General features: G+C 40.7%; 1 protein-coding gene across 2 annotated transcripts; it reads right to left on the reverse strand.

The window, feature by feature from the left end:
• Positions 1–15,066: 15,066 nt before the first annotated feature.
• RHOH (ras homolog family member H) lies at positions 15,067–54,510 on the reverse strand. 2 transcript variants are annotated; one of them, XM_059067105.2, is made up of 4 exons: positions 54,236–54,510; positions 50,102–50,187; positions 19,471–19,593; positions 15,067–19,182 (listed from the first exon to the last, which is right to left on the reverse strand). In XM_059067105.2, the coding sequence occupies exon 4, from the start codon at positions 18,971–18,973 to the stop codon at positions 18,398–18,400; it is 576 nt and encodes a 191-aa protein (XP_058923088.1). In that variant the 5' UTR covers positions 18,974–19,182; positions 19,471–19,593; positions 50,102–50,187; positions 54,236–54,510; the 3' UTR covers positions 15,067–18,397. The 2 variants fall into 2 exon arrangements, with proteins under 2 accessions (XP_058923088.1, XP_066893051.1); XM_067036950.1 differs by lacking the exons at positions 50,102–50,187; positions 54,236–54,510 and adding an exon at positions 42,598–42,735 and having other exon boundaries at positions 18,090–19,182.
• Positions 54,511–72,089: the final 17,579 nt, after the last annotated feature.

Genomic DNA, 72,089 nt, shown 5'->3' on the forward strand with positions numbered 1-72,089 from the left:
ACCCATGGAACTTGCAGTCATGTGATACCAGCTCAGAGCACCAGAAGGGACTTTCAAGGTTATAGAGACCAGTCACCTCCTTTCATAATTGAAGACACTGCAGCTGGCAGAGCCGAGGGTCATGGTCACACAGAGCTCCAGCCCAAGATTGATTTTGCCAGGCCTCGTTTAATTCCCTCCTGGCCCCTTCCTCAGAGCTTTAATCTCTGTTCAGATGATTCTTGGAAGCATTGAAAAATTCACTCGTCCTCTCCCCGTCTCTGTCTCCCTCCCTCCCCGCCCCAACCAACCACATCCTTGGGCCCTCAGTCATCACCAAGCTGTCTGTACTTGTTGGGTTGCCTGTTTTCATAGTGCTCCACACGCAGGTGCAGGAAGGGCTGCAGGTGTGAGCTTTGATTAGGTGGTGAGAAACTCCTCCAGACCTCAGCTATTCTCAGGTAACCACGTTCCAGGCAGTCTTATCACTCTGCTGCAGACAGTGGGTCCCCGACTCCACCACAAATTTGAAGGCAACTGCAGCCAAGACGTCTGCATAACTGCATCTCCAACCTTTGCACAGATTCATGCAGTAGCAAAGGAATGAAACATAACTCTACAAAATACAGAGATCTGTAGAAATACAGCTGACGAAGGCCCATTCTTTAATGTTTCAGTTAGACCTGATCGAAAAATTCTCTATAGAACATACACCAATCAATCTTTTGCCAACAACTTTTGGATGAAACTGCTCTTGACAAGGTCACTACTGTGTTAATGAATCCAATGGCCAATTCTCACTTCTCTTCCACTTGAACCTCAGTAGCATTTGACACAGTTGAAGACAGTTTAAGTGCCAAGATAATAATGTCACTTGGCTGAGAGGTTCATCAATGCCTCAGTGACAAAGTTTTGGTAGTTAACCCCAAAGTAGACCAGCATTCTTTGTAGTTGTTGAACATATGTTTGTGCTGAAGTGAACTGTGGACATGTCCCTCTATTTTATTGTCTTTAGGAAGTACCACATTTGTCAAGTCATATAAATCTCGTAATAGAAATCTGTTAAGCCTAAGAGGATGAAATATTACAACTACTACCCACACCCCTGCCACTTGGTGTCAGTCTGCTATGCATCAGGAATTGCATAGTCTAGTGGTTAAGGTCACAGACTTACTGGAACCTTCTGAAGCCTCACCACCTCGGTTCAAATTCTGGCTCTAAGGCCAACCAGCTTAGAGAACAAGAGAAAAGTAAAACACGTAAGGCTACCATGAGCAGTTGCCTAAGTTGTTCACTGCACAAAAGTACTCCGCCAACAAGTGAGTGGTGGCTACAGTTATACCCACAGTCCTCTCACCAAGCCCTGTGTCCAGTGCAAGGTTATGTCCGCCTGAAGGAGGGGGCACTGCTTGCAGAAGTGTGTGCCCATGAGACTTCAGATGAAGCGACTTATTCTAATTTACACAAAGGTACCAAATGGACTAGCAGCAACTCTTGAAACTGGGGCCTCTCTCATCAATATAATTCTGTTGTGGGATCAGTTACATTTAGAACTTCAATGCCCAGAACACCACCTGGCACACAGCACTCAACAATACTTGTTAAATGAATTAAACAATCTGAGAATTATCTTCATGAAAAAGTTGTAAAAATAATGAACAATAAATCACTGTAGGAACCTCAAAAAATAGTCAAAACTATGTTCATAATAATACTAAGGACTTACTTTTCTGTTTCGCTCATTCTCTACAAGTGTTCAGAGTTCATTGATATGGTTCCAGATTCCACATGGCAACTAAGTTTTAAGAAACTATAACATCAATTTTTGGAGTGCTTTCAAAGAAAGATATCCACAATGATCTGAAAAGTCTATGAAAATACTTCTTTTTGTTCATGTGAAGCTGAATTTTCTTCATATATTGCATCCAAAACCACACATTGCAAATTGCACCAGATTGAATGCAAAGACAGATATGCAATCCAACTATCATCTATTAAGTTAGACATTAAAGCAATTTGCAAAAATATAAAACAATGGTACTCGTCTCATTAAAATTGTTGTTTAGGAAAACATTTTTTATTTAAGAATGTGTCATTCACAGATGTAGAGAACAAACGTATGGACACCAAGGGGGGAAAGTGGTGGGGTGGTGGTGGTGGGTTGAATTGGGAGGTTGGGATTGACATGTATACACTAATATGTATAAAATAGATAACTAATAAGAACCTGCTGTATAAAAAATAAATAAAATAAAATTCAATAAACAAACAAAAAAGAATGTGTCATTTATGTTAACATTTAATGGATCTATTATTGTTACTTTAAATGAATTAATATATAAATATTTTGTCATTTATCCATTGTAATTTTAGTTTGGTTAATATTAATAACTACAACTCACATCAACAAAAACTCTTTAGATTTTTCAGTGATTTTTAAGAGTGTAATGTGGCCCCAAGACAAAAACATTTGAGAACTGCAGATATAAAGCAAACTAGGTTATCAGAAACATCTAGGGAACTTTGTAAAAATACATATTCTGGTGCCCATCCCTCTAGATTCTGATGCAGTAGAGCTGGAATAGAGCTCTGAGAATTTGTATTTTATAAAACTCTTCCAGTAATTCTGATTATCAGTCCCTGGTAGAAACAATAAATATAATAGAAGTTCAGGGAAATACAGGCCCAGAGGGGGCATGCACTATAATTGTCAGAGAAAACTTCAGTTAATCCAATAAATATTTAAGTATCCAAGCACGTACTAACTTCCAGGCAATATTGGGAACATTGGCCAGACACAACCCCTATCCGGAAGAAACTCACTGACCAATGGGAGAGATGAAGAGGGCAGGCAAGAGTTACTTCACACAGTCATGGGGTCTGTGCTGGGGAAAACGGGGTGCTGTGGGAACACAGAAGCAGGGCATACCACTTCAGAGAGCTGGCCTTAAATGATGGAAGGTTCTGGAAAACTGAGGGGAAAGGGGTGACAAAGACCTAGATTAAGGGTAATGACCTGGAGGTCGATGGTCACAATGTCCATGTCGTGAGAAGTACATTGACGAACGTGGGTGGCATGGAGGGCTGGCTAAAGAACAGAGCAAGATAAGGTCAGGGAGGTTGAGTGGGCCAGACGATGGAGGAGTTTAACACCAATGAGTTGCTTGGAGTTTGGTGACGATATGATGAAAGATACACTTTAGGATTATAACTCTGGTGACATGTGCAGCATGAGGGGCTGAAGAATGGGATGCCTGCTAGCCGGCAATTAGAATAATGTGATTCTGGGGGCCATCCAAGACAGACAGGAGGATAAGAAGCAGTGTTCATGCCTGTGGTCTGAAAGAAATGAGATAACTGCTGAAAATCAGACAGTGGGATAAAATAAATTTAATTAACCCTCCCTGAACTTTCTATGCCCCTTTTGTTTAGATTCTGTGAGTCATTTTATAGCAGCGGCTCTTGAAATTTTAGGCTCGTGGACTCCTTTGACAATCTGATGAAAGCTTTAAACATTCTCTCCACGGGGGAAGAAAATAAATTAAAGCAAAAAACTATGTGTGACTAGGCAGGATTTTCTCCACTCTCATGTTCCTTTACCCTCTTAGCTTTTTCTTCTCCTTCTTTCTAAGAGGTGTCATTTGATAAGAGGAAAAAAATTTTAAAATAAAAAAAGATTCAGCAAAGTAAGGCACCAGAGTATTCCTGTACGTGGTAGTGAGTATTAGTAGCAGAAATGGTGGGGGTAGAAATTTCACTCTGAGGTCCAGGAAGCCCCTTCCTAGGGAGCCCAAAAGAAGCAATACGGGGTGGGGGAAACAGGGACAGAGTCCAAGTTTGGTGGAAAAGGAGGGGGAGAACTAGATTACATAGGCTTTGACTGATGCTTCGTGGAGAAAGTAAAAAGCTGTACTCGATGAAGAGAGGGACATCCTAGTAGTAAGGCTTTCTTTCCGGAAATGGACTGTAGCTTTATACCCACCAGACATGATAGCCATAACCAAGAGCAGGTGTTACCTCTTCGCTTCTTATCTCAGTTTCTTGTGAGCCCGCATCTGCCACAGCATTTGGGAACTGTCTTCCCCGAGTCAGGGCTGCTGGTCACAGTTGTGCAGGCTGTTCACTGAACAAACCTCTAGGCAGAGGGGACAGTGGAGACTAAAAGCCAGCCTGTGCTGGGCTTGCCAATCTCTGCTGGCTGGTGCGGGGTCAGGTGCACCCAGAGCAGGCGGCATTTCTAATCCTCCCACAGGTGCCCTGCCAGCTGGCATCGTTGTACCACCCGCAAACACTCTTTCTCTTCTCCTGCGTCCTCCTCTTCCCTTTACCACTGGGGGCCGTGGCAGAGAATGGTCAGTTTGTAAGTCTCCACAATATAAAGTGGTCTGGGGACATTGGCCAGACTCTCATCTCCCTTCCTCTCCCTCCCTTGACTCCTCCTCCGTCTCACCCTCCTGCCTCTTCCAGAGCCTCTTACACAGACGTCATTCTCTCAGAAAAAGCAGATTGAGGTTGAAAGAGGAAAATTATTCACGACATGGCACGTGTGCTTCTTCTATCAAGAGAACAAACGAAACAGAACCAGCAGAATTCAGCTGGTTCAGCCAGCTCTTTCTCTTAGCTCAGCCCCAGCCTCAAGTTAAGAGAAAAGCTGTGCAAAAGGGCAGCCCATAAACGGTGCCTGAGTAACAGCCACAGGACTGAAACCACAGGAGACCACTGCCTTCTCCCACAGCTGTGGGGTGAGTCTGCTTGACTGGCTTCCAGATCACACACCCGCTGTTAAGTCTTTCAGCCAGAATTGGCCCCAAGGTGACTCGCGCTTAATGCCCTCCCCTCTACCTTAGAGGGAGATTTCAAAGTGTGGGAAATGCAAGTGTTACCCCATATGCAAGCCTGGCTGACTTACCCATTTCAGGCTGTCCCCTCCTCCCCCTGAGGAACTGGGCTTCTGCTCTAGAGAGTTCCTTTCCTGAGCCCCTGGTGAACACTTACAGTGCACTCATTACCTACCAAGCCCTTTCCATTCAATGCCTCACCTAATTCTCACAACCTGAGGTATTAGTCTCTCCATTTCATAGAAGAAAAAACTGAGACTCAGAAATATTATAAAGCTTGCTCAAGGTCATGGGTTCCTGCCAACTCCACCAATCCGTGAGAATTGTCATCTCCTTCCTTAGATACGATCATGTGTCAAACTATTGCAGGCTTTCTCCAAGGGAAGAGGCCTCTAGGAGTCCATTTCAAAGATTCACACTTGATAGGGATGGCCAGATAATCACACTAGAAAAGGAAAGAAAAGACTGTCTGGTTCAAGGTCAACTAGACTGTGTCTGATGGTCAGCTGGGGATGGGGGGAAGGAAGTGCAAGGGTGACTGGTTTCCTGGAACAAGTCTCAATCCCATTACAGTCTATCAGAAAATTGCATAGGTGTTTTATCAGGAGCACTCATTTTCTTCCCAGAAAGAGGTTTTGAATTATATCACACACAGAAAGGGGCTGTCCCAGACCAGGTCTGGGACAATTTTTCTTTCCAAAGCTATTACAGTGAACATCACATTCTACTGATATGTGATGGTGTCACTGTAATCCTGAGAAAGTCAGGATTAACCTATATGCCCCGCCTGTAACAGGTGCTTAACAAATGTTTTTTCAGAGAATTAATGAGGGAATGAATGAACTTTTCTGGCAAAGAAATGAGTGAACTAGATCATAGCTGCTCGCAGTGTGATCCAAACCCCGGGCAAACAGGTCTTCAAACTGTTACTGGACCACAGCAAGAGAAGCACAGAAATCAGGAGTTTAGATTAGAAACTTTTTTAGCAATTGGATAATGTCTATTAAATCTAATAATAAAAATGGGACTTGCATTTTAAGTCTTTTTAAAAAAAATTTATTTTTGGCAGTGTTGGGTCTTCATTGCTGTGTGGGCTTTCTCTAGTTGCGGCGAGCCGGGGCTACTCTTTGTTGTGGTGCACGGGCTTCTCATTGCGGTGGCTTCTCTTGTTGCAGAGCACGGGCTCTAGGCGCATGGACTTCAGTAGTTGCAGCACGTGGGCTCCGTAGTTGTGGCTCACGGGCTCTAGAACGCAGGCTAAGTAGTTGTGGCGCACAGGCTTTGTTGCTCCGTGGCATGTGGGATCTTCCTGGACCAGGGCTTGAACCTGTGTCCCCTGCGTTGGCAGGTGGATTCTTAACCACTGCGCCACCAGGGATGTCCCATATATCTTTTTTTTAACTTCATTTTTTTCCTATTAAATCTTTGTCTTTCCTTCCCTGTCCTCCTCCTCCTCCTCCTCCTTCTTCTTCTTCTTGGAATTTGTTGTACTTTTAAGCCGTATTTGTCTGCAATGATTGGAAATAAAGAAAAAGAAAAGGTCTTTTACCACAGTGGTTTAATCAGAAGATCACAGACCCACTGGAAAGGCCAGATGACTTTCTCACATGAAAAGTTCCATTCTGAAAACATCCTGGAAGAGAAGACACCCTGAATCCTTCTCTTCCTACACAAACCTCCAGCCATTCAACTCTAACAATAGACTTACCCAAGGTGACTGTCATTCTTTGGAGGGGAGGGAAATAGAGGCGTCCATTCAAGGGTCCTCATCAAACAGCTTCTTAGAGCCATGCCATTGCTTGGAGGCTCAGCAGCCCTCATGCCCTCCTCCCTACCCCACCCCCAAACTTCAGAACAAACCAGGGAGAATCAGAGACGTTAGCATCAAAGCAGAGCAAAATCCACTCTGTGTTGTGGCAGGATGGGGGTTTTCTTCCCCTCTCACCCCTCTTTCCTTCCTCCCCAAGGCCCCCTCCCAGCCCTTGCTGAGAGGATGTCTGGTAAAATGGAAGAAAGTGACTGTGAGAGCCTAACACCAAATAGTTCTGTTTGACAGGTGTCAATAGTAACCAAAGAAAGGTGTGTTTGTTTTATAGCTGTTTCACTCTGAAGGTCTTAAGCCTCCACTGGGACCTTCTACATGGAGCCCAAGGCTGAGGCAAGGGCTGAGAACGTATAAGAAGATGGGTTTGGGCAGGGCGGGGGCGACTGTCGGGGGAAGATGATCAGAGAAGACCAGAGAAAGAACAGCTGGATGGATGATCGTCAAACTCTGTGATGAACTTACAGGTGACTCGATAGGAAAGTCAAGAACTCTCTGGACTTCACACCTGTCATACTCAGACTTTTCTTTCTAGGACTGGATGTTCCTACAGGCCCTCCAGTTTTGTAACCGAGGAGCTGGAGTGTGGACCCAAATAGGTGGAACCATTCTTGGAGTGCTGGTGTCAGGAGCACAGACTTGGGCCAGATCGCCTGGATTGAATCTTGACTCTGACACATGCTAGGTGTCTGACCTTGGGTAAGTTTCCTTATCTGTAAAATGGGGATGATAATATTAACTTCATCTTGAGTGCTTACAAGAAAATAAATTAACATACATAAAGCACATAGTGCCAGATATATCTGTGGTTTTTACTACAGCTTTAAGCAAGGCCACACACACACACACACACACACACACACACACACACACACATTTCCCATACACAGTTCAATAGATGCCCATAGATGCAATTAACAAACATGTGGTTACAGGTTCCTTGGAAAAATCTGGAATAGTTACCATGCTGCCTTTACATACAACAGCATAAGAGTATGTATATTCATTAACATGCTAACATAGAAAGCTGTTCACAATATAGTAAATTTTAAAAAGCAGATTGGAAATCAGATTGTACTATATGATCCTATTTTTGCAAAAATACATGCATAAGTGTATAAGAAAAATTCTGTAGGGGTAAATACAAACAATGATGTAACAGTGATAATCAGTGATTTTAATGATTGTCTTTTGCTTTGCTGTTTTTTTCTAATTTTTTAAACAATAAGCATGCAATATTTGTATAATCTGGGGGGACAGATATAGAAATACATATCTATGTAAAGAATCTCTTTCCTTTATGACTCTTTTAACCTGTCACAACCAGGCTGGCTTGCAAATTTCCCTTCTGAGCATTGGGGTGGAAGAAGGGAGAGCCTCTCTCAGATTCACCCTGAGCCTGTGAAGACCCAGCTGTGAGTTGTTCAGAGCTCATAGCTCTGGCTGTTGAGCTTGGTAATAACACACAAGGCAGCACTGCTGGCTGGCTGCTGTGTCCTGTGTCTTCCTGCACTTCTACTGTTGCTGGTTTTATGTGTTGGCCTTTCCCTCTAACATTTTCTTTCTTTCTTTTTTTTTTTAATCACCTGCCAGTGCCCCTGACATTTTAAGCAAAGGGTAAACCTTTAAACTTCCATCTTGAAACATGAAACAAGGTAGAGGCTGGGAGGTCTGAGGCCTGAGGGAAGATAGAAGAGCTCCTGGGAGCTGAGACCTGGCCCTCAAGTCCCAGCTTTGCCTGCAGCCAGCTTTGTGTCCTTGGGCAACTTGGAGAGTCAGTTTCCTCATCTGCAAAGTGATGGCTTGTGTTAAATCCTCCCTGAGTTTTCTTCCAGCTCCAAAAATGTGAGTCTAATAATAGCACATAATAATATAATAGTAGTAATAATATATAATACAATATAATATATTATATAAACATTGATACTATATAGTATAATAATTATAATAATTTAACAAAAATAATAGAGAAACAGAAGAAAATGTTCCAGCCATGTTGATTTATATATTAGACACTCAATGGAAGTATACACACTAACAGAAGGAGAGAAAAAAGTTAGTGTGAGTTTGCAGGCAGTGTCCAGAGAATTAATGCAAATATGGTTTGGACCTAGATTAACAGATAATTTCCCTCGTTCAGACTTTTCCAATTGTTGATCAGAGACAATCACATAGCAATTTCCAATTTTTTAAAAACATGTTCTGATAATAAGAATGATAATATTGACGGCCAGGGCTTAGAAACAAAGACCTCTCTTCCGGTCAGTAACTGTGTGCATGGCCTGGACATGTCACATCACCTTCCTGGGCCTCATCTCTCTCATTTCTTCTTCACAGGGTCGTCCTGAGCCTCAGATGAAAGCTGAGTGGCATGGAAAAAGGGGAGTTTGGAGCCAAGAGATCTAAGCATGATCCTGAGTCTGCCAAGTGTCAGTTAAGTGCACATAGATGAGTCATTTAACCTTCCAGAGCCTTAGCTTCCTTGCCTGTAAAATGGGCCAAATAATAATAACCCACAGCATTGTTGTGAGGTCGTGGGAGACAACATACACAAAGTACTTGATTGTTTAGAGAGTGCTAAGCAAATACTGGCAATTAGTACCAGAAGACATGGAAAAGCACTCTGGACACTTTTAAAGTGCTATATGAATGGATGTGTGTGATGGTGATAATAGGATTGATTTACTCAAGAAATAGAGGTCAGCATCTACTACGGGCACGGCACCAAAGACAGGTGACAGGGGTACCTAGATGCAGAGAGAAATGATGAGAAGGAGGAGAAAAGGGGGAAAGAGAGATGTATTTGAGAAGTACATGCATGCAGTGATTTATTGTGGGTTTTCTGAAAACTTAAAAAAAAAACATTGTCAATTAAAATCCTCAATAAATCTTTAATTCCCTGAGATGACAGCTTTACCACCCAACAACTGCTCTTTGGTTAATTCCAGTAACTCACTCCTAAATTGCACACCTCCTGTTTCCAGCAGGGTGAAACTTCCACAGAGGAGAGAGAGATTGGGGCAATTTACTATGTTCTATTTAAACAACACAGCCTTAAAGGGCAAGCACTCCAACTGCATCAGTAGATGGGCTCTAGCATGCTGTAACCTTGCTGTTTCTCAAGCCTGTGCTACCACGTTCAAGCACATATTCTTGGAATTGTTCCACAACTCCCAGCAGGCAAGCTCTTAGCTCCACTTTGAGTCCTATCTAGACCCTGAGTTCTAGTCATTTCCTTCCTTGTTTTCAGAATCTGTTGGAAACCACTTGCCTGTGTAAACCCCAGCTTCTGTAAATCATGTCACTTTTCTGTTCCAGTCTCTTGCTAATCCATCCTTTGGAATAGCCCTAACCCAACAGTCAGGTGGGTTGGAATCCCCCAAGTCAATCACTTCTGGCGGGAAATGGGTATTGAACACTGATTGTTGTGAAAAGCTGTGTGTCCCTTTTTTGAGGCCAGCAGAGAAAAAGTTAAGCCTGCTTTCTTTTTCAGAGGGGTGGTTTATTTTTAAATGATGCAGTCTGTCTACATCAGCCAGGCTTCTCCTCAATTAGGAGGATAAACTACCAAGTGTCCTCTCTCCCTTTTCCTAATTTATTTCCTTATAGTACTGATCACCCATCCATATTTATCAGATTTGTTTATATAATTATTATCTGCCCCCACACAGCTATCCCTACCTAACTAGATCCTAAACTCCGCAAAAGCAGCAGCTTTGGCTATTTTCAGTCTTGCTGCTAAGAAGGTCACGGTCCAATGTGGGAATGGAAACATGAATACATAATTATGAAACAATATTTTAAATCCAGCGATGGAGAGATGCTCGGATCGATGTCTCTTTTAGTGACCTCCTCTACTTTCTTTGAATCACCCCCTGAGAGAACAAAAGGAGCCTAGTAAATGCTGAATGAATAAATAAGGTAACGGATTCTCTGTTGATCCCTTATGTAAGGCACTGAAAGTCACCTGCTTTGTGCTAAGAAAAAATACTGCAAATTATAGAGTACAGGGAACCTGGATTGAAAAGTGAGCTTATAAAAAGTGAACAAGTAAAACAAAACCTCTCTGCTCATGAAACTTAGAGAAAGAACACCCAAAGGGTGGCAGGGAGAGTGATGTGGGCTGAGTCTGTCACCAGCTCATAGAGCTTTGGGTCATTTAACCGTCTCCAGATCTTAATGTCGTTTTTTTTTTTTTTTTCCGTATGCGGGCCTCTCACTGCTGTGGCCTCTCCCGTTGCGGAGCACAGGCTCCGGACGCGCAGGCTCAGCGGCCATGGCTCACGGGCCCAGCCGCTCCGCGGCATGTGGGATCTTCCCGGACCGGGGCACGAACCCGTGTCTCCTGCATCGGCAGGCGGACTCTCAACCACTGCGCCACCAGGGAAGCCCCTTAATGTCTTCATCCACTAAAGATCAGGATCCTCCCAGCTCTGAGGGAGGATGACAATTGAATGATAGAGCTGCCATTTATTGAAAACTTGCTATGTGCCAGACATAGTGCAGACTTTACCTGTATTCATTCCTTTCTTTAATCCTCACCACCCTGTGATATTATTTTCTCCATTTTACAGATGAGGAAACTGATGTACAGAGAGGCTAGTTAACTTGAACAAGGTTGCAAAGCTAGTGAGGGGCAGAGCTGGAATTCTGGAAATTTGACTGTACAACCTGAACTTAAAAAAAAGTTTTTTTTGTTTTTTTTGGCCACACCGTGTAGCATGTGGGATCTTAACTCGCTGACCAGGGATTGAACCTGGGCCCTTGATAGTGAGAGCACGGAGTCCTAACCGTGGACCACTAGGGAAGTCCTAAAAAAACTTTTTAAATTATGAATTATATCAGGTACACAAAAGAGTGTATAAAGCACATAGGAATATTTTTGAAGAATAAATAACAGAAAAAATTAAATGATCATTCTTTTTTTTTTTTTTTTTTGCGGTATGCGGGCCTCTCACTGTTGTGGCCTCTCCCGTTGCGGAGCACAGGCTCTGGACGCGCAGGCCTAGCGGCCATGGCTCACGGGCTTAGTTGCTCCGCGGCATGTGGGATCTTCCTGGACCAGGGCACGAACCCGTGTTTCCTGCATCGGCAGGAGGATTCTCAACCACTGCGCCACCAGGGAAGCCCTAAATGATCATTCTTGTACCCACTTCCCAAGCTTAAGAAATAGAACATTACCAATACCCGTGACATCCCTGGGTGACCCTGCTCAGTTGTATTCCCTTATCTCCCTAGAAGAGGTAACCACTTAATTAAATGCTGTGTTAATCATTCCCATGCTTTAAAATGTTTTTGACCCTAAATATTGTATTGTTAAGCTTTGCTTGCATTTGAACTTCACTTAAATATGATCATAATACATATATTATTTGACTACTTGCTTTTTTCTCAATATTGTGTACATTAATTTATATTGATACATACAGCTACAGTTCATTCATTTTCATTGTTGCATAGTATTCTATGTGAGAATATACCAAAATTTATTTAGCCATTCTCTCTTGATTACATTGTTTTGTTTGTAGTTTTTGCTATTATCTCCAATGCTACTAAGAATGTTTACATACAGGTCTCCCAGGAAGTCTATGCAATTATATCTCTAGGGCATGAAATGTCTAGGTCAAGGGTGTAGGATATTCGATACTACTAAGTAATGCCAAAATGTTATATCAACTTATATCCCCACAAGATGCATATAAAGTTTCCTGTTGTTTCATACCCTTGCCAATACTTCATTGTCATACTTTTTAATTCTCTGCCAATATGGTAGTGTGAAAATGATATCTCATTGTGGATTTTTTTTTGCATTTCCCTGCTACTGGTGAGATTGAGCACCTTTTCTATTGTTTATTGGTCATGCATATTTCTTCTTCTGAGAAATATGCATTTTAAAAATTGGGCTGTTGTTCTTGATGATTCATAGCAGTTCTTTATATATTATGGATAAAAGCTTCTTAATATAAATATGTCATTAGGAACCCCGCAATTCTTGAACTTTGCTCTCCCAGAACTATTCTTTTGCATATTCAGATTAGAATTAATCAGCATACTCCTTTCTCTTCCAAGCAAACAGAAGTAGATAGTGATATTTCCTGGCTTTTGAGGCTCAGGACAGGGGAGTTAGCCAGGCTGCCAAACCCATATCCTTCAGAAGAGTTATGTGTACGCATTTATTGCCAGAACATATAGATGACTTTTAATATTTGGTGAGTATATCAGTCAAAATTCCATAGGAAACCAAATTTATTCCAGATGGTTCAGATGAAGAGATCTGAATGAAGGCACTACTTGTAGAGGTCTAGGTTAACACAGGAGGGATGTTGCTGCATCCCCAGACTAGCACCAGCAGGAAGCCATTACTTTCTACAGGACGGAGACGCAGAGAGAGGAAATACCGTCCTGGGGCCCCATGACAGCTGGTGATGTGGAGGAGAAGCTGCTCAGCAGGTGGGAGGGATTCACAGCTATGGACAGATAAGCATCACCCAAGCAGGAAAGAAGTAGGAAAAAACACCCAACTATTCTCTCCTCCTACCCTCTGACTTCCAGCCAGTCTCCCACCAGCTGCATCCAAGTAGAAGCCAGCCAGGAAGAAATCCTGGGTGATGCAGCCCACAGGGTTAGCCTCCCAGCCACAGGGGAGGGCAGCTAAGGGTGGAAATTGGAAACGGGGAGTGGGAACAGCCAGCAGAGACCACCATGGCAGTGGGATAGGAACCACCTGAGACTTTTTCATAGGAAAAGTGACAAAAGGAAGCGCATGAAGGAGGCTGCCAAGCCCTATCATTAGCGTGTAACAGGAATCATTCTCACCATCTTAGCTAAGTTAGCGAGTGTAATGAACATTAAATATAATTCACCATATAATTTTTAGTGGGTCAAGTTTAATTAAACCAAAATTACATAGTAAAATGGGGACGTTTTGAAAAGTAACTATACAAGGGAAATATCTCCATATATCAGTCTGAGCTTCAATTGCTTATCAACAGAAAGAGAATAATATCTACCTTACGAGCATGTTCTGAGGGTTCAATGACAGAGTGCCTAGCACAAAGCTGGAACCAGTAGGAATCAAATGTAATTTGTTTCCACTATCATTACGAGTCATTTTACTCATCTTGCTCTATCTAGCATTGCTACAAATGGCACCTGCTTCTGTGTAGTTTTCCCATCATGTGGCCCACTATCAACAAGTTCTAGAATATTCTGATCTGATCTAGAATGTTCAGCCTATGTATCTCCATAGAGGTCCACCAAAACCGTAATGACACATCAATTTGAACAATAGTTCACAGATATAAAGCTATTATTGTACGAATATTATTGCACGAATTCTTAGAGGAATCCAGGAATTACTGTTTTAAGTTAAGGAAATTGAGGCTGAAAGACACATGGCCCAGACTTTGTGACTCCAAAATATGTCTGCCTCTTACTCCCCCATTATTGCTGTCTATCTACCATTAAGGATTACGTCCCATGTCAGGATATATTTTAGAATTGACCAAAACATGAACTTTAGGTTGAATCAAGTACTCTTTAGGAACTTTACGTTACAAGTAATTTCTGTGGCTTGTTTTATCTTTTCTGGTGAAAAACTGCTCAGGATCTTGGCTAGTGATTACTGTTTCTTTGCTTTATCAGAAGAGATACAGCCTGAGGGAAAATAGGACCCTACCCTTGAGTTGTTCTGATGTGACTCAACCCATAGAGTAGTCTTCTCGGCACTGGGGATGAACACTTGCAGATGCCCTGTCCCCTCTATCGTATTGTAACCCTATAGATGTGCCACACTGGAACCCTGTCATCTCATCTCATGTTGGGTAAAGTGCCCTTCGTTGGTACCAAATCCTTAAAAGGAAAGAACCGGGCTTTCCTCTCCCCTGTCACTCCCTCATTCAAAGGAGATACGTGAAACCTGAGGGGTGGAAAAGTGAAAGAAGAAAAAGAGAATTTTTTCCAAGGTTTCTAAAGCATCAAATCATGATGTATTTCATTTCTGCCAATTCACATGCAGTCAACCTATAAAATTATACTTAAAAGCCAAGGTTTAAAGCAGACACCTTTGCAAATGATGGTGCTCTGTGACTTAGGTGGGTCCCTTTCTTATTGCCAGAAACAAAAATAAAAGGGGAAGATAAAGATCAGACTGGGGGGGCTTCCCTGGGGGGGCTTCCCTGGTGGCGCAGTGGTTGAGAGTCCGCCTGCCGATGCAGGGGACACGGGTTCGTGCCCCGGTCCGGGAAGATCCCACATGCTGCGGAGTGGCTGGGCCCGTAAGCCATGGCTGCTGAGCCTGCACGTCTGGAGCCTGTGCTCCGCAACGGGAGAGGCCACAACAGTGAGAGGCCCGCGTAACACACACACACACACACACACACACACACACACACACACACACACACACACATACACACACACACAGATCAGACTGGGAATATTTTATTAAAAATAAGTTTTAAAATACAGGGACTAGTAGGGTTGAGGCCTGCGGTCTTGAGCACAGCCTTGGAGTCTGACAGACCCACTCGAGACTTCTGGCGCTGCCACTCACCTGCTGTGCCAGGCCTCAGTTTCCCCGTGTAAGGTGGTGCTCACCCCACGTGGTGAGACAACACACGCTCAAGTGCTTAGCACAGGGGTCAGCACATCTGGAGCCCTCCGCAAACTGTAACCATTGGGACACCTTCTACTTTCTTGTCGCTCAGCCTCATTTCATCACAACTAGCTTCGGCCACCCCATTAGTCAGTACAAAGTAAAGCAGAATAGGATGAGCTACCCACTCAAACCAACTCTTTCACGTAAACAAGAGCATATTTAATGTTGCTATTTGGCATGGTTAGAAATCAGCGCACAATAGTCTACAAAAAGACACTGAAAGTTTTGAAGGAGAAGAAACATAGCGTGAGTTGAGGCAGGAAAACTAGACATACAGCCATGTAGAACATACACTGCATGGATTCTAACAAAATGACCCATTTTTGCTTCTTCCCCACCCCCCAGGGCTGGTGGAGGTCTGCTTCATTCCCATAAGCACTTCTCAGCACATCAGGCCAATTCTTGTCCTTCTCTCCAATTCAGTTCAACACAACTTTGTTTCGCTATGCTTCTTTCCCTGAGCTGGGCCCTGGGAACACCAAGATGAACAGGAGGTGGCCCAGCCTTCAAGAATGATCGTCTAGTAGGGGAGACGGACGCCAGCGGGCCTCGGTTTCTGCCAGGTCCCATTTCTAGGGAGGGTTTACACATGGATTCCTGTTCTCAGATGTGAGGGTTCCCAGAGACAGACTTTAAGCTTGGCTCCAGCCAGCAAGCAGAGGGCTCATCTGTGGCCCAGAGGAAGGCAAAGTCATTTGACCATGCCCTCTATGACCTTCCTTTCCTCCACCGCTTCCACTGTGGAATCACCACCTCTTCCCTCACTTAGAATCAGTTACCTGGGCCCTTCCCATTTTCAGATCCCAGAGTCCCCACCAATCTCCCTTCAACAAGAAAGAAGGAAAAGCTTTGGGACAACCACTTATATTCATTAGAAATTTATTCCTGCTATCATGTTAAATACCGCCTACCTTAAAGACTGGCCCTGAAGGAAAATCTGCAGAAGTTATTTAAGACCATTTGCGATTGTTGGAGAAGAGGAGGAGGGTCAACAGGGATATCACAAGGAGATGCGCTCCCATCGCCTCCCCTGCCTGGCCAGCTTTGAAGCCCTCCAACCCTCTGGATGCCCAACATAGACAGCTGGATATAGTAGCTCTCAAGTCAAGGGACACAGGTGACACAGAGCCGAGGATGTGCTGTGGGACTGGAGAGCTGGAGCTGTCCGGGTGAAAGGCAGATATGTCAGCCCCAGAGGATTTAGGGAACCTTGGACGCAGAGACTCAGACCCTGGTCCCAGCCCTTTTCCTAAATGTGGATGGGAGAAGAGGAAAAAGAGAAGGCAGTGTGGAGATGAGCACAGATTTGATTTTGACATCGATTATAGCTATAGAGAATTTACCACATAAGGAAACTGAAAAATTAGTTTGGTTATGTCATCGTAGGTCTCATCATAGTCATTTATGCCAACTGCGTTACCATTGGTGTGTAATGGCATGTTACACCAAACCAGTGAAGTACTTTCATAAACGTGGTTCAGAGTAGTTATAGGTTTTGATTAGGTGAGCAAATGAAACACTTGGGTTCTAGCCTTCATGATTTCTTAAGTTACATAGTCTTCTGTTCTCAGCTTTTACAGATGGTCAATCCCACTGCTTTTAAGCTATTAGACAGAATGGTGGTTGGGGCTGGAGGGATGTCCCTATTGATTCAGTATTTCCCTTGAGAAATTTTTATTATCTAAGCAATTGCTGTATAAACAGTTTTCCTGTTCCCTGTGCTGGGAATCTGTGATTTGTTTTTCCACTCAGGTGTTTCATATTCATGAAACAGTAAAAGCTATAAATTCCCCTTTTCCCCTTAAATACGTACATATACATGTAGACACCATCCCAATTATTCTGATTAGGTCCTAAAATTAATGAATTATGTTGCCATGCCAGCTCAGTTTAGAGCTCAAATAACAAATCTGCTAAATCACAATTATATAGACTTTGCTCTTTCACAAGACCTACAACCAGCTAGGAACCCCGGTGTCAGAAGAAGCAGGCAAAGTGCAGCGGTCTCTGAAATGAAAGTAAGACTTCCTCACGTCTGTTCCAAGTTCTGCTGCTATCCCTGTGAGCAGTCTGATTCTCTACCTGAAAGGTTTTCCTTCAATCTGTTTTGGTGAATGACAGAAGAACTGGAGTTCTTTGGGTGAAAGGCAAAACCATAAGAAATGCGCTTTAAAAAAAATAATTACAGAGACATATAATGATAGCTGTTTAAAATCATTAGGCAGTATTAAAGTATATTATGTCATTGAACTGTATTTTATATACAACTCTGAAAAACAAGTGGGTGGAAAATTAATTGCAAGGATCAGTTTACAGTAATTTAAAAATCTGATTACCTAAAAAATCTAGCCGGCAAGTGGTTCCAACAAAATTACTACTTCAGACGAAAATACCAACACTACAGGGGCTTCCCTGGTGGCTCAGTGGTTGAGAGTCCGCCTGCCGATGCAGGGGACACGGGTTCGTGCCCCGGTCCGGGAAGATCCCACGTGCCGCGGAGCGGCTGGGCCCGTGAGCCATGGCCGCTGAGCCTGCGCGTCCGGAGCCTGTGCTCCGCAATGGGAGAGGCCACAACAGTGAGAGGCCCGCGTACCGCGAAAAAAGAAAACACCAACACTACAAACATATGGCAGGGCCCTATAAGGTCGTTCCACTCATACATCAATTTGTGTTTGTCAGTAGGTAGGAAAAGACTTTCCAAGTGTGAAAACTAATGATATACCAGAGCTATTTATTTTGTTATTATTAAATACAATGTGTCTTTAAATATGGAATTCTTCGGAAAACTCACTTCATTATCCAAAATTATGGAGACCACTTTGGTTTTGTAATCGAAGATGGAATATTCATTACAGTTTCCCAAGGGATCTTCTAACTAAACCGGGCAAAGAGTTCTTCAGTAGAGTGTATTTCGTAAAAACATCCAGTAGCCAAGTCTCATCCACAACTGTATCCAGAAGGTTTCCTGATGCTGCCCATATGCTGTTTCAGGCTGCTCAGGACGTGTCCAGAAGGAGCATCGACCCTTGCTGGCTTGCCTGCTCTCCCTGTCCCAGTTAGTCTTTGTGGTAAGTGACTGCTGGGTGGAGTCTTTGGGGTTTAGAGGATCTTGCACTCGTTAACGGAGAAGAACCTCCTTCTGTTGTGTCTCCTGGCCTGGTTGATGGCAGTCCGGACGGCACACTCAAATACCTGCTGTACCCCCCGGTTGCTGAGGGCTGAGCACTCCAGGTAGCCCTTGGCTCTCACCTCCTGAGCCAGTTTCTTTCCTTCTATGGCGTTGACGCAGGAAGCCCTGTGGGACCCCATCTCCCTCTGGTCAGTCTGGGTGGCCACCACCAGCACGGGGGTGCAGGGCAGGTTGCTCCTGACTTCACCAATCCACTTGTTCTTCAGGTTCAGGAAGGAGTTATGGTTGGCCACGGAGTAGCACATCAGCACCACGTCTGCCTGCTGGTAGGACAGAGGGCGGATACTCCTGAAGGCATCATTGCCAGCTGTGTCCCAGAGGCCCAGGCTGATCTGGATGCCATCCATGAAGACATCTACCCCTGTATTTTCATACACTGTGGGCTTGTAGGCCTCTGGGAAGGTCTCTGAAGTGAAGCGCACTAACAGAGAGGTTTTCCCCACGGCAGAGTCTCCCACCAACACACACTTGATGGAACTCAGCATCTTCCCAGCTCGGATTCCTAGTTACAAGTTCAGAATCCCTAGGAAAAGATCCCTCAGTGGGCTGCTGAAGCAAACACCATTCAACAACGAGGAATGGAAACCAGATGTTTCTAGGACCTCTGACAGCAATTTGCAGAATGTTACTTCATGCGGTCCATCCAAGGGAGACACACCATCTACTTTGAAAACCTCCAAAGGCTGGTCTTCAACTGGAAAAAGAAAAAGAAGGGGAGAAATTGAGTCTTTTTTCCCTCTTTTGCTGATGGGGGAGCTTCCTCATTGGCAAACTGACTAATCAGGGGGTCCACCTCAGTGGAGCTCCCCGCTTGTCTAAGCCATTCTTATCCTTGGAGGGGGAAGCTTGGATCTATTATACTGCGTACCCACGACCCCACCCAGTCAAGAAGCAGAAGCTGATCTGATCTCTAAAATCAGCCCACGGATAAAAACACAAGCAGTTGCTCTGGTGCCAACATGAAAAAGACCACAATAGCAACCTGATGTGTGAAAGAGACGTCTTCAGACTGCTGTCTCTTGGCTTCTGCTCCAAGGAGTGGAGACCACAGCCGACAGTGGTCTCTGTCACTTCAGTCTCTAATGGATCCCAGCCACTTTGGGAACTGCAAGAAAGAGCAATGTGATGAGCCGCACGTAACAGAAGCACTTCCTTTCATTTATTGATTCATCAGCCAGTCCTTGGTTTACGTGGGAATTTGTGCTGAGGTCAGAGAGAAGAAATCACCAGAACTCTAAAAATTTGCTGTGGTTTTTCCCTTGAGGTTTTTCCAAAAACTGGCTCTAGCTGTAATGGAAAGGGCACTGTCCTTAGCATTTTCTGCATCTGAAATCAGACTCCCTTACCTATACAACCACATGGCTTTGAGCACTTTGCTTAATCTCCAAGCCTCGCTTTACTCATCTGCAAGATTGTGATAGATTTAGGAACCACTTGTCAGAGATGTTGTAAGGATAAAATTGTTTCTTTCTTTCCTGAACAGCTACCTATGTAATCAGGAACTCTGCTAGGCCCCTGGTTAAACAAAATAACTTGCTTAAAGCAAACGTATTTGGTGCCTGTCACTTAAACCGGGCCACATAAATATGACGGAATCTGAATTTCTTGAAAGGGTCAAATAAATTCTCATTCACCACAGGTGAAAGAGCTCCAGACGATGAGATCAGCCTTGGAGACGGTGTCCTGTCTGCCAAGGGACGTCATCACAGGGCCATCCCAGCTTCAGATGAAGGAAAGGTCTTTTGGACCAAATTTCAAAGTAAAGGTTATTAATACAGTCTGGGCTTATAACCTCCTCCATTGGCAATCTTCCTGACAGATCACATGTAACGTAATGTAAAACAGACCCATAGGACAGGTCTCCTTCAAAAGGTAATTTTTAAAATCACTCCTCTAAATGCAGACATTCCCCTCCAAGACATTATTATCTTTGTCCACCTACAGTCTCTGTTTAATTAGACATAATAGCCTTTACAAATGAGTTAATCAAATAAATAATTCACATGATTTTCACAAATTCATTTTTACCACACATGAGCTGGGTGACCTTGGCCAAGTTACTTAACCTCTCTGAGACTTGGTTTCTTCATAAAAATGAAAATAAGAAAAGCACATTCTTGATGGAATTATTATAACAATTCAGTATGTGGAGAGTCTGGCTTAGCACAGAACCTGGCACATGGGATCTGTGGGCAGGCACCAGACTTTTCAACTTCTACTACTATTTATTTAAAATGCCAAATATTGAATGTCCAAGCATGGGGGCTGGGACGTCAAATATTCGCCCAGACTCTATCTGAAGGCTCACATCTTCATGCTGGGATGTCAAATATTCGCCCAGACTCTATCTGAAGACTCACATCTTCATATGGAAATGATAACACAGCAATAATTTATGCTTGTACTTTTACAAGAGGTTGTACATTTGAGAATACTTCCTTGACTGTCTTGTGAGAAAGCCCCTTCAGAATGATAGAGCACAAAATGATAATAATAATAATAATTTATAAAATAAAAAAACAGAGAATTCCCTGGTGGTCCAGAGGTTAGGGCTTGGCTCTTTCACTGCCAGGGCCCAGGTTCAATCCCTATTCAGGGAACTAAGATCCCATAATCTGTGTGGCACGGCCAAAAATAAAAAATAATAAAAATAATAAAATATAAATTAAAAATGAAAGCAATGATAGAGCATAATATAAAACTAAGATGAAATTATGACTTTCATTGACTGATTATTATTATTGCAGATTTTAGGTTATCTGGGCTTCGACTGAATCTGTGGCTTACTTCAAAATGCTGATAAAACCCTGATATTTTTTAAAAGAGATGAACCCATGGCAGCCATATGCCAGGGATAGCCTGTCAATGATAAAGAATACATCTAAATGTCATCCTTCTTGTAAGAATTTTGGGCAAAGGACTTATGCTGGCAGCAGCCAATTCATTCATTAAGGAAATTGCTTCTGCCGTGAAGCTAACACACTTAGATGATCAGGAAATAGTTGTGCGCTCAGCAACTCCCTCCAGCGCCTTCTCTCAACGACACTTTCGCAGTCTGACAGGGACACCACAAGCAAGAGCAGGCCCTGCTGGGGATGCAGGGCTCCACGTACCGGGGGGGCTGGGGTGGTAGTAGGGGAGTGGGTGCTTCACTTCGTTTTGTTTTCTTCTGGGGAAAGAGAATCAATTCAAAAAATCTTAAGCAACTTAATAGAGGAAAAGCATAGCCACTTCTAAGCTTGGTCAGTCCAAATTGTCATTCAGTTTTCTTTCTGTAATAGATACACACTTGTATATATCTTCTAAACATTTTTTCCAAATTAAAAAACTTTCTATTTCAACATAACCAACATACTTGCCAGGTTTTAGCTAAATAGCTTTCAATGTTTCAACAATTCATAATTGCACAGCTGTTCCCCACTGCTAGCAGTCTTTGAGTTAGTTTCAATATTTCACAATAATTAACACGTGTTATTTTAAATATAAAATATATATTCATTTATAGAAGTTACTTTTACGTGGAAAAATTTTCTTGGGGAATACTTTTACGAATATGGCATTACTGGATCAATGGGTCATTTTGTGACTTTTATTTACATTACTGAGCATCTTCTAAGGGCTGTATCCATTATTCATGAGTTGTTTTTTTCGTTTTTAAAAAACGGTTGTTTGGGGCTTCCTGTGTGGCAGGCACCATATCAGGTCCTGAGAGTGTAACAGTGAGCAAGCTGGCTTCTGTCCGGATGGAGATCAACATTTCACAACTGCAGAGACTTCAGGGGGTGGGGAGTCCCGTCACAGTCACACTGTGAGGCAATGGCAGAGGCAAAGGTAGACCTAAACAGAGGGTGACCCCAGAGCTGCAGCAGCTCCACGTGTCACCCACACCCCATAATTCCCATTGCCTTACCCAAGGCACCTCAAGTAAAACCATGCTTCCTAAGCAAACCCAGTTTCGAGACACTTTTTCCGGCCATCCCTTCCAAACAGGTCCCTACTCCGCTTCTCCTACAAATAAGGAGTTCTTGATATTTACAAGAAGTGGGTTGTGTCTTGATTCGGAAACTGGTTCCACAAGTGTGTTCACTTTGTGAAAATTCTTCAAGCTACAGACCTATGATGTGTTCACTTTTCTGTATGAAGATTAAACATCAGGAATAAGTATTTTTTAAAATAAGGTTACTGCCTTTGCAGGGAACATCTTCTCAAGGAATATTTTATTGTAAGTTTTTCATCTTGCAAGAGTTCATTTCACTAATTCTCAACGCTACTTCAGTAATTCCCCTTAGCTCATTTCTAATTGCTACAAATAATGATTAAATTTCTCCTCTGAATCACAAAAAGAAAATCACTTTTAAATCAGTTTATTTTTACACACAGATCATCTGTATTCCAAGTGGATTTAATTCTGAAAGTTTGCTTGCAAGACGCTGGTTTACAGCTTTTATTACTGTTCTCCAGAGTCAACGTTCTAAGCAGTATTTACATTCTTAAACCTAAAGCTTATTTAATCCCATTATATTTGAATTTAAATGGAATATCACTAAGTCCCATGCCTCTTTGAGCCAGAAGCGCTGCCTCCCTGACCCCAGGCCAAGCAGGGACCCTGGCACCCTTCCCCTCCTCTGTCCCACCCACCCTGCTCTGAATGGTCCCTTCCTCTCCCAAGAGCACAGTAACTGGATTGTCTCCACAAGGTCTAGAGTTCTCAATTTGGTCCAAGTTCAGAGTCAAAAACAAGGCTAGTCAGCCAGGCAACGGCCCACAGCACCATTAAAGACTCTAGAACCTCATGTCAAAACTAATAAAGTGATGGGAAAATGTACCTGTCTCAAAGTAGTTGGAATTTTCTGAAAAACTGCTTGGAGTTGAGGGTGGAACCCCATGAGGCATACTCAAGGGAAGGTCACTTCGTCTCTGAACTGCTTTCTAAGGGAATTTCTTTTACTGAAGGACTCATATTTTCTCAGTTGGGTATGCACATTTGGGGCCCAAGCTGAACTGTTCAAGGAGAGAAAGCAAAGAGGCAAATACATGCATATCTAACCATTCTAGAATGTAATGACACTGTAAAGCAAAGTTGTCAACTATGGGTCACCTGTGGGCCAAACCCACCATCTGTTTCTGTATGGCCCATGAATTAAGAATGGTTTTTACAATTTTAATGGTTAAAAAAAAAAGAACAGTATTTCATGACATGGGCATATCATGTGAAATTCAAATTTGTGTCCATAAATAACATTTTTTTGGAACATAGTCATGATCTTTCATTTACAAATTTTCTATGGCTTCTTTCTTGCTACAACTCAAAGTTGCAACAGAGACTTTATGGCCCACAAAGCCTAAAATATTTACTATCTGGCCTTTTACAGAAAAAGTTTGACAACCCCTGCTAAATAAAAAGAGGCAATTCAGAGTAAGAAGGAGAGCACAGACCCTGGGATCAGGCAAGCTTGGGTTTGGCCCCAACATTTGCTGCTTACTGCGAGATCTTGAGTGAATTACTTAACGTCTCTGAGTTTTGCACCTTTGTCAATAGAGGCAGTATAGCTCAGTGATTAAGAGTCTGGACTCTGAAACCATGCTGCCTCCAAAGTCACTAAGCCTTAGCTTCTTCAACTGTAAATAGGCAATACTGATAGTATCATACAAGGTTGCCGTATGGGAATAAATGGGTAAGTGAATGTAAAGCACGTAGAATGGTACCTGGCACAGAGTAAGTACTATAGAAGTATCTGTTATTTATCTATTTACCTTGAAGGGTTGTTGTAAGATTATTAGAGCTAGAGCTGACATGCAGGCCCAAAGTGAGATGATTGTGAGGCCTGGGGACCTCGGAGGGAGCCACTGGCAAACAGGAAACAAACACTGGAGGAGAGACAGGTCTGTGAGACAAGGGGACAGTGTGGTATTTCAGATCGGGGTGCCAGAGAGATTCCAGGAGAACCAAGGGGAATCTGGCTACATTATATGGGATGAGAATGAGTGAGAAGGGAAAACGGATGGCAGTGAGGAGAATTCTTATTCTTCCACAAACTTTGACATGAAATATTTAGTTACACACATATTCTTGTCTATGTTGTTTATATTGGGAAAAAATTATTCAAGAACAGGTGATTCTTGGATAAACTAATTAATTTATTCCTGTAATCAATACGATTTAAAATAGCAGAGTACAAGTATGTTAACTAACACAGGAAAAGGGTCCCTTTGCTGAATGGGATAAAAGCAGTTTTCAAAATATGTACAGTATGATTCCACAGTTATGAAAATGTCTAGAGCAGTATATATACCAACATGTTAAGATGAATTGTCTATGGTCCTGAGATTGTAGCTGATTCTCATTTTCTTCTCCTTGCTTCTGTGCATTTTAAAATAAAATGAAAAAACACATTTTAAAAGCATGAGTTCTGTGTACAATTTTGAAGCGCTTTGTGTGTGTTCCTTTGTTTTTTAAGTTTGGCTTGCAAAGGCAGAAAAGGCTGATCTGAGGGCCCTTTAGGCTGGAGAATATCTATGAACCCCCATCATGTCCAAGACAAGAATTTTCTATATCTGAACAGCTGAATTTGTTTAAAATTCCTAGAAGCACTACCTCTGGCTTCTGGTTCTTTTTTAAGGGACAAGCTAAGCTGAGTAATTATGCCTCCTCTCAGAAATGTCCTAAGCCCATCTCTCTTTTTCCTCCTCATGAGAGAGTTTTTGAAGTCTTTTCTATATTTTTTTAGATACTCAAAGAAGTTTGAATACGGCCTGGGTGTTTGATGACATTAAAGAACTATTGCTAATTTTCTTAGGTGATAATCACATTGTAGTCATATACTTTTAAAAAATATATTTATTTTTTTAAATTTATTTTTGGCTGCGTTGGGTGTTTGTTATTGCACGTGGGCTTTCTCTAGTTGCGGCAAACAGAGGCTGCTCTTCATTGAGGTACGCAGGCTTCTCATTGTGGTGGCTTGTCTTGTTTCAGAGCATGGGCTCTAGGCACGCCGGCTTCAGTAGTTGTGGCACGTGGGCTACTAGTTGTGGCTCGCAGGCCCTAGAGTGCAGACTCAGTAGTTGTGGCACACGGGCTTAGATGCTTCGCAGCATGTGGGATCTTCCCAGACAAGGGTTTGAACCCATGTCCCCTGCATAAGCAGGTGGATTCTTAACCACTGTGCCACCAGGGAAGCCCAGTGATATACATTTTTAAAGTCCTTATCAGACAGCTGAAATGAATATGATGTCTGTGATTTATTTTAGATTATTCCAGAAAAGAAAAAAAAAACTAAGGATGATGGATGAAATAAGACTGGGAAAATATTGAGAACTGTTGATGTTGAATGATGGTACATGGGGGTATGTTAGTCTATTCTCACTATTTTTATATATATTCAAATTTTTTCATGATAAAAGTTTTAAAGGGTGGGAACTTTTGCTTTCTATAGCATTTCGTCCAAGCTGTGGTTTCATTCTCATCTTTAGTTTTAGAGAAAATGCAGAAAAGTATCACTAAAAAATAAAAAGTATACTTTGCGCCTCAGTGACTTGTTCAAGTATTTGAAGGAATGTTGATGCATCAAATAAGTGACATAAAGGTAGACAGTGCAAAGGCTTAGAGCCTGCCTCCTGGTGGAAGAGAGATAGAGGAGAAAAAGGTGAGGATTCCCAGCCAAGTCATAAAGAGAAAGCCTTGAGTTTCAAGTACAAGCTCTACCTGCATCTCAGTAAGACATCACCATCTGCCCCTGGGAAGTAAGGGCCATGGCTAGAAAGTATTCTAGTCAAAGGATACTCTTGAAGTTACTTTGAGATTATGTGAACTTCCTAACTGGTATAACTACGTTCACTAACTTCCCTTGGCCCTCCTTACCCCAATTCTGCAGAATTAGCTCTTTGCAAAACAGCAAAAAGCTATAATGAAAATAACTTAAAAAAAAAAAAAAAAGAAAAGAAAGTCAAGAGTGAAAATGGACTACCCACATAAAACCAGATCACAAATCAAAGCAACTCTGAGAATGAGGAAGACCCTTGGCTCTGGGGGTCTTTCTTTTTGTCTGAAAAGGTGAAGGGGTAGAGAAGAGCTTCTACTTTCAGATTTTGTTTTCCCCCTAGACTTAAAGTAGCTCCGTCTGATCTTTACTTACTGTGAAAACATGAAATCTACCTGATACCTGGGTAGACCTCCACCAAGCCCATGGTACCTGCCAGCTCCAAAGCACCATCAGTAACGAAGAAAACCCAGGGTTCCCTCATTCCCCCCACCACCAGAACCACCACCACCACCACCACACCATCATTCAACACACATACTCAAACCATTAGTGGTGAGCAACATTTCCTCCCTTATTTGCTGATCCAATCAGACTGAAGATGGCCTCCTCACTTTGGCTAACTCTTCCCCTCATTTTGTCTAAATCACCTCTACATACCTTTTTTGCCTGATTATAAAAGTAGTTAATACATGTTATGGAACATTTAAAAAATACTGAACTATCTAAACGACCTAAAGGAGAAATGCAACTACCACCTAAAACCAAAAGCTGCGAGATATTAGTGTACATTTTCCTGTTTCGTTTTTTCAGTGTGTCATTTTTTTTTCAAAACTAATATCGTATATATATAGTTTGGCATCTTGCTTTTTAAATTTAACATTTATATCATAAATGTTTCTTATATCATTGACATTCTTTGAACATAATTTTAATGACTATCATATTTCATTATATGAACATAGCATTATTTATTGAACCAACTATTATTTAAATTGTTTCTAATTTTTACTATAATAACACTGAGTGAACATTTAAAAAATAAATTTGTACAAATATACAATTATTTCTTTAGTATAAATAGGTATGAGCACAATTACTGGAACAAGAAAGATGAAAAACTTGGACAAATTGGTACTCCATATGTAGTATATGAGAGTTTTCATTTTTTCACACTGCCATCATTGGGTATAATATTTGCCAGTTTGATCTGTTTTCATTTGCATTTCATTTTTGACTAGTGAAAATTAAAATTCATCTCTTTGTTGACTACTTACATTTTTTCTTTCATAAGTCACCTACTTTGCCTACTTTTCTAGTAAGGTGGTCATCATTTCTTAAATATTTTAAAAAATCTTTTTAGAGATTAAGGATATTAATCCTCTCTTGGTTAAATAAACATGTAGCTTTTTCTCTTCATATGTTTTGTGTCCATGAATTCTGGTAATTCCCCCAAATCCTGGTACTCCCCCATCATTGAGCAACCACTAAATAGAATGTGAAATAGCATGTCCCCTGATTGTGGAAAGAAACTTGGCATGATTAGATACCTGAAAGGTCATCTAGTTCAACCTACTCATTTTCCCATGAGGAAACCGAGGCCCAGAGAGAAGTGGTTTAGGTAGTGGGGGCTGACTTGAAGCCCAGAAACTGGATCACTGAGTCAGCACTTTTTCCATCTACACGGTATTTTTTCACATATATGTTGTCTACATCTTATATCCCATACTTAATTTCCTTAATTTTAAAATGTAAACCCTTATACATAGCTTAGATATAGGTTCCAAATTGGTGGCTTTTTACTCAAAAGATAAATCCCAGTATTAATATATAACTCTTTTTCAAACAGATGTTCTCTTTCTAATTAACTTCCTTTGAGAGAGAGATCATCTCTCTTTAGAGGCAATCATTAAGGCTTCCAACATTCTCTAGAATTAGTGTAAACCCTTAATTTACAGATTGCTCAAACTGTAAAAGAAGTCAAGGTATTTTGTTCAGGATATTTAGCCCAGAGCACTGCATGGAGTGAGGTGATTTGGTTTCAGCTTCAAAGTATAAAATTGCTGATATTCCATCATTTGCAGAGCCCAGGTTGTGGAGTTGAGGTCTTGGTTAGATCCTCTATCGCTGACTAGCAGTATAACCTTCGGCAACTCACATAACAAGAACTGTAAAATGTGGATAATAGTGAATAGTTTGAAGGATTTTTAAGGCAATTAAAAAGATTCTATCTCTCATGCCTAGCGGCATGCCTGACCCTTAGTAGATAAGGATAATAATAAAAAACACATTGGTCAGATACTGTTTAAAGTGCTTTATGAAAATTAGCTCATTAATCATTACAACAATACTATGTGCTCGGGACTTCCCTGGTGGCGCAGTGGTTAAGGCAATATGACAGAATTCAGTGGCACACTTTGTGTTTTTGACACCTGGAGCTGATCATTTTTTAACCTCCCTTTTTTTTTTTTTTTTTTGCTGTACTTGGGCCTCTCACTGTTGTGTCCTCTCTTGTTGCGGAGCACAGGCTCCGGACGCGCAGGCTCAGAGGCCATGGCCCACGGGCCCAGCTGCTCCGCAGCATGTGGGATCTTCCCGGACCGGGGCACGAACCCGTGTCCCCTGCATCGGCAGACGGACTCTCAACCACTGCGCCACCAGGGAAGCCCTTCCTCATTTTTATGGCAAAATTAGCTTCAGTAATAATGTGCAAGAGTCAGGAACAATCATTATTTCTTTGACTCATTCTGTAGCTTTAAAATAAACAAGTAACAATTCACAAGAAAGATAAATTTCAATTTTTAAAGTACTATTCAAGCGCAATAAAATATTTCCTGTACAAACTAAAACTTGCAATTACCAACCAGAAATATCACACTTTGCAATTTGCACTCTGCTTCACTGTTTTAAATTTAAACACAAAACTCCAAAAAGTCACATAGAATAACAGAATTGAAGTAAGTCAAGTTCTGTTTCATACGCTCTAAAATCATTGAGCTATCATTCTTTAATTCTAATGTACTGTTTAGGAATCAGTAAACAGGAATCAGGAATACGTAGTGCCATAAGTTTGGGGAATCACAATATTCTCCCGAAGTCAGCTCTAATGGAATCCATACACACCCCTAAGCATTACTCTAACTTTATCACTGCCAGCACATGGTGATAATAAAAAGCAAACACCCATTGATTTTATTATTGTCTTTAAATTCTCAGCAGATGATGTACTCCCTCACTGCCTATACCTGGGGTGGACCCCTTCTACCCCCATGTCCTTGGTATATCCTTGCTAGTAGCTATCAAAATTTTAAATGCATATACCTTTTAACCCAGCAATTCTAATTCTTTAAACCCATTGTCATGTTGTACCTATACAAGTAGTCAAGAAATATGTGCAATAATTTCATTGAAGGACTTCCCTGGTGGCACAGTGGTTAAGAATCCACCTGCCAATGCAGGCGACATGGGTTCAAACCCTGGTCTGGGAAGATCCCACATGCCACGGAGCAACTAAGCCCATTTGCTGCAACTGCTAAGTCTGCAGTCTGGAGCCTGCGAGCCACAACTACTGAGCCCCCGTGCCACAACTATTGAAGCCCACGTGCCTAGAGTCCGTGCTCCACAACAAGAGAAGCCACCACAACGAGACACCCCCACACCATGATGAAGAATAGCCCCCGCTCACCACAACTAGAGAAAGCCCACGAGCAGCAACAAAGACCCAACACAGCCAAAGATAAGTAAATAAAAATAAATAAATCTATTTTTTAAATATTTTGAAAAAAAGAATTTCATTGCGGCATTATTCACAACAGCAAAAAAAAAAAACAAAACTGAGGATAACTAAAAAGTATCAAAAGGCAGTGGTTAAATTAATTCTGTTGTATCCATACAGTGGAATCCGATACATCATTAAAAAGAATTAGGATACGAGTGGGAGGGGGGAATAGGTGAAGGGGATTAAGAGGTACAAACCTCTAGTTATAAAATAAATGTCACAGGAATGTAATACAACAGCATAAGGACTATGGTCAATAATAACTTTGTACGGGAACAGACGGTTACCAGACTTATTGTGGTGATCATTTCACAGTGCATGCAAATGTCAAATCACTATGTAGTACACCTGAAATTAATGTAATATGGTACATCAACTATATTTTGAATAAAAAAATAGAATTAGGTTAACCTTGTACATATCGTGAGGAAAGGTACCCATGATATATTAGTAACTGAAAAAGGAAGCAGTTGAATGATTCATTAAAGAATCTCATTTATGTAGAAAAATAAATGTACAAGTCTGGTCTGATGGCCTTGAATGCCCAGAATGGCCAGAATGGCATGGGTCCAGGCAGAGGAAAGTTATCTGTGCAATGGTGGAGAAAACCAGACTTGCTGTGAATTCTAGCTTGTCCAATATGTGTTGCTCTACAGATAAAACCGTACTAAGGACACAGCAGTTACTCCCTAAGTTGTCTAAGGGAGAAGAGGAGCAAAGAGGAATAACCTAAGAACACAAGTCTGTACAGCCTTTCTTAGGTTTTTAAAATCCCCTTTTGGGATATCAATGTATATATTTTCTATATTAATTATATTGCAGATATAATACACAGCAGTGGGATTAACTATCTCCCTAGATGCATCAACTGTCTCCCTAGATGCTCAACTTCTCCCAGGAAACTGGGAGAAACAAGCTCATAATGACCCTGAAACTATCAAGAGCAAAATTCTTTTTTTTTGCTGTTTAATTCATTGCTTATGCATACATAATGTTCCATGAACATTAAGTTCCAAATCCATAGAAGTCTAAAAAAATGACAGGATGTCTGCCTTTAAACTAGGAATACTTTTATAGAGCCTAATGGGGACAAAAGATAACAAAGAAAATGTTAATATGGTTTAGACTAGGCTTAGAGGTTTTTAAAAATTTTTTTTTTCCTACTTTGCTAATAATGTCTCTAACCCTCACTTTTTTGTTGTGGTTGCTCTCTATAGAAGAAATGACTTCTTGGGGAGAGGTAATGCGATGGCCATGCAAAGGCAGCTGGTATGGCTGTACTTCATCAGACTAAGGCCCCATATAGCTGGGACCTTAGAGAATAAAATCCTAAACTAGAGAGAAAAGAAGCAACCTTCCGCCTACAAATGACCTTACGCTAAGCTTCATCCGAGAAAAAAATTAAAATTTAAATGGACAAGTGCCATGATAAAGGTAAGTGCAGAATGCCAAGAGAATGTTGAGGACAGAGTGCTTAAATCTTCAAGGGCAGTGGGAGTGGGAGAGGCAGAAAGGAGAGACATCTGGTATCGGTCTCAGAGGGGAGAGAAAATGTGATTGGTGGACTGCATCCAGACCAAGGAAGCGGCCGGTGCCCAGGTGTGCAGGGGAGAAAGGTCTGTGTATTTGGAGGGTAGAGAGTTGGCTTTTGCCAACTGGAAAGGAACACTGGGGCCAGTTTGTGAATGGTAAGTATAAAATAACCTCCTTCCCACCAGCTGTCTCATTACTTTCTCCTCTTCCCCATCCCCACTCCACCTAAGCCATTGCTGCCCTGGGACTATGAAACATCCCCCAAACTCTCCCTGCCTTTCCTCACTCAGTAATCTTTTTTTTTTTTTTTTTCGAATTTTCGAATTTTATTTTATTTTTTATACAGCAGATTCTTATTAGTTATCTATTTTATACATATTAGTGTAAACATGTCAATCCCAATCTCCTAATTCATCACACCCCCACCCCCACCCCCACCCCCACCACTTTCCCCCCTTGATGTCCATACCTTTGTTCTCTACATCTGTCTCTATTTCTGCCCTGCAAACTGGTTCATCTGTACCATTTTTCTAGATTCCACATATATGCATTAATATACAATATTTGTTTTTCTCTTTCTGACTTACTTCACTCTGTATGACAGTCTCTAGATCCATCCACATCTCTACAAATGACCCAATTTCGTTCCTTTTTATGGCTGAGTAATATTCCATTATATATATATGTACCACATCTTCTTTATCCATTCATCTGTATATGGGCATTTAGGTTGCTTCCATGTCCTGGCTATTGTAAATAGAGCTGCAATGAACATTGGGGTACATGTCTCTTTTTGAATTATGGTTTTCTCAGGGTATATGCCCAGGAGTGGGATTGCTGGGTTGTATGGTAGTTCTATTTTTAGTTTTTTAAGGAACCTCCATACTGTTCTGCATAGTGGCTGTATCAGTTTACATGCCCACCAACAGTGCAAGAGGGTTCCCTTTTCTTCACACCCTCTCCAGCATTTATTGTTTGTAGATTTTCTGATGATGGCCATTCTGACCGGTGTGAGGTGATCCCTCATTGTAATTTTGATTTGCATTTCTCTAATGATTAGTGACGTTGAGCATCCTTTCATGTGCTTCTTGGCCATCTGTATGTCTTCTTTGGAGAAATGTCTATTTAGGTCTTCTGCCCATTTTTGGATTGGGTTGTTTGTTTCTTTTTTTTTTTTTTTTTTTTTTTTGTGATACTCGGGCCTCTCACTGTTGGGGTCTCTCGCGTTGCGGAGCACAGGCTCCGGACACGCAGGCGCAGCGGCCATGGCTCACGGGCCCAGCCGCTCCGCAGCACGTGGGATCCTCCCGGACCGGGGCACGAACCCGTGTCTCCTGCATCGGCATGCGGACTCGCAACCACTGCGCCACCAGGGAAGCCCGGGTTGTTTGTTTCTTAATGTTGCCTTAGTTAGTAATCTTAAGTGTGTCGCTCTCATCTCCTAAAGTACAATCTTCTCTGCTCTGACTCTTCCTGGTAAAGTTCTACCTGTCCCAGAGCCCAGCTCAGACACCACCTCCTCTAGAAGGCCTTCCAGAAACTCATCGTCAGCATTATTTTTCTCTATTATTTGAGCTCACATGTAATCTTTAAATGTTTTTATGTTTACCTTTTTGAATAGTTAAGATAATACATGCCTATGGTAAAATTCAAAGAGTACAAAAGTGAAAATCATGTCTTCCTCCTCTGCCTGCCCTCCAGGGCCCCAGGCCATTTTCCCAGAGGCAACCATTGTATTAAGTTTTTCATTCATTTTCCCAAAGCTATTACATTTTGGCACGTATTCACAAACATATATACGAATGCATATGTGTAATTATCCTAATACACACACTTGCTCTTCTTTTTAGTATACAAACTGCAGCATACTGTTCTATACTCCTTGATGCTTTTCTCACTTAATTTTTTCTTTATCACCAGATTTTCAGGCATACCTCAAAGGTACGGCAGGTTCTGGTTCCAGACCACCACAATAAAGCAATATCTCAATAAAGTGAGTCACATGAATTTTCTGGTTTCCCAGTGTGTGTTAAAGTTATGTTTACACTAGACTGTAGTCTATTAAGTGTGCAATAGCATTTTGTCTTAAAAATAATGTACATGACTTAATTTAAAAATGCTTTATTGCTAAAAAATGCTAACCATCATCTGAGCCTTCATCAAGTCATAAACATTTTGCTGATGGAGGGTCTTGCCTCCATGTTGATGCCGGCTGACTGATCAGGGTGATAGTTGCTGAAAGCTGGGAGGCTGTGGTAGTTTCTTAAAATAAGACAACAATGAAGTTTGCTACATCGATGGGCTCTGCCTTTCATGAACGATTTCTCTGTAGCATGCAATGCTGTTCGGTAACATAATACCCACAGTGGAACTTATTTTAAAATTGTATTCAGTGCTCTCAAACCCTGCTACTGCTTTGAGAACAGATATTAACAGAAAAGAGCATGAAGGGGCAGACAGCTTAACCTTCCTGCCGCAGATGCCCTTTCCCTACTCCCGTGCTTTTCTTCTCGCCTTCCCTAGCTTGTCCTTCCTTCTCCACCCCCCAACTTGACCCAGAGGCATGGGTGCTAAAAAGCCCTCAGCCTGGGTGCATAAGCCAAACAAGCACAAGGGGCCCCAGCTGGTGTCGGACTTCAAGACAGTATTCAGTTGCAACCGTCTTAGCTGTACACATAGAAACAGAATTTGTACCTTTTTTCCCCGGGAACACGTCCCAGTCCAATTTAGAGTCCACTGGCCTAATTTGTGATAGAAAGAACTTGCGAACACTTTGCACTTCAGAGAGTTTTCAGAGGCTGATTGGAGAAAACACCCAGCCCCTTTACAGACCTCAGCAGGAGAACAACTAGGCAGCCAAGGTGACAGAGGGGCCCAAAGGGGAATGTCACTGTAGACCGCACAAAATCCCTCAGAGCTCTAAGGTGTGCTCCTGGCTTGCCTCGAGACAGAAAGCAGCCATTGGCCACATCACTCATTTATTTGCCTCCCAAATGTCCACACTGAGAAGTTCTCAGGCCTTGTAAAGCATTCCCCATAACATTAAAATGGCCAGGTCCTAGCAGGAAGAGGGACTGGATAACTATTGAATATCTGCTCTCGGCAGGGTAACTTGCAACTCTCTGTAGATTATCCAGAGCTCCTACCTGGAGTTTGATGTTCACCGTTTATGCCAACTCTCACACCTCCACACAGCTATTATCAACATGTATGAAACCAGGAGGCCTAATTATGAATGTGTTTCTAGCAGCAGGGACTTCCAGAAAACACACTCCCTGTGGAATGGACTTGACACTTCTGTTCATTTTTGCCCTCATTTGTCTTAACTTTTTAAACACAAGACAACTTGCCAGAAAGGATAACTTTTCAAAGGAGTAAAACATACACACACATCTCTTTTATCATTAAACTCCTTATTATTTTAGAAAAATATTTAATAATGTAGAAAAAAAGTATATGACAACATTGTTACATGAAAAAAGGCAAGTTCAAAACAGTACGTGAAACATGATCCTGAGTTTTTCAATAAAAATATAGAGAGGAGTAAGAAGCTAAACCCAGATGCTAGCAATGCTCTGATTGGTGCAATTATAGATTTTTTGTGTGCTTATGTATGGTTTACACATTTCCTTCAAAAACATATACTGCTTCGGTAACAAAAGAGAGTTGTAAAAGTAACTCACGACTCTTTATAAAAGAAAATATAAATGCATCCTGCAGTTTCTTCCTGGATAGAAATAGAATTTGCTAGTATCACCAGATACCGTAGTCACTTTCAAGAAAGTATGACACAGGAGACCTGGATCCTGGGTCAGGATTAGCCCCTGACTAATGAAATGTCCCTGAACCAGTCCAGGACACCCCCCCCACCACCACCACAGGCACCTCATCTGTCAGAAGAGCAGGTCTCACTGGGTCTGTAAGTCCCTTTCTTAGTCTGGAACTCCTCATAGCTCTTTCAGATACCACTCATGTAAAAACAAAACAAACAAGAAACACCTTGGAATATTCCAGTGATTTGGATCGTGCCTATACCACCTTGCTCAACATGCTAGAAAAATGCCTGGGGAAACTCAGATCCTAGGAAAAGAGGTTCCTTGCATAACAGAGATAGTTGCCACAGTTAGGATTTATGGCAATGCCTTTCCTTTTGTCATTGAGTACCAGAAAGTTCAAGGGCATGCTTTAGCCTAAGGCTCAATTCCTCTCTATGGCCTTGTGAATGGGATCAAAATACAGGAAATTTATTAGCCAAGATTCTTTGGCCACTGACAATGCATGGATGGGCACTGCCAGAGTACGATTCTCAGACTTGCTTGTTTTCTATGTCTCCATGGATCACCAACCCTCTTTTTTCTGATCAATATCTCTTCATATAAATCCAACTTCTCAGGAGATGACGCTCAGTCATCTTCATGTACTAGGCCACTCAAGTCTTGCCTTAGTGGTACGAGCCCACCTGAAATTACTTTCAAGAGACAATAGTAAGGTTCCAAAAGAAACCCCAGGACATCAGCATTAGCCAACTTCTCATGTCCATAATTCCAAAGTGAACTGAAATGCATCAGAAGATAATCCCCTAAATTCATTCCACCCTCCTGTAACCACCTCTTCACTTGTACATTTTGCTTGTGTCTCGTAACACTCACATATCTCATGCAGACATCCATCAGAACACTTCCTTTGGGTTTATCAACCCCAAAGTGCTTACCTTGTAAGATTAAATTTGAAAACCTCCCAGTGAACTCTTCAGTGTTCCATTTCCCATGAAGCTTTACTAGCCTGGCCCATGAGTACGTGTGTATGTGCACGGGTGGGCGTAATCAGGAAGTAGAAGAGTGCGACCCACACTTGCTTTTTTTTTTTTTTTTTTGGCTGCACCATGCATCATGTGGGATTTTAGTTCCCCAACTAGGGATTGAACCCGGGCCGTTGGCAGTGAGAGCGTGGAGTCCTAGCCACTGGACCACCAGGGAATTCCCCACACTGGCTATTTTTCTAAAATAAGATCCCAGGAAACTTTACGGTCACAGAGTCAACTATCAGTAGTCAAACTATGTCCCCTCCTTTTTGCATCATGGGGCACAGAAAGAGATAGAGGACTTCTTTTCTCTATCACATGCAAAATCTGTTATCCCATCTCCTCATTTTAACGATATTCTCCTGGCTGAATTCCAGTGTCTTTTCGACTATGAGTCATCACTCTTACTTGTGCATAGAATTGAATGTTCAGGGTTCCTCATTTTGAAGCAGGACAGCAGTTCAGAAGCATCTGATAAGATCCCCACAGAACAGTTCTTGATCTGGGATCATCCAGAGGCCCAGCTCAGGGGAGCCCTCCCCACAGGGAGATGGCAAAGGAAGTAGCTTGCCCATCAATCAGCAGCAGCTGCCATCCCTGCCAATAAGCATCCCCTGCAAGAAAGTCTGACACGTGGGCTTTCCAACCAGCTGGCACAGCAGGCACAGCATGTCTCCTTCAGGGGTCAGCCTTACCAGAAGGTACCCACCTCCACAGGGGACATCAGGGTAATGGGAAGTCCCGTCCCGACTGGGTATCCTTCCTACTACTGAAACAGCCCTTTCTCCAGAGGCTCAGTACTTTGTTGAAACGTGAATATCCTTGGAAGATAAAGCTCTTTTTACCCTTTCCACATTTATACGAATGTGCTTCAAGTCTCTCTCTATCCTCAAAGCCAGTTTTGATTGGAGAAGAAGAAAGTTTCACCAAAAAACAAAAACTGTATACAAAGAGAGGTAAGGCACTGGGCATTAATCCCATCTAAATCCAGGCCCCTCCTAAACTGGAATAGCACTAGTGGCCTATCAGTTTCCTATATTATCTGTGGATTGATAATCTGAAGGGTCATTGATCTGAATTGTCAATAATACCATTCATGTGCTCATTCCTCCAATATGTACTACACTCTGACTACATGCTAGGCACTATACTAAATGTTGCAGGGGGAATAGAGAAAGCTGAAGAATTCTAATCCATCTCAAAGTCAAGTGTCCAACGTGTGGATGAGGATCACCTGGGTTCATAACACTGATCATGACTAAGCTATTAAGGAAGTACTTGGTGTTTATTCACTGCATTTGCTACTCACCCCACAGTGCTGTGATATACCATTAGCCCTGGGAAGTATCATTATTTTCAATTTACAGATTTTTTTTTTTTTGGCTGTGCCACGCGGCTTCCGGGATTTTAGTTCCCCAACCAGGGATGGAACCTGGAGCTATGGCAGTGAAGCGCCAAGTCCTAACCACTGGAACACCAGGGAATTCCCTCAGTTTACAGATGAATTAATCAATGTCCACGGGGTAAAGTCCGTGATCTCCAAATTTGAGCATCATCAAAATTAGAGGTTGTTTAAAATGTTTTCCTGGGCCCCTCATGGGGACATTCACATTAAGTAGGTCTTAGAAGAACCAGAGAAGCTATTTTTAAAGTACTAGGATGACTCAGAAGCACAGTCAAATTGGAGAAACAATGTTACACATCTAAGCACAGCTTTCTCAGACAGCTTTTCATCTGACCTTCACAATCTGGGTAGTAAGAATTAATATATTATTATCCCCAATTTACATGTGAAGCAGCTTCAGCACAAACACACAAGAAGACAATCGCCCCCCCACCCCCCAAAAAACAAAACAAAACAAGTTCTCTCTTTCTCCATTTTCTTTCCTTCTCTTTCATCTGTTGCAAACAAAGCAATGGAACTACCATAATGGATCATCTCATAAACAATCATTTATGACATCGCTCTTTGCAAAGTCTCTTCCGGTCTTTGTACAGTACTATCTACAGAAGAGTAATCAAACAACTTGTATGAATCTAAATAAAACTACCCCCAGACATCAACCAGTGTCTTTCCTCATACTTCATTTTGCCATTAAAAACAATCAACATTAAAGATACTTAAGAGACATAACAACTGTATAATGGATGGACTTTGTTTAGATATTGAATTAAATAAGTCAATTATGAAAAGGTATGTTTGAGACAATCAGGTAGATATGATTATAGATTGGGTATTAGAAGTTTCCAAGGCGTTACTGTTAATTTTGTTAGGTGGGCTAATGGCCACATGTTAGTGTAAGAAAATATTCTCGATTTCAGAGATGCATACACATAGCATATGTGGGTAAAGTGACATGATGTCTAGAATTTACTTTAAAGTACTTCAGCAAAGGGGGAAAAAGATTAAACAAATATGGCAGTATCTTGACAGTTGCTGGATTTGGGTGATGAGCTTATGGGAACTTTTAGATGTGTTTGAAATTTTTATAATAATACAATTTTTTTAAAAAATCAACACCTTCACTTCTCCAAAGTGCCATTTTCCCCTTGTAAAGGCAAGTTGTCAACTCTTATTAAAATAGCTTGCCAATAAGCTATTCCCTTCACATCTATTTTTTCTTATTTGTTCTTTAAAAAGGGTTTTTATTTTTTAAACTAATAGCTATGGAACATACTTATACTAAATATTTCTTTGTTTATCTGAAATTCAATATCTAACTAGTATCCTAGTTTTTTACTTGCTAGATCTGGCAACCCTAGACAAGGGGGAAAAGCCCTAATCAGGAGTCAGGATATTTGAGTTCAATTTCATCTCTGTCATTGGCCTCATAACCAGGAGTAACTACTCACCTCTAGGTGCTTCTCTCATCATGCATAAGACAGGAGGGTTTCATTCTGGCTCAAAATATTATGAAATGTAGATGCTACTCTTATTCCAACTCCTTGGGTAGAAAATACCTTTTAAATAAGTACTCCTAAGTGACTTCTTCTCTTCAGAGGAATGTTGAGAGGGAAATTCAATAAAGCAAAGACATATTGCCCCCAAAACATCAGGCTGATAAACCAAGCCATCGACAGCACCACATATTGAGTGCCTACACGGTGCCAGATCCTGAAGCAAGCACTTTTATATATGACCTAATTTTATCCTCACAACTATCCCACAAGGTAAATAATACTATCCCCTTTTTTGCAGATGTGATGACTGAGATCCAGAGAAATTAATAACTTGACCCTGGTTAACTCCAAAGCCCTGAGCTTTACACCACACCTCCATGCTTCCAATTCTCTCACGCAGAGAGGATCAGGAAATGGAAGGCAGAACTGAGCTAGTGGATGGTTTCTAGCTCCTAAATCAGGCCTTCAGGTTACTCTCTTGTGAGTGAATCCCCGTGGTGCTGTGCTGGGTTATTAATGTTAAACCACAAATAGTATACAGTGGGTTTTAGAACGGCAAAGAAAGCAAAATGTCCAACTACTTACTGGCTCTCATTTTATCTATTGATATTTATCAATTTTGTCTATTATTTAACCAGCTTTTATTAATTGCTTCCTAGATGCACAGCACTACACTGGTCCTTGTGAGAGATTCCCTGCTCTCCTGGAATTTAGCCTATTGTGGAGACAAGATATAAATGCTTGAGTCAGGCAACTAACAACTAAAGACATTAGCTACACTTAATTACTTAATTAGGTACAGCAAAGAGTGAAACAGATCAGAAACACAACAGGATTTTTAAAGGATGGGAATCATTAAAAACAAACAAAAACCGAAAAAACAAAAAAGGAAGAAAAAAAAAGAAAAAAGGATGGACGTACACATGGGCTGAGGGCACTGAAAAGAACTTACGAAGAAGTAGGACTTAAACTAGGCTGTGAGGGGAAGGATTTGAAAAGGTTGGAGACAAAGGAAAAGGTCTTCCAGGCAAGTGGAACCACCTAAGGACTCCCAGAGAAAGTGACCTAGAATAGAGTCTCGAGGCAAAAGGAGTTGGAAAGGTAACAAGAGAGGGATTGGCATGTGCAAAAGCACAGAGGACTGTGACCAAATATGTGTTTAGGGACCAAGTAGATCAGTGTGCCTGGACCCCAGACCAGAGTTGAGGATGTGGTAGGAAATGTGAATGAGAAGGTAGACCTTGTACCTGTAGGGAATTGGAAGCTACTGATGCCCTTTGGGTGGGGAAATATGTTCAAATTAATGTCTGGGGGTAATTGGTCTAGCTGTAAAACAATGTTAGGTAAAACACTGTTTCATTCAATACACAAAATATATATACTGAGGGCCCAGTGTACTAATATACAAAAATGAATAGAACACAGTTCCTACTCTTAAGAAATTCACAATCCGATGAGAGACCACCAATTACAAGATAATGTAAGTTGTTCCTTAATTTAATTTATGACATGATCTGTGGCAGGCATTGTTAGTTTTCTACTCAATATCCAAGCCTCTCTTTGTCATTAATAATATAATCCAATTTTGTTTGTAGGACTTTGTGCAAAGCCTTAGGCAATGGATCATTCTTGGCCTACGCCACTATTTCTCAATGTTCTTTTCATTATCAGCCACCTCAGAGCATTTTTAGACACTTTTTCCCTAATCACCCCACTCATGAAATTTTAATACCATAAATATACTCTACGTCTGTTTATGTATTGTATGTATACCTGTGCTATATACATAAAAAGAATAATATCTTTTTTTCTGCCTCTCTTCCCCACCAATAAACAATTCTCCCCCTTAGGGATTATCATCACCACCCCACATTCCTCCCTTTGCTTCCCTGTCGGGAATGCATGGTCTAAGGCCATTATATAACAATTCTACTTCCTGTTTCCTCACCCTCCTCACAGCTGGCCTGGCCATGTAACCCAGTCCTAGCAATGACATGAAAGTTGATATCTGTTTAGGAGATCTCTGGGAAAATTCTGGTTTTCCTAGAAAACGCAACAGCCATTGCCAGATCAGCTTCCTTTCCACCTCCACCCAATTCTACACCTCTCGATGGAGGCACAAGGCTCAAAAGCTGCAGCAGCCATCTTGCAACTATGATGAAAGACGCGAGAACTGCAAAGGCAGTATCACTGAGCCACTGAACCAGTGGCAGAATGCAGATCTCCAGACTTCTTATGTGGGAATCCAGATTTTTTGTAAGTTACCATTAGGTATTGTATAAGCTGCAGCTGAAACACTGCTAACTGATATGTTGTCTGTCTCATGAACCATAGCTTGTCTGACATGACCATGAATTATTGTTAAACCAAAGCCAGAGAGAAACACAAACAAAAGTAAAAAAATGTGATCAGGAATATTACACAAGCAAACAGGGGATTTCACTCATGTTTAAAAGGAAAATGCTTTCCTTCACTAAACTAATCAACTTCTCAAATAATCTTAAAGTATTCCAACTAATATTTAGCATTTGAAACTAACAAACTTTAAGATACTGGATATTACTGTGTAGAAAAACGGTCATGAAAGGCTATGAGATAATTTTCCTACTTTATACCAAATGAATGATTTGCCTAGTAGGTATGTGTTTCAAAATATTTGAAAGTCAGTTATTTCTAAATTAAATATTTAAGATGCATAAGGAATATGTGCTTCTTAACGGATCCCTTTGGGAATCTTTTCACATGTTAAAATTTTTTAGATAATCCTCTATATTCATCATTCGAATATTTTATATTTTACTTAAATTCTGATACTAGCTAAAGCTAATTCTCTCTTATTTTAAAAATATAAACCAAACCTACTTAATAACTCCAACATCTCTCATTAAAAGTGATTTTCAAGGTTCAAGATAAAAGAAACTCAAAATCCCTTTAAATCTAAAGATCCGCTAAATCTTAAGAGATAAAATTTAATTATAAGCTTAGGGCTTTCAAGCATTAGGTTTTCTTCAAAATATCAAAATAATTCTCACATCAAAATCATTTTACTAGTTTCACTATTAACCTCACACCATAAATTGACTTTCTTTTAATAAGGACTTTTTACCTTTTTTATTATAAAAGTAATATACACAAATCACAGAAAATACATGAAAAATAAAAATCATTTAAAAATCATATGTAATCTTATCATACACTAGATGATAACTTTTAACATATTGGTTTATCTACCTTCATATTCTGAACTCATGTATAAAAATATATAGGCTTTTTTAAACAAAAATATGTAATTTTGTACTCAAATTTTTTCTCACGTATTAAACATTCTTCAAAAAATACCTTAATGGGGCTTCCCTGGTGGCGCAGTGGTTGAGAATCCGCCTGCCGATGCAGGAGACACGGGTTCCTGTCCCGGTCCGGGAGGATCCCACATGCCGCGGAGCGGCTGGGCCCGTGAGCCATAGCCACTGAGCCTGCGCGTCCGGAGCCTCTGCTCCGCAACGGGAGAGGCCACAACAGTGAGAGGCCTACGTACCACACACACACACACACACACACACACACACACACACACACATACATACATAAATAAAACAAAACCTTAATGAATATTTAATAGGCTGAAATATAATTTATTTAATCATGCCTTTCATTTTAAATGATTTTTAGGTTTTTCTATTATAAAAAAAATCATTGTGTTGAAAAGCTTTGCTTTTATAATAAAACACTTATTGTTTTCTTAGGACTAATTCTTAGAAGCAGTCACAGTATATGAACATTTTAAGGCTATTCCTTCATACTGGCAGTTACTTGCAACTTTTCTGAAAAGAAGCCTTTCTATAGCCATCTAAAGTAATTTAAAATAATAATTTAGAACAAAGCTTATTATGTGGTGACCTGACTGGTGATACTATTTATAAATTGTACTTCAGCCAATATTTTATAGGAAAAGGAGAAACTTGATAATAATTTAAAAGTTCTTGATCAAACTCTAAAAGACTACGAAGGCAAGTGAATTTGTTATGTTATTTATTCTGCATTTTAGTAATTAATTTGTTAAAGATCTAGCATTTAAGAATCGTTAAGCACTCTCAAAATTGGCAAAAGAAACAGGAAGTAATTATAATTGGTAGATAAAATAATGAGCTACATACCTGTTGAGAAATAAAACCAGCCATGACCAAATACATGAAGGAAGGAGCACTAACATTTAAACTCCAAATAGCGTGAATGAATGTAGGAAAGAATTTTAAAGCTGATCACTTCAGCCCTCTAAAGAAAGGAATGGTAAATCAGAGGGAGCTTTAAGATAATATAACTTCTTAAGGTTGGCTGGTCACCGGTCAGAAAAAAAAAATTGAATGTGAGCTTAAGCTAAAAATGCTGGTGACTTTTTTTCATGAGTACAATTGCACAATCTAGTTTCTAAACTGAAAACCACAAGAGTCTAGCCCCTGTTGTAAGAGAAACTTGTTTTTCCTTCCATATCTATGTGTGTTGGGTCTTTCCTGGATGACATGTTAAATGGGTAGCCTTTGGGGAAATCCAAAACTATTGGTTTGGGTTTTGAACTTTTGGTCCAAGTTTTACACAGAACTCCCCTGCCACCATGCCAAAACTGTCCATGTATTTTCATGGCTCTAGAATTTAATAGAAACTTCGTCACAATCTACATCTTGAAATCACTTTTCCTGAAATGTAGAGGATGAAAAGGAAAAAAAGATAGCTATGGGACTCAGAAAAGATACCATAGTTACTTGCCCTTCATTAATTCAAGTGATCCATTTAAGCATCAGCTGTATTTCTCTTATATTAAGAAGCAATGTTTACTTTAAGCTCCTTTCTATAGATTCTGCACATTTTGAAGGGAAAGCACTAGCATGATGGTGTTTTTAATAAAAACTTAAATACTCATAAATAAAATGTATACACGTATATTTAGGTTAAAAGGCATATGCCACGTTTTGTTACAATGAACATGCATTACTATTATATTTTTTAAGTCAACATTATTACAGATATTTCTCTGATATTACCAGATATTCTGTGTATAGGAAGAGTGACAGTATCATTTTAGTGAACATAGGAAGTTGTGGTGCTGTCAACATGTAAAGTTTTTCTGCCTTTTCCCCTCCTATTTCCTGTATATATGTCCAACACCCTCTTCTACTCCCTTATCACAGCCAGAGAAAGAGAGAGCGAGAAAGACTGTCATGGTAAATTACAGCAAGTTACTGTCCAAAGTTATTGGAGCTTGAGGAAAATCAGGTTTAATCCCAAAAAAGTATACCAAAGGGGATCTCTAGACCCTTTAAGGGTTTCTGCAGCTGATGACAGTGGTTTGACATCATTTAAATTTGAATCCAAATATATGGCTCTCCTTTTCCTTGTTAGGACTAATCCCAGGCATTCTTACCCTTCTCAGTCATGGCTGAAATCATTTTCAGCTCAAGATTAGAACAAAGGCAGGCAGGATTTTTTTGTTACAACTGAGAAAAAGATTTATGATAAGATATGTGTATTTAGAAGTGCTCAAGAAAGCGGAAGTTAGAATAGCACTGGTGAAAGCAAAGGAAAAGCAGGGATCCTGCCCAAAAGAAAGGAGCCTCTGAAAGAAAGGAAAAGCCTCAAGGAAGAGATACAAGATACATGCCAGTCAGTTCCCCTCAACAGCAACTAGGTTGCTAGACATAATGCCGAGGCAGGGGAAGCAAAATCTCCAGGAGACAAGGGGGTGGAGAGTTTGCCACTGATCTTTGGTGTACATGGCATATTTCTGTTTTGTGGGCTGTAACTGAGGATTCTATGATGCAGTGTTATTATTTAAATGCATTAAATGTATTAAAATACATTGAAAAATACATTGAATACATTGAACTGAAATTGGCAGGAGACCTAGTCATGGGTGTACAATAATTTAAATGGTTGTAGAAGGTGAGGCGCACTAATTACTTGAATATATTTGTTACAGATTTTCCTTTTCTACCACAAAGAAAGACGTATAATTCTTACACTATGCCAGACCAAGAGAAGCCTGACTCATATTTCACAATTTTTTTATCCAGTTGCACATACTTTTTCTCTGGAAGGTTGAAGACTGGGTGCATTTCCCCTCCCCATCCTGTATCTCCCCCACTCCATTAACATGACGGATTTGGGACAAATCTTCACACCCTGCCTAAGCCCCTATCCCCATCTAAGTGGACAGGAGATTAACAAAGGCATGAGCTTTCAGCTGAAAAAACCCAGTTCCCCAAACTGCAAGTCAGGTACCCACTAACAGAAGATGGCCAACTGGGCTTCTGTGGTCTAAAGGCTACACAGGAAAAGTAGTATCTCCAAAGTCATCAGGTCCCAAACAGATGTTCAGCTTCAGATAGGAAAACCAGCATTTTACACTCAGAAGCGATTACATTATACACAGGCTAATGCCTTTCCCCTCTAAAAGCAGCCTGGCTGGGTATCCAATACTGAATACCATTCACTACACTCTAGGGTTAGCCAGACTGGTATTTACAAACTGCCTGCATTTCTTGTGCCAACTAGGTACCACATGACAGTAAATAAGACATTAAAATAGAATCTTAGAGATGTTTTCCCAAATGGATACTGATCCTGGCTTCACATAAGAGAATTCAGAATTAAGGACGTAGAACATTAGTCATATATACTCTGAAGAGAACAAGCTCTAGCTCCGCATGTTTACTGAATTTGAGGATCCAGTGCTGTAAAATTACACACGTACCTGCCATGTTGTCCTCATTTTAGCCATCAACTGGAGAGTCAACTTTTCTCTTTAGCAGCTAAAGCCAACATCAACAATAACCAGCACTTTCTCAATTTCTGCAATGCCCTCTCTGCTATACTGACAGCCTCTCAGGCAGGATTTCTTAATATGAGACCTCTGGACGACTGATTGTCCATGGAGACACTCTAGAGGATACCTGAATCTCCTAAAAGTGTATGACAAATGTGCATGTTCTTGTATGTGTGCTTTTTCTTGGGGATATGGTCTTTGATTCTCATCAGATTCTCGAAGGAATTTATGACCAAAAAAGTGATTAGGAAATACTGCTCTAAAGTGTAAGCCAATTAGTCCATGAAACACCCTGTAAAGTAGGGAAAAGTACAGTCAGCAGGCGCTTGCAGAAGGAGGTCTGACTTCAGGTGCCAGACCCTTGCATATCCAACAGACCCTGAGCTGTGCCTCCAAGGCTAAGAAGTGTTGTTGATTTGTCCTTGTTTTATCATGTCATGTCCCAAGAGACTACTGCCCCTGACAATAGGGAATGTGAAATCTTTTTTAAAGTTAAACAATTTTCAGTGTAAAGATGAAAGAACCCAAGATATTAAAGGCGATTTGAGAGCTTATTACTGTCACTAAAGTTCTAAAGCCAGGTGAAGTCGATATTCTCAGTACCATGGCTTCTGCTACTGCGATGTCATTTACTTTCAATATGTTTATTTAGTGACACATACATTGTTGTTATGGCACATGTCTGTTATTACAACTTTGAGTGCTACAGTTCTGTATATAAAGTACTGCATTTCATTAAAAATTAGGCTTTCTTTCCTTCTTTAATGTGATATTATCATACCCTAAGGCCCAAATGTTTTCTGAACATAGCACCGCATATTCTACTCAGGTTTATTCTTGATTACCACCTCCCAATGATTTGAAATAGAATATTCATGGGTCCTAGACTCTCCCATTAACCATTTTTCTCTGTGCTTCCCCCTGTAGTTCCCCTGTTCACAGTTACTTTCTGCTGGTCCAAATGCCTGACAAAACTTACTTAACTACAGAAGGGAATTTTATGGCACAAACTATATTCCCCTTTAAGGAGTATCATAAGAACAGTCTCCAGTGTTTAGTTTGTTTCTATACATTTAACAGAATAACTTGTCCCTTCTGGGCTTTCTCTGTTGTCATACCTCTTTTACATCATAAGCCCTTCGATCCTAAGCCTCAAAGTAACAGGTTCACCCCCGACACACACAGATAAACACACTGAGATTCGAGAACGCATGATTTAGAAGAATCATTTTCTTTCTGGTTTGAACCCTATTGTTTTGGGATCTAAATGGAACTATTTTCACATCCATCTGGCTCACCTCTGAGATCAGCATCTCCCTGTCTCTTCCAAAGAAATGTTCTCTCCTCTCTCTCCGGCCTTCAGCGGTAGCTTTTCTCTGGGCTCTTTCTCAGTCTCCACCGACTGCGTTAGCAAATCCTCCGTAGGCAGCCAGTCACTTCTTTCTTCCTGAGCTGCCCTAATGACAACTACTTAGCATTCACCACTCCAGACTGCCTAGATCCTAACTCCCTTTACAATACCCTGCCCTGCCCAGGGTTCACAGTACACATCTGCACCTCAAAAGCAAGCCCCATCTGGTCCACAAATCTTCCCCTTATCCTTCCCCTTAAATATTAAAACTACTTAAGACCACTTATTTATAGGCTTTCTCCATAGTTTTTTCTTTTCTTTCTTTTTTTTTTTGTGGTATGCAGGCCTCACTGTTGTGGCCTCTCCCGTTGCGGAGCACAGGCTCTGGACGCGCAGGCTCAGCGGCCATGGCTCACGGGCCCAGCCGCTCAGTGGCATGTGGGATCCTTCCAGATCGGGGCACGAACCCGTGTCCCCTGCATCGGCAGGCGGATTTTCAACCACTGCGCCACCAGGGAAGCCCCGCTCCATAGTTTTTAATGCACACACACCACTTCTACAATACATGAAGTAAAAAAGAAATTCTACTATTTCACCATTCTAACACACCAAATGCTTTATTTTTTTAAGCTCACATTTAATCCTCATTCATAACGAAACCAGAATGTAAGCGAAAATTGTAATCCTGATTTTCTAATTTAACACCATATCAAATATATTTTCATAACTACTGTTAATTATGACCTTTAATGACTGTAAAATATTCCACACAGTGCTGCCAGATCGCTTTTGCTTAATATTTAGGTTATTTTCAGATTTTTCTATTATAATAACAATACAGTGAACATGTTCATGCATCTTATTTTTTCCCTTCTTTGAATTATTTATTTAGAATAAATTCCCAGAGGTAGAATTAATGGATCAAAGTGTATGAGCATTTCATTTTTTAAAAAAAATTTTTTGTACTGTGGCCACACTGCAGCATGTGTGATGGTTCCACAACCAGGGATCGAACCCAGGCCTCTGCAGTGAAAGCTCTGAATCCTAACCACTAGGCCACCAGGGAACTCCCCGGTATGAGCATTTTAATGGCTCTTGACACATTTTGTCAAGTTGCCATGATTGTATTTTACACATTTCCTCGGTGTTATTCTGGTAAATGTTTATTCAACAGGCTTTCCTCAAAAAAAAAAAAAAAAAAGTGTGGAGAGCCTGGTTGACAGTGTTTGCCAATTTTTGTGGTGTAAATACTCCTGCCATGGCCAGTTTCACGGAATACAAGGTTGGAAAGAGATACTTAATAGCACATCATTGTATAATATTTCTATCACACAGATAAATTGGAGTAGATAACTTCAAAAGCACAGATGACAGTAAAAATGTGGTAAATAATCAGGAGTAATGAGTGTTGAGTAATACCTTTATTTTTAATATAATTTACTTAACTGTGATTAACAGAATTTAATTTTTAATAGTGACTGTGTTTAACAACGGGCTTGCAAAATTTCTGGAAATATCACAATCAGCCCTTGTAAGCAAGTGCAGTCTCCCGCAACCACAGTGTGTATCTCACTTGATATTTTGCAAAAGCACGTCTTTTTTTTTTTTTTCCATTGGAGCCATTGAAAATTCACCTGATTCTCTCTGTGCCACAAGCAATAACCATGCTTTTAGGTTAGCAGATTATGATAATGCATAATGAATAAAACATAAGACAAAAAACCAAAAAGATGGAGTAGGAGGTCTATCTGGGTCAATTCATCCTGCTCACCCTCCTCCAATATGGATAATGCTCTCTTCATGCATTCGTCTTACTAGTGTCTTTCCACGGGTCACCTATTAAAAACTACTCAATCATTTATTTTCTCAAACAATTACTGAATGGATGATTATATGTAGTTCTCATGGCAAATGTGATGAAAACCATATTGATGTTACTTAACCACTCTCTTCGTTAGTTTTCTTTTCTATGAAATGGGGAAGAGAGGCTTCCCTGGTGGCGCAGTGGTTGAGAATCCGCCTGCCAATGCAGGGGATACGGGTTCGTGCCCCGGTCCGGGAAGATCCCACATGCCGCAGAGCTGCTGGGCCCGTGAGCCATGGCCGCTGAGCCTGCGCGCCCGGAGCCTGTGCTCCGCAACGGGAGAGGCCACGACAGTGAGAGGCCCGCGTACCACAAAAAAAAAAAAAAAAAAAAAAAAAATGGGGAAGAGGTCACTGCTGACTTCAGATTTACAAGAAACTAAGTTTAGTGATAAGAAGACTTCAACTTATGATCTAAGAAATTGAGCATTCTGTAATGCTTTGAAATTTTCTTCCAAAAGTAATTCATTAGTATTCTGTTTCACTGGAAAAGAGAAATGGGAGAGTAATTTGGCACTTTCTCACGTGAAAGCAAATTCTTTTCTTTGGGCTTTGCCTGAGAGAGACTGAATTGCCTCTACATGTCTATAACACTTTAGAATTTTTTAAGTGGTGCCCTACATTTGCATGTTAAAATGTAAATATGGTTGACAAAGACTCTAAACATGCTCATATCCTTGACCAAATCATCCTACTCCCAGAAATTCTCCTAAGAAATAAATTCAAAACAAAGGAAAATGTTTTTGTGTGACGATATTATTCACAATAGAGGGAAGATCATTTTACCTCACTTCAACACTTACTCAACTTACCATCTCGGTGCTGGGGGCCCTGGTAGGAGAGTTCTGGATCAATGGCTCCCAAAAGTTCACCTACAGAACTACTGTCTCCAAGTCACCTAGGGGAAAAAAAAATTTGTATTTTTATCACACAGATTCCTGGACCCCACTCCAGGGTTAAGGTGTGAGACATGAGAATTTCTATTTTTGAGAAACTTCCCAAAGGGTTTTGATGTCCAGCCAGCTTGAGGAACTATGATTCCAGGCCAGAACCAGACAAATCAAACTGTCTCTGAACAATGGTCCAAATCCGGGAACAGTATGACAACTTCTTATGTAAGGCATTCACGAACTTGCACGGGGCATTCAAACAGTTGTTGGAGTCAAATGACTGAAGAGCCTCAGAGGAGGAGCCTTAATTCTGGCACCTTCCATGGCCCTCTATTCACCCTTTCCATCTCTGACCGCCCCACCCCTTCACTGCCCAGCCCAGCACTCAATACTGCCAGGCTGCCTTCCAGCACAATCCACTCTGGCATCCCATCCTGACTTGTGTCCACCTGTTTCCATACACAAAGACCCCAAATTTCCTCCCTTAGGATATTAGTGGGGATCTAGAAAGAAAAACAGTATTATGATTTGACCAAAGTAATCTGCACGTATAATTGAGAATCCACTGCATAACAAACATACCGGCCATATTTGCATTTATTTTATTTTATTTTTTTAACATCTTTATTGGAGTATAACTGTTTTACAATAGTGTGTTAGTTTCTCCTTTACAACAAAGTGAATCAGTTATACATATACATATGTTCCCATATCTCTTCCCTCTTGTGTCACCCTCCCTCCCACCCTCCCTATCCCACCCCTCTAGGTGGTCACAAAGCAAGCTGATCTCCCTGTGCTATGCGGCAGCTTCCCACTAGCTATCTAATTTACATTTGGTAGTGTGTATATGTCCCTGCCACTCTCTCACATCGTCACAGCTTACCCTTCCCCCTCCCCATATCCTCAAGTCCATGCTCTAGTAGGTCTGTGTTTTATTCCCATCCTACCACTAATCTCTTCATGACATTTTTTTTTCTTAGATTCCATATATATGTGTTAGCATACGGTATTTGTTTTTCTCCTTCTGTCTTACTTCTCTCTGTATGACAGGCTCCAGGTCTATCCACCTCATTACAAATAACTCAGTTTCATTTCTTTTTATGGCTGAGTAATATTCCATTGTATATATGTGCCACATCTTCTTTATCCATTCATCTGTTGATGGACACTTAGGTTGCTTCCATGTCCTGGCTATCGTAAATAGAGCTGCAATGAACATTTTGGTACATGACTCTTTTTGAATTATGGTTTTCTCAGGGTATATGCCCAGTAGTGGGATTGTGGGGTCGTATGGTAGTTCTATTTGTAGTTTTTTAAGGAACCCCCATACTGTTCTCCATAGTGGCTGTATCAATTTACATTCCCACCAGCAGTCATATTTGCATTTTTAAAGGGCACTTACTAACCCAAAAGAATCTCTGATCTGGAGAGCAGAACAGGAAAGCAGGATGCTTTTTAATCTTGGCTTTCATCCAGACCCAAGCATCCAGAACTCAAATAAGCACTCTGGGCACTCATTGTCAAAATGGTCCCAATTCCTAAATAGAAGTGGATTTTTAGCTGTGCCTTGTTAGCACTAAAATTAAAAGGTAACATAAAATAAATAATTTAACTTAAACTGGCCAAGGAAGAAGAGTCACCCACTCGCCTCTAATTCCCAGTACTCTATAATACCACCCCGTGCATTCAGAGAGCATCAGCTACAAATGCCCACAAATAACGCAGCAGTCACTCAGGGAGTTGTCTTATAAGTCTGAGAATTTGCTGAGGAAAGGCTTAAAAAAATCAGTTTCTAATCTTGTTTCCCTTTTATCATATACATTATCGCTATAAAACATCTAACCCTGTGCTTAGTCTATTCTTGGTGCTCAAAAAATATGAACTCCCAGCCTCTACTTATCACCCCCACTTTCCTTTTAAAGGAATACTGACATTTAAAAAGTTACCTTAGAGAGATCTTGTTCCCGAACTGAGAGATTATTTTATTCCAGACACTAGGCTAAAAGCTTTATATATTTTTATCTCTTTTATCCCTACAACAACCCTCTGAAGTAGATATTTTCATTTATTGTTAGAGCTACTTTACAGCTTTTTTTTTTTTTTTTTTTGCGGTACGCGGGCCTCTCACTGTTGTGGCCTCTCCCGTTGCGGGGCGCAGGCTCCGGACGCGCAGGCTCAGCGGCCATGGCTCACGGGCCCAGCCTCTCCGCGGCATGTGGGATCTTCCCGGACCAGGGCACGAACCCGCGTCCCCTGCATCGGCAGGCGGACTCTCAAACACTGCACCACGAGGGAAGCCCCAGATTTTTTATTTAATATGAGGATTGAAGAAGTTAAATAACATGTCCGAGGTTCTCATGAATCAAGCAACAGCACCAGGATTCAAAGTCTGGGTTTGTATTCACCGTACTGTGCTTTTGTTGTTATGTGGATGCAGATATTTCATAGTCCAGGAAAAAGAAGTGCTAGGAGTCATTAGGCAAAGAGCAGCAGCATATCCACAACATCTCATTCAGACATGCAAAGGAAGTGACATAGAGTTCATGGGATTTGGGGTCTGACTTTTGAAGAATGCAGACTTGCTTGTAACTGGTCAACCAACTTGCCCTCTCAAGAGGAAGGCCACTTGAATTACCAGATGGCTGAAGGACCTCCTTAACAAGTAGTAACCAGAAATGGAGGTCTTACAGGTACCTTAAACCACACAAACCTTTCTCTGCATAAATAATGAACTCGGGGAAAACAGTAGAGGGAGGACAAGTGGAGGATCACAGATGTAGAGATGCACGAAACAGCTCCAAGCATGAAGGGGCAAGGATCTCATGTGGAATTCTGTTAGAGCTGTGAGAGCTGAGAAAGAGGTGCCCAAAGGCATAAGAAGACTAGACAACCACTGAATGGTGTAGTCTTTTCTCTTCGGCAGCCTCTCAAGGTCCCCCATAACCTGTCTACACCTTAATTTTCCAAGCTTATTTCCTGCCAATGTGTAAAACAAACTTCATCTTTTCTCAGGTCAGTCTCCTCAGCTGGGCTGGTCATCTTCTAGTCAGTCTCACTTATGTGCCTTTGCCCACACAGTCCATCCAGTGTGAATCAACCTTCTCCTTCTCCATCTGCTAAAATCTTTTATCTTTCCAAGGCCCATGTCTTTCGGACTACTCCAGCTTACCCACAAATCTCGTTCTCAGAACTCCTATAACTCTTACAGCCTGTGGCCATGCCATCCATCCCTTAATTCCCATCTTGCACTGCTTCCTGAATTTTAGTTCTGACCACATCTACTGGATCCTTCAAAATAGAGAATTCTTTACATTCCTCTTATATCCTTTATGGCACCAGCTTAGAATCAATAAGTGATTATCAACTACTTGTTGTTTACTTGAATATTTCAATGCCAGCTTTAATTTAATAAAGAACCCCAAACCAGTGATTTCCCAAACTTTGTTTAGTTACAACTCAGGCTACCAACTGGTACCTCACAGCATGTCTCCAAATCAAACCACCTCAAAAACTGAACTTAATTTAAAAATATGTACTTATACATCAAATATCACTTGTAGAAAAAGAGGACTTTAGCATTGGGAATAGGTGAAACCCACAAGCTAGGAATTCCATATATGAATCTACATCATTTGGATTTTTGCTCTGTTTCTTTTCTGAATTAGAAAATTTTAAAATTCATATTTGCACAGCTTAAAGGATCTTTGGATTTACTTCATCAAACATTGGGTGATATTTAAACTACCCAAATATTTGAGCTCAGTCATTGCCAATCAAAAGCATATGAATTCTCTAGGAGAATATCTGGAAAACCAAAAAGCCAACTATTATAACTTCTAACGTTTCAAAAACTATATGTACCATGTTAGACTTGGGCAGGAGTGGGGGGTAGTTGGATTTCAGAGCAATTCCCCTTTTGCCACGTAATGTGATTCCATACTTCACAACAGGTAGAACAGGGAAATCACTATGTTGAGCCTATTGTAAAAGCTAAATAAAGTCAGAGAGATTTCTTTTAACACAGAAGAAATATTTTTAAAGAAGCAAAACTCTTACCTGTTGTAGAATGCCGAAGAAATTTCTTGACACCAAAATGACTGACTCCAGAAGTCAAATTTGTTCGACGCAGATAAGTAAAAACAAAAGCCGCCTAAGCCCTTTCACTGCTATGATTTCCTTCTAGGATCAATCTTTTCTTCCTCCCCAAGAATATAACTGTTTCACATTGGAAGAGCTAAAATTTTGAGAGTTGGGCTGGTGTGTAGAATCCAACCCAAGATGGTTGGGTTTAGTGTGCGCAGTGACTGAGGCAGCAGGAACAATCCAAATGTGACAAAAGAGGTTAGCAAGTTCCTGTGCAAAAGTCAATTTCCTGTAGCTGGCTTCTCCGAAAAGAGGGTTTCATTTGATGTGTGTATATGTGTGTGCACGTGCATTTCCCTCCATGACAATATGAAAACTTCCCCAGATAAGAGACAGAATAAGCCCTTTGCTGCATGGCTGAATTTGTGTTGAATTTATCAGCTCTCTGGGGACCATTTCCCTCTCCCTTTTCCCGCATTTCTCACCAGCAAATCACCTATGAAAAACTGTGGAAAGGAAGAGTGAAAAACCAAGATGATTCCTTAAGGAAGTGAAATAAACCAAGAAAAAAAAAAAGGCCACAAGGCCAGATTGGTCTTGGTTAATATAAGCTTAGGAGAAAGCACCTTAGATCTTCATGTCAGCTTGGTGAACATACTGACTATGGAGGGAAAATGGTAAGTGGGTGGTTCACTTTGTTTTATTAACAACTATGAAATAACAATTTGGAAAAGACAGACTCAGCCCTAGCAAGAGCTCAAGCAGCTCCGCCACGCATTTACCCTTCGATGGACCAGCACCTGTGTTGTGAGATACGTGACTATGAGTTGTTTTCAGAGTCCTCAGAGTTTCATTATTTGCCTCCAAACACAAATTTACTCCTGTCCGTCAGTGCAATCCAGGTGTAGAGACCATCTGCACATATTTAGATTATGGCTGAGTTGCCTACACAGATACATTTAACTTTCATGATGTGGTCACAATCCCCTTTGCCTCAAATCCCTAAGTAATGGTAAATGCTATCTCCCAGGGTGAAATCTCAGTCAAAATACCTACATGCCATAAGGATAAAATCAACTCCATTCAAGTCAACAAGCATTTATAGAGCCCCTATTGTGTGCAAGGTCCAGTGTTGGGGTGGAGGAGGGCACATAAAGATGAACAAGATGGAATCTCTCACTCATGAGAGTCAAAACCAAGTGAAGGGGAAAGACATGGACATAAAGGAGATGCTGTGAGCCAGGATCTATTAACAAATCTCACTCAAGCAACTTCCCTGGTGGTCCAGCGGTTAGGACTCCGCACTTCCACTGCGGGGGGCACGGGTTCCATCCCTGGTCAGGGAACTAAAATCCCACACGCTGCGCAGGGCCCCCCCCCAAAAAAAAAAAGAAAAACTCACTCAAAAAATCCTGGGACACCAGAGTCAGGTGAAAGGAAAGTGCGTGTACAACCTTTTGGCCAGTTAAGATAGCCATTGAATGTTGACATGGATTCTCTCATAATATTCCAGGGACCCTTGGCTGGCTTCCAGGAGGCCACTCAGACCTGCATTCATCACCTGAGGGCCACCCTCACTCCCTCATCGTTGCAGCCTCAGTATCCTGTTATGTGTCTGATACTGGGAACTGAAGAGAAACACAAAGGCTGAGACATATATTCCCTGTGCTCACAGGACCTATGTCCTGGTTGGAGGAGACAAAAAAAAAAAAAAATTCAGACAAATGCAATAACTACAAATTGTAATAACTATTGCAAAGGAATCAGAGAAGAAGCTAAACTAGAGAGCAAGACAATATCTACATCCCAGGGGTGGTCAAAGAGGGCCTCTTCGTGCAGCTGACATTTAAGGTGAGACCTGAAGCTGTGACTCTAAGCCCTGGTTGAGAAGCTTTTTAAAAAATACCAGTACCGGGCTTCACTGGTGGCACAGTGGTTGAGAGTCCGCCTCTTGATGCAAGGGACATGGGTTCGTGCCCCAGCCTGGGAAGATCCCACATGCCGCAGAGCGGCTGGGCCCGTGAGCCATGGCTGCTGAGCCTGCGCGTCCGGAGCCTGTGCTCCTCAACGGGAGAGGCCACAACAGTGAGAGGCCCGCATACCGCCAAAAAAAAAAAAACAACAACAAAAACAAAAAACAGTACCTAGGGAATTCCCTGGCAGTCCAGTGGTTAGGACTCTGCACTCTCACTGCAGAGGGCATGGGTTTCATCCCTGGTCCGGGAATACAATCCCACATGTGGAACTAAAATCCTGCATGCAGTGCAGTGTGGCCCCAAAAAAAACCCAAAACCCAGTACCTAGGCCCCACCCCCAGAGATTCCAGTTTAATTTGTCTGGGTTGGGGCCTGGGCATCAATATTAACTCCCCCTCCCATCATTCTAATGTGTTGCTACCACTCTAATGATGAAAAAGAGGAACCTAAGGGGAGTAGAAGGAAAGACATTCCAAGCAGAGGCAATAGTATGTGCAAAGGCCCTGAGGTGGGAAAGAGCTTGGCGTGTTCAAGGAAGTGAAAGAGGATTGATGTGTCTGGTGTGTAATGATGGCAGGAATAAGTGGTGGAAAATGAGTATTCTCAGAGATGGCCACTCAACTACTAAGGCCGTAAGAGACTCTTACATGAACTCAGGCATCAATTTATTAATGTGCAGGAAAAACTCAATCTGGCAGGTGAGATCCTTGAGCCCTCTGATATGCACGTATCTCCTTTTAGGAAATTCTCCCAGGTAAGTCAGATCACCATCATAATGTTATTAGGTAAGCAGAACATATGGCTCGTGGATACTTTATTTACCTCTAGGTTGGGTCGTGAAGAAAGATTTAGGGCAGCTTATAAAAACACATACATCTTAGCAAAATAAAGCAAATTAAAAACAAGAAATGGAAAGATGAGACCAAAAGAAATGAAGACAAAAATTAAGCTAAAACGAGGGGTGAGGTTGATAGAGAAAATGAAAATGCCATGTTCTAAGCGTTTAAGCAACTCGTGTGAAGCAGCAAACACTACCACATAGAAAACTGAGCACCCACTGAATAACCATGAGTGCACTGCTCAGGATGGTGAGGTCTTCCTGGCTCCCCGGTGCTGAGACTAAAGATAAACTTGGCACCTGGATTCTAACATCACAACCGAAGTGAAACAACATCCTGAGACTAAACACTGCCAGCGGCACGTCTTGTGAGATGGTTCCTTACGTTTTTCCTCAGTGTAGGTTGATTTTATCTCATGAAAGAGCTGATTGAAAGCAATCCCAGGGTGCACGTAGGGGAGGGTGTGTGGAGGGTTTAGTACAGTGTGTGCTGCCCCAGATCCTGCTTTGATATGCCAGTTTAATGGAGAGATGAAAATAGACTTCAGAAATGCTTCTGAAAGTTCAGGATAAAATTGTTTTCTCATCCAAGCTTCCAAAAGCTTTGAGGCAGCAAAGAGGTGAAAATGGCTGTAGCTCCAGCAAGAGATGCAGTGGTTTTGTCAGTGTCCCAGCGTCCCTTGAGAAAGCAGAGGCACCCGGCAAGGACAGCTGCCCACGGGGGCAGCCCCCCTCCACCTCCAGGAGAAGGTGAGGCTCTGCCCTTTGGGAAACAAAGGAAAAGCACCACAAACACGGTTTGTAAGTTCAGGACCTCGGACCATGTGCATTTTCTCCACAAACGGCACACATACTCCAGGACAGGGTAGATGGGGTGTGTCTGCAGGCCCAAGCACTCCCACCCCGCCCTGCAAGGTGCTGGGAAGGGCATGGCCGTCTGGCTGCAAGATGCCCCTTTCCCTCGTGGCTCCCGGCTAACACCCTTGCCTCTTGTGATGGACTTGCTCTCTCTGTGTATGTAACTGTAGTTTTAGATGTAGGTGGAGTCAGGCTTTGTGCTGCCTCCTGCCCCTGATGTCGAGAAATGGTTTTTCCTTTTGCCTTTACACACCTCTAGTACTCACATATATTTTAATCTAAGAGGGGAGTTTCTGGATGAGGGTTGGAGAAGGTTGGGAGACAGCTATCTAACCTTCTCCCTTTTCTGGAAATCTCTCTCTCTGTCTCTCTCATTCTTTTAACAGACAGGGGTAGTAGGGACGGAGATGTAGAAAATAACCTAAAATACATGTACACACTACATGCTCACACACACACACACACACACACACACATATGCAAACCTCTGGGTGTGTCAGTTCTGATTCTATATAGTCCAGCCTTGGGACAGAAGTGAGGGGAAATCCTGGGGATTCAGTGGTGGGAAGGAAGGAAACAATGGGTGTGGAGCTCCCTGTAGAATCTGGCCCCTTGTTATAAGCCATATTCAGGAAGCTTTCCGTAACAATCTCACAACCCACTGTGAGCCGGGCTAGTGCCCTCCCATGAGCTCCCACAGCACCTCCTCTTAACCCGGCCAAGCACTCACCAAACAGCCCTGTCATGTCCAGCTCAGAGGCCCTTGAGGCCCAGGGCCTGGCCTTGCTCACTGGTGCATCTCAGGCACTAACTAGTCAGCTACGAAAGAACCACTTGCTGACCCATAGATTGATTCTCTCATCTGACCCTCACAACAGCCTTATGTGGTAATCATTCTTAACTATATATTTTACAGCCAAGGAGACCTCAGCTGGCTAAACAATTTGCATGAAACCACATGGCCCCAAAAGCAGAACAAAGATTCACCCCGTCCATCTGTTGTGGCTGTTCACTCTGCTGGCTCCCAAGGGGGAGAGCTGGGCTGCTTTGGTAATGGAGAGGCAGCCTAGCCTTAGCCACAAGTCCATTTTCTCTCTCCTGAGCACCCCTCCTCGGAGGTTCTCCAGCAAACACAATCCGCTAAAGGTCAAGACTTGCTTTCTCAGAAACACCTTCATCTGAGATGTCTTCTGATACAGCAGACCAACAGCTTATTTCCTCTTTAACAGTCTCCTAAGAATGAGGACCTCTTCTAGCCAGGGTTTTGAAATAATGTAATGACTGTCTGTGTACTCTGAACTCACACATAAGTGGTAGTCTTGCCCATTGCAAAGGTCTCTACCATGTATACCAGAGAACTCTTAATGACAAGGGTAATTGTAATCGATAGTAAACCTTGGAAACCCTGTGACATTAATCATTTACTAAATTATTTTTACCCTGGGTTAGTAAGATGCCCCCCCCTTCTTCTTACTGTTAGAGTACTAAGTGAAATGATTTCGATTTTGTAAGTAGCTTTTAACGTTTGCACAGACCCTGGTTCACAATATGCCACCTAATAAAATAAAATATTCCAGTGGGTTCTGAAAATGGGAAATATGTACTAAAACTTTGAATGTTTTGACTTTCAAACCTAGGGCATTAGTCAGACCGTAATTATTTTTACTCAGCTCCCCACTAAGTTATAACTGTATTAAACCGAAACACGCATTCCTTCTGATTGAGAGATTTTATGATGGGGAGTGTAAAATATTAGCTCTTCATAAGAGAAAGAGCTTAACTCTGAAGTATCACTTTCAGTGTAAAAATACACTCATATAAAACCCTTTAAAATTCTAAATATTAAAATACCCTAGAAATGCCACAGGCTAGAAATCACATGAATGATTTCCTCCTTATGCATTTTAATTCATTAGAAACAACAGCCTCCCTAACCAGATCAGAGTATCATTTCAAACATCTTCTAGCTTCCCTCTTATGGCCATAGCTATAAAAACATCATTTCCCTGGCTGTGATTCTCATCATCTATTTTCTCTTTAACTGTTTTAATGTAACATAATGTATTGTTTTTGTTTCAGTGAATGCCAGGTTCTCAGGATTCTCCTCTGCCATTTTAATCCTGGTTTGTTTGCCCTGTATAACTGTGTTTATCGAGCAAACATTTACATCCTGGTTCTTTTTATTGCAGAGCCATAATTCATAATAATGCAGGGTCTTGTTGCAAAAGACGACAGCACCCAACGTAATCATTCAAGCTGTGGTGTAACTTTTTAAAGTGTCAGAGCAGAGCTAATGTTGTCAAACGCCCTTCAAAGCAGTCCCTGGTTAGTTAAGGTACTTTTCCAACCCTGCAGACATCAGGCAAAGCACTTTCAGAACCTTTTTAGAACCTTCCGAGACAGCTTAATATACTACAAAAGAAAACCAGTAGTGCTGCATTCTATTCACAACTTGTTTTTGACTCAAAATATAATCTGGTTTGGTCACCTACCTTATTCACTGGAGGTAGTTCCAAAGGGCTGTCTCCCAAAATCAAATCCACCCCAAAAGGACAAAGACTGGCTATCACTGAAGAAATTTGAAAGACTGTGCCTCAGGCTCTGAGAGCAAATCCAGGTGAGGAGTTTGAAATGTAATGTGAGTAAGAGTAGCATCTTTGGGTCAAGTGCATGAACTTCCAGGGGACTCCTGCACTGCGTGTAAGATCCTCTCTGATGTAGAAATTCTGATTTGTTTAAAAAAGAAGAAAACCATCACTGCTTCTTCTTGCATTAATATTTTACTCGTTGCCTTGATAAGGATCTTTGCTTTGGGCACAAACATCACAGGGTAACTGCAGCTCAGCACACCTGCTCAGAGGGGTGGTTGCAGACGTTTCAGTTAAAAGGCAGGGCCCAGTGAGTGCTAACTTGCCATCTTTACAAAATAACAGATCTCCAGCACAGTTCTGGGTTGAAGCTTGTACCCAAAGGCAATCTGAAATTTTGGAGAATTATAAATTTGGATTTGGACAAAGCAAGATTCAAACCCCAGCTCCACTTACTAGCAAGGATGAGGCCTTGATCTTCCCATCTGGGAAGTAGGTATAATTACATCTACCTGGGAAGGGTTTTGTAAAACGGCTGCATAGTCCTTGGAATATAGTAGACACTCAATACATGGTGTCTAGTAATAGTTACTCCTGTTTTGGACTTTTGCCTTCTGGAGTTTTTTCCCTCCATTCCTACTCCCACTTTAAATAACAACTGTTATATTTCAGAACTTGAGAAGATTTGCCAGTGCCAAATTCTGGTTGAATAAAGTCATACAAGCTTACAGATCATGCATAGGATTCTAAGTCATATGTTGATTGTCTCAACAGTTTTTTTTTGTTTTGTTTTTTGTTTCATTTTTTTGGCTGCATTGGGTCTTTATTGCTGCGTGTGGGCTTTCCCTAGTTGCGGCGAGCAGGGGCTACTCTTCGTTGCAGTGCACAGGCTTCTCATTGTGGTGGCTTCTCTAGTTGCAGAGCATGGGCTTTAGGTGCGCGGGCTTCAGTAGTTGTGGCTCGCGGGCTCTAGAGCACAGGCTCAGTAGTTGTGGCACACAGGCTTAGTTGCTCCGTGGCATGTGGGGTCTTTCTGGATCAGGGATCAAACCTGTGTCCCTTGCATTGGCAGGCAGATTCTTACCCACTGTGCCACCAGTGTAGCCCCAAAGATTGATTTTAAACTTCAAAAGCTGTCAGTATTTTCATCCAAAAAATATCTTGTTTTTTCCTTTGCACTTTTTAAGAATAGTTATTTGCCCCTTTTTTGTCTTTTTTTCCCTAAGATGACTCAGTGTACAGGCATGAATTTTAGACACTTTTGGGTTTTGTTTTTTATGGGTTTTTGTTTGTTTGTTTGTTTTTGTTTTTGCCACACTGCGTGGCATGTGGGATCTTAGTTCCCTGACCAGGGATTGAGCCTGTGCCCCCCTGCAGTGGAAGTGTGGAGTGCTAACCACTGGACCACCAGGGAATTCAGACATTTTGTTTTTAGATGCACTTTTTGTTAGCTATTGCCACTATACCAATAAGCAAGAGGAATTTCAGGACTTCCCTGGTGGCGCAGTGGTTAAGAATCCACCTGCCAATGCAGGGGACATGGGTTCAAGCCCTGGTCCAGAAAGATCCCACATACCACGGAGCAGCTAAGCCCGTGTGCCACAACTACTGAGCCCATGTGCCACAACTACTGAAGCCCATGCACCTAGAGCCTGTGCTCCACAACAAGAGAAGTCACTGCAATAAGAAGCCCGTGCACTGCAACAAAGAGTAACCCCCGCTCGCTGCAACTAGAGAAAGCCCGCCTGCAGCAACGAACCAACACAGCCAAAAATAAATTAAAAAACAAACAACAGCAAAAAAAGAAAAAAAAAGGAATTTCACCCACTACTGAATAGCTGTGCTGACAATGTGAAGGACGTGTAAAAATGGCTTTCATATGCTCTCTTGAATAAAGTTCTGGAAGCTGTTACAGACATATACTGATTTATAGAAGAGACGAGGCACTATCTTCTGAAAATCACATGAAACTAGAATTTATATGACTTGTCAGTTCATAATCTGAACAGGTAGCTCTCTCAAATGAATAAAATACATCTTATAGGAATATATAACCAATACAAGGAAGTCAGGGTATGTTCTGAGTTGAAAATAAGATGACCAGTGGTGTTTTACTTTCATATAGCAGTTTTTAAAATTTTTTGCACAAATGCCAGGAATGTGTGTAGATTTTTGTCCTTGGATGAATGTAGTTGTTTTTTGTTTGTTTGTTTTTTAAGGTTCTGTTTACAATATTTAAAATGGTTAAGAAAATCAGCTCAGTATCTCTTTAAGCTTACCAGAAAGTAGCATACTTCTTAAGCCGGTGTTTACTTCAATAGAAAATTTATATTTCACCTGTTGGCAAACCTGCAATAATGTGGCCTGAGCTTTGGGAAGCCAGACTCAGAGGAGCATAGCCCTTCTTCCTTACCAGTTAACTTCCTATGTTGGAAATACCCACTTGCTTAAATGATAAATTTTGAGTCTACTAAGTAAAATCATGAATTCCATTCACTTTATTACTGATGCAACCTTCATGGAGAGAACTAGCTTGAAACATTTGTGCGAAAGTTTGTACTTAAGAGTTTTTATAAATTGCACTTCAGCCCATACATAGATCAAAACAAAACAAAGCAAAACGTAATGTCATCCAGCTGAGACTTGACACCAGTTGGCATTGCTTATTAGAAAAATAGTTATGAGTGCAATGAAAGAGAGGCAGGTGTAGGCAGTAGAGGCAACTACTTTCTTCTAGAAGGCACTGATTTCATCTCTTTGCTGATGGTGACTCATTCCTTACAGGCAGGCAATTTCGACTCACTATAAATCAAAAAATACTTAAAGACATGGAATGTGCATACAATATACCGTTAAGTAAAAAAAAGCAGGACAAAACTTGAATTTGAATTCAACTTGTTATTATATACACATATGCAAATGTTAATAGAGGTAACCTCTAGGTGACAGGACACCAGTAATTTTTACATTTTCCTTTTCTGTATTTCCCCAATTTTCTATATTAACACCTACGTAAGCCAGATAGAAAATTATAGGGTTTTTTTTAACTGCATTGAGCAAGTCTACCTGTTTCCTCCATAAACCCTTGTTACTGCTTCAGTAGCAATATGTTTTCCGTAATAACCAGTGATTTTATAGCAGCTGATTCTCAGAATAGAATCACTGAACCATAGCTGAACCTTGCAAAGTCATCTTCCTCATCACCCAGCCTATACTGGGTCACATTTAGATGATTCCAACCAGATGCAAATTCCACATCCACACAGACTTCAAAAACAAGAGATTCCAGCGGCTTTTGCGTTAAACCTCTTAGAAGTCCAATCTTAAATTTCCCTTAAAATGGAAATCATAGCTGGGAAAGATCCTAGGCTATCTAGTAGCTTTATCTTCTGGGAAAGATAAAGGAGTACGCAGAAATAAAAGTGAGGTTTCTGGGAAATTTATTCAGTGTCTGAGCTCAAAAAGAAAGAGGTAGTGGGAAATGCTTGGTGCTTATTAGAGGTAAACATGTTTGTGACAAGAGCAGTCAACGATTGCAAGATTTGGTTTCAAATTAAATCTGCTGTTTTCTTATGATTACTATTACCTAAATTATTATAGTTGTGCATTTTTTAATCATTTAGGAGAAAAGGGAGTATTTTTGTAAATTTTCCTTAATTTTCTTTTAATCTTTCTGTTTAAATGACATTTAAAATGATACATAAAACTTCAAGGTTAGTCATAAACAAATGTCTATTCCCTTTACTTTTTAAAATAATATCATCAGTTATTAAAAGTAAGTAAAATGTTAATAATCAGGATGGGGGTAGTATGAAGAAATGAGGATTGTTATACACTACTCATGTGAATTTAAATTCCATCATGTTTATAGATACAATATACATATTAATATGTATATGTATAAAAATACCTACGTGTATTTGTGTCTATAAATACATACACAGATACATAAACCTATATATCTTCATACCATTTAAATTCACATGAGTAGTGTATAGTAGTACATAGATACACATATATGAGTATAAATATAAATTATAAATTGTCTCACAAAAACATCCCTTAAATATGGTGAATTCTTTGGTCTTAGCCAATCTCCTTCAAGTAATTTATCTTCACAAACTAATAAGACACCCATTCATAGATTTATTTCCAAGGCTGTTCAGTGCAGTTTTATTTAATGTAGAGACAAATGAAAACAATTTCAATGTCCAATGCCAAAATATTGGTTACCCTTTATTTTTTTAAGCACATAAACCATTTAAAAGGCAAAATTTCTATTAAAACATTTTTTTCCAAAAAAGAAATTTAAGTTCTTAAATATTTATCAGAAACAAAATGTTTTTTTTACAATTTTGAACAAAGCTATCTCTATGGTATATTTATTAATCAAAACATAAAGTAAGATTGTTTTGCTCTCTATAATTCCTACCTTTTAATCTTCTAAATATAAAATAATGAGTTTTTTTTAATGCTTTGGAAGAAAAATATTAAAAACTAAGTTTTCTTCTAACTTTGAATTTTTATGTTTCAGATTCAATTTACAACTTACAAAGTACTTTTATGTATATTCGTGTATTTGGCCCTCACAAGATCACTGTAAAATAACAAAACAAGTATTATTATTATTCTCAGCAACCTCATTTTATAAATGAGAAAACAAACTTAAAAAGGTTAAGCAACTTATATAAGGCCACACAGCCAGTTAGTGAGAGAACTCTCTAGATCAATTTACCTCTATAGCATTTTCCCTGCAGAAAACAAATTACTTTTCCCAATTGATTCATTAAAATATGATAAGAGATACACACTGAAGAGAGACATGCAAAAAATGCAGAAAATCTGTTATTTTTAAATGGTCATAGATTTATTAGTATAAAGAATAAGATACAAAAATAAAGGATCTGTACAATAAAATCCAAATTTTATATGAAAAAAGGTATTCATGTCTGAAAGACTAAAGGTAATTATATCAAACAGTAATGGTGATTATCTCTGAATGGTGAAATTGGAGATAATTTTTCATTTATTTTTCTCTGATTTTTTGTATTTTGCAAATGTTTAGCTGTCAGTAAGGATTAACTCTATAATCAGTCAAACAAACATTACCAGCTATTTTTAATAAAGTGCTCTCAACATACAGTTTATTCTCGTCAGTGATTCTCTAACGCATGTGGTTTCGCTTCAGTTTTTTGGTTTGTTGGGAATTTTTTATTTTAAAAAATAGGTATGTGTGGTTTCAATTTTTAAAACAGTAATGTGAAATCACAGTGCCATATTCTGAAGATCTGGTTCTCTCTTCTAGCCCATGTAGCAATAAAGGGCAGGTTTTTGAGAACTTAACCTGAAAAAACATTTCTGTGGTTTTCTTTGTGTCTGCAGTAAGTCCCAATGTTTAACTGTTAACTTGAATGTCTACCTTCCCCGAAGTCATTTCTTCTTCCTTGCTAAAAAGAATCTCCATCTGGTGGTGGGCAAAGTGCCCCGAATCAGGTGATGAATCATGATGTCCAGCCTAAGGTAGTGAAAGACACTCTTCTGGTTCCCGGCTCCCCAGGTTCCCTTGCAGCTATGGGTAGCCATTTGACCCAGTTCCACTCAATGAAATATTCAGGAAAGTCTTCTTGGGTGTTCCTGGGAAAGGTATTCTTCTCCAGTTAGATCAGTGAGAGACATCAAAAAACACCTGCCTTCCTTTCATGCTTTGACTGTTGTCATATGGGAATGTGATGTTCTGATGACTAAAGCAGTCATCTCAGGACACACAGGAAAGCCCAGAAACCTGCAGAGGCACAGAGCCAGTACACTGTTGACCCACCCACCACCTCTTAATTTTTATTATGTGAGATAATGAAATGCAGGTATTATCTAAGCCACAGTTCCTTATTCTGATACTTGCAACTGAATGTCTTTTAATGATGTAGTAACATATAACAAAAATTTGAAATTGAAAAAAATTGAAACAAAGAAATTTGAAATTGGGGCTTCCCTGGTGGCGCAGTGGTTAAGAATCCACCTGCCAATACAGGGGACACAGGTTTGAGCCCTGGTCCAGGAAGATCCCACATGTCACAGAGCCACTAAGCCCGTGTGCCACAACTACTAAGCCTGCGCTCTAGAGCCCATGAGCCACAACTACTGAGCCCACGTGCCACAACTACTGAAGCCCGCGTGCCTAGAGCCCATGCTCCTCAACAAAAGAGAAGCCACCACAATGAGAAACCCACACACTGCAACGAAGAGTAGCCCCCGCTCGCTGCAACTAGAGAAAGCCCACGCACAGCAATGAAGACCCAACACAGCCAAAAAAAATTAAAAATAAAAAAAAATTGAAATTGAAAAAATTTAGCAAAAAGAAAAAAATTAGCTGACACCCAACTTAAATGGCTAAAAGCGTAGAATGTCATAAAGAAATGGTTAAGTATACACAATATTATTTGTCATATATGTCTCAATAAAGCTGAAAATAAAAAGAATTTGTTAGGTAGATTATTTTACTGGGATATTATACAGTTATTTAAAAATAATATGTAGGAAGATCATGTGGCCACATGATGTAAGATTATGTGGGGAAGAAAAAGAAAAAAGAAAAACAGGACTTGGGATTGTATATGCACTATGATTACAACAATATTTTCAAAGATTGTGAAGAAACAAACCCAAACCACTGACAGGAATTGTCTTAGGGGAATAGAATTGCCCATAGATTGTTTTTATCCATTCCCGTTTTCTAAATACTGGGTCTCATATGTTATAATCTTTACATTAAAAAATATAAAATGAAGTAACTCATACAAACAGGAATACCTTGGAGATATTGCAGGTTTGGTTCCAGACCCCCAAAATAAAGTGAATGTGGCAATAAAGCTAGTCACACACATTTGTTTGTTTCCCACTGCATATAAAAGTTATGTTTACACTATACTGTAGTCTCTTAAGTGTGCAGCAGCCTTATGTCTAAAAAACCAATGTACATAGCTTAATTTAAAAATACTTTTTCAAAAAAACAAAAAAAAATACTTTTTCACTAAAAAATACTAATCATCATCCAAGCCTTCAGCAAGTCATAGTAGTAACATCAAAGATCACAGATCACTGTAACAAATATAATAATAATGAAAAGTTTGAAATATTGCTAGAATTACCAAAATGTGACACAGACACATGAAGGAAGCAAATGCTGTTGGAAAAAAGGCGCCAATAGGCTAGCTTGATGTGGGGTTGCCACAAACCTTCAATTTGTAAAAAAAAATGCAGTATCTTTGAAGCACAATAAAATGAAGTGCAATAAAATGAGATATGCCAGTATAAATCCCTGGAAGAATTTATATTAAGTATAAGAATATGTTTGGCTCCCTATTGCCAAACTCAAACTTCCCAGCTTGACTTTCAAAGCCCTTCCTCACATGGCCCCTGCTTGCTTTTCTAGTCCCATGCCTTACTACATGTTCTGTTCCAGCCACAGTGAACACTCTTTCGTATCTGAAAAGCCTTTCCTTTTGTGCAAGGTAAACACTACCAGATGTGGCAGAGACTGCTGGTTATTCCCTTCCATGCCCCTCTTCAATAATAGAAAATAATTTTCAATTGAGCACACTACAGCCCAAGATAAAGGCTACCTGTCCTAGCCTTCCTTTCAGCTGGACGTAGTTATGTGGCTTTGTTCTGGCTACTGAGGTGTGGGCAGCCTCCAGCTGAAAGGAAGGCTAGGACATATAGGAAGAGGGGTGCTCTTTTTGTCCTTTCCTTCTTGGATGCTTAAGTTTGAGCAGCCCACCTGGACCACAAAATCAATGCAAGCCGGGAGCTGAGTTTGGAAGAACGAGAAGGCTGGGTCCCTGATGAACCTGTTACTGCCACACCAGCCCTGGAGCGCCTACCTCTGGGTTCCATCTTCACAAAAGAGAGAAATAGACTCCTATCTTGCATATCCCACTATTGTTTTTGAGTTTTCTGTCACACACAACCTAACCTAATCCTAATTGATACATTAATTTCTTTTTAAATTTATTTATTTATTTTTGGCTTTGTTGGGTCTTCGTTGCTGCGTGAGGGCTTTCTCTAGTTGCGGCGGGCAGGGGCTACTCCTCGTTGCAGTGCGCCAGCTTCTCATTGTGGCGGCTTCTCTTGTTGCAGAGCATGGGCTCTAGGCACGCGGGCTTCAGTAGTTGTGGCACGCAGGCTCAGTAGTTGTGGCACACAGGCTGAGTTGCTCTGTGGCATGTGGGATCTTTCCAGACCAGGTATCGAACTCGTGTCCCCTGCATTAGCAGGAGGATTCTTAACCACTGTGCCACCAGGGAAGTCCCTGATATATTAATTTATGAGATAAGCTACTGACAAAAATACTTTTAGAAGAGGGGTGACAACAGTATCATCAAATTACTATCCAGAAGACATGAACAGAAAGTCGGAGGTTTGGGGCTGGCGCAAAAGAAAACAGAAGGTTGAAGAAGAGCGGGGGGGTGGGAGGGGCATGGCAGGGCTAGCAATACGGTGAGAAGTTAGGGTCACCAATGACTATTTGGGGGAGAGGATGGGGGTACAGATTTGGCTAAAGAAGTTTTAAGAATAAAGATGACTAATATTAAACATTAAGTCACCTAGTGTACTCTGCTACAATGTAATTCCCTAATGTTACCACCAAATTCTCAGTAAAAATCCTGTATAAACAATAGCCTGGTGTGAGCAGGTTTTTTGGAAAATCAAGGGAAAGGAGTCAAGAGAGAACGAAACACTAAAAGGCTGTTCATTCAGTGAAAGCTGGAAATTAGAGCTTATATTAAGCATAAGCTTCCCCAAATTCCCAGAAAAATAGGTATAAATGCTATGTTTCCCATTCTATATGGAATGATTTTTAGAACCAATATTTTGCATATATTAGCAGGTTTTAATGACATGTTTAAATATATTTTGCATATCATTTTTCTTTACACCAGAAATAGTCATGTTTGACATATTGTTTTGCAACAATATTTGCAACAATATTTTTATTTTGTTTTATTTTAACCAATCAATGTGCCATGGACATATTTTCAGATAGGTTAACCTCATCCTTTAATAACGGTATAGTATTCCATCATATGGAAGTACCACAATTAATTTAACTAGTCCATGTTGATGTAAATTGACTTTTTTGCTATTGCAAGTGCTGTACTTGTACAAAACAATGTAACACTTTAATGCAATTGTGCATGAGCAGTTAAGTATTCCTGTGGAATAAATGACAGGAAGAGACTTTGCAAGGTTTCTGAAGAGATGTAGCAGATATTATCAAATTACATTCCAGAGAAGTCTGCCAGTGATGAATGAGAGCACCTATTTGCTTATACTCTCACCACACTAGGTATTATAAATCTTTTTAGTTTTTGTCAGCTGAAAAGTGATATTGTGCTAATTAATTAGTGAGATTCAACATCTTTCCACATATTTCCTGGTCACTTCTATTTCTTCTCTGAAATGTATATTTATATCCTCTGTCCATTTTTCTCTATTGAATTATTTATTGTTTTCAAATGTATTTAGAAAAATTATTTATATATTAAAGATATCAATAATTTACATATATTGTACAAAAATATCTCTAGGTCTGTTATGTGTCTTTTAATTTTGTTTATGGTGACTTCTGCTGTGCCCAAGATTTTAATTTCTGAGATTGATTAGACTATTTACCACTCCAAAATGTAAACAATATTTTCCTATAATTATGATTTATCATTCTCTCAAAATTACATGGCAATAATGTAATAGTTAAGAGTACAATCCTTTGTACCAACCTGCCTGATTTCAAATCCTGATTATGCTGTGTAAACTCAGGAAAGTTATTTAACTTCTATGTGCCTTGGTTACCTCGACTATTAAATGGGGATAATACTAGCATCTGCACTTCATAGGGCTTTGTGAGGATTAAATGAGTTAGTACATACCAGGTGTTTAGAACATCCCTTGCAACATGGGAAGTTTAAATAAACATTAGCTACCATTATTTTGCTGCATCTTTTTTTTTTTAATTCTGTATTTCTTTTTAAATTATTATTAGTATTATTTTTTATGTTTATTTTTATTTTTGTGGTACGCGGGCCTCTCACTGCTGTGGCCTCTCCCACTGAGGAGCACAGGCTCCGGACGCGCAGGCTCAGCGGCCATGGCTCACGGGCCCAGCCGCTCCGCGGCATGTGGGATCTTTCCGGACCGGGGCACGAACCCGTGTCCCCTGCATTGGCAGGCGGACTCCCAACCACTGCGCCACCAGGGATGCCCTTGCTGCATCTTAATGACAGGAGTTTTCCAAAATGTTTTAATATCTGATATGTCCCATAAATAAATGCCTCTAGAATGCATCTAATCCTTATAAATGGTCTTAACCTTTTTGCCACCTGCCTGGATCAGTAAAATGAAACTCTGCAAATGAAGATAGACAGAAAACTGAAGACTGCAAACGAGAAAGTCAGAGTGCCACACACAAATCAAATAGAAGTACCAGCTGCAAAAGCTCAACAAGTTAGAAGAAGCAAATAGAAGAGCCTAAGGTAGGAATTAGATGTTTCAACTATGAGTCTTGCCCTGACAGGCAGGGCTCTCAAACAGCAGCTGCACAAACCTGTCATCCCATCTGAGGCAAATGTGCCGTTAACATTCAAAGGAAGGTTGTTTCCTATATATTTAGCTTATATGTTGAGCAAGTATCAGGGGTGACCCTCTGTGCAAACCTTTCAAAAACTTTCTTTAGCCTTGGGCAACTTTATGTTATCTGGAGAGCTTGATCATTGTCCTTGTTACAAATTGTAGTTAAAGATCAAGTTTGTTCATTGATTTTATAGTGATAAAGTGTGCCCGTGTTTTGTTAATAATCACTGAAATCTACCAAAAATGCACATGCTGCCCAAGTACCAGGTACCATTAATTTTTCTTGTAATTCCTTTATCTCTTCCATATTTGTGAGTATCTTGCCTAAATCTGAATTGTTTTTTCTTTTCTTTTTCTTGGTGAGTCTTGCCAGACTTCTCTCTATAGCATTTATAGATCTTGAGGAACAGCTTTTGGTTTTACTTACCAACTCCTGCTATATTTTGATTTTCTAATTCATTCATTTCTGATTTTACCTCTTTCATTTGTATTGACATTGACAGGAGACAGAAAGGTAGAGTGTTTTTCCACTGTACTCATTTCTGAGTAAACAATTCACCCTTCTGTTACTTTCTTTGATTTATTTTGTTCTTTGTTTTCTTAAGTTGTTTAAGTTAAATGCTCAGCCTCTTTTCAGTTACTCTCATTTCATAATAAAAACATTTAGGTCTTCCCTGGTGGCGCACTGGTTGAGAGTCCGCCTGCCGATGCAGGGGACAAGGGTTCGTGCCCCAGTCTGGGAAGATCCCACATGCCATGGGATCCCGTGGTGGAGCCTGTGCTCCACAACGGGAGAGGCCACAACAGTGAGAGGCCCGCGTACCGCAAAAAAAAAAAAAAAAAAAAAAAAAAAAATTAAATTTAAAAAAAAAAAACACACAAACATTTAGTTGTGGCAATTTTATTTGAATTTCAAAAGACAGGGTGACCCCAACAGACAT

Source organism: Kogia breviceps, chromosome 6 (assembly GCF_026419965.1).
Source record: "Kogia breviceps isolate mKogBre1 chromosome 6, mKogBre1 haplotype 1, whole genome shotgun sequence".
Taxonomy (NCBI): domain Eukaryota; kingdom Metazoa; phylum Chordata; class Mammalia; order Artiodactyla; family Physeteridae; genus Kogia; species Kogia breviceps.

What these genes read in the sequence shown, in the direction of transcription:
- RHOH (XM_059067105.2), bottom strand. Translation starts at nt 18,973, where the DNA reads ATGCTGAGTTCCATCAAGTGTGTGTTGGTGGGAGACTCTGCCGTGGGG.